At 37.0% G+C, this 52771-nt stretch overlaps 4 protein-coding genes across 5 annotated transcripts; 3 read left to right on the top strand and 1 right to left on the bottom strand.

The window, feature by feature from the left end:
• Positions 1-10572: 10572 nt before the first annotated feature.
• LOC116297646 (uncharacterized protein C8orf34 homolog) lies at positions 10573-22322 on the bottom strand. 2 transcript variants are annotated; one of them, XM_031705907.2, is made up of 18 exons: positions 22170-22322; positions 20796-20894; positions 20136-20241; positions 19152-19337; positions 18620-18760; positions 18454-18482; positions 17243-17418; positions 16832-16986; positions 16625-16692; positions 15441-15505; positions 14610-14647; positions 14188-14211; positions 13587-13630; positions 13440-13488; positions 12648-12726; positions 11927-12065; positions 11162-11273; positions 10573-10959 (listed from the first exon to the last, which is right to left on the bottom strand). In XM_031705907.2, exons 1-18 carry the CDS (start codon positions 22227-22229, stop codon positions 10883-10885), a joined length of 1647 nt encoding a protein of 548 aa, XP_031561767.1. In that variant the 5' UTR covers positions 22230-22322; the 3' UTR covers positions 10573-10882. The 2 variants fall into 2 exon arrangements, with proteins under 2 accessions (XP_031561767.1, XP_031561768.1); XM_031705908.2 differs by having other exon boundaries at positions 11969-12065.
• A 458-nt stretch (positions 22323-22780) lies between these two features.
• LOC116297632 (dihydrolipoyllysine-residue acetyltransferase component of pyruvate dehydrogenase complex, mitochondrial) lies at positions 22781-35925 on the top strand. Its single transcript, XM_031705893.2, has 12 exons — positions 22781-22990; positions 23136-23203; positions 24078-24394; positions 25936-26115; positions 26740-26848; positions 29254-29294; positions 29583-29668; positions 30872-31009; positions 31660-31741; positions 32460-32540; positions 33930-34069; positions 34525-35925. The coding sequence occupies exons 1-12, from the start codon at positions 22866-22868 to the stop codon at positions 34652-34654; spliced, it is 1497 nt and encodes a 498-aa protein (XP_031561753.1). The 5' UTR covers positions 22781-22865; the 3' UTR covers positions 34655-35925.
• Positions 35926-36262: 337 nt separating this feature from the next.
• On the top strand, positions 36263-41116 carry LOC116297633 (epidermal retinol dehydrogenase 2). Its single transcript, XM_031705894.2, has 4 exons — positions 36263-36814; positions 38750-38994; positions 39135-39260; positions 40069-41116. Exons 1-4 carry the CDS (start codon positions 36362-36364, stop codon positions 40160-40162), a joined length of 918 nt encoding a protein of 305 aa, XP_031561754.1. The 5' UTR covers positions 36263-36361; the 3' UTR covers positions 40163-41116.
• An 8795-nt stretch (positions 41117-49911) lies between these two features.
• LOC116297647 (growth/differentiation factor 6-A) lies at positions 49912-52509 on the top strand. The gene is made up of 2 exons (XM_031705909.2): positions 49912-50260; positions 50508-52509. The coding sequence occupies exons 1-2, from the start codon at positions 49912-49914 to the stop codon at positions 51488-51490; spliced, it is 1332 nt and encodes a 443-aa protein (XP_031561769.1). The 3' UTR covers positions 51491-52509.
• The last annotated feature ends 262 nt before the right edge of the window (positions 52510-52771 follow it).

Here is a 52771-nt window from a genome sequence, read left to right as displayed (position 1 = left end):
AATAACGAGTTCCAATCCAAATTTCAAATTGTGATTTGTTGGGAAAAACCATGGAAAAGAAACGAAAGATAAAAGATATACTCCTTGTGACTTAATCTAAAGAATCGTCCAGCTATTAGTCTGCATATATTCATAAATATATGTTATGGGTCGAAGTATCCAGTTCTTTTATATTTATTGTTATCCATTCAGGAAATCTTGGATGCGTTCTATATATTACTTTTACAAAAACATATTGCTCGTTACGAAAGATAAGTTTGGACCAAAAATTACACCTCCCCACCCCCCAAGAAATGATGAATACTATAATTTGTGTTCTGCTTTTTATAGAAGGTATATGAAGACAATTGTTCAAGACTTAGTATTCAGGCTGTACGAAATTTCTCTCTTTTTTAGCCCGAGAAACAAAATGAAAGCAAGCTAACTAGACGAGACATCAACCCCTTGGAACACTGAAGAAAAACCTAATTAGGCAAATAGCGTTAAATAACGGAAGAAAAGCTGATTGCTATTGACCCTTCAATGGAATATGGTCATCCTGTTTGGACCAAAACCTAAGTAGCTTCGATTACCATCACTTGTTTTAAGTTGAATAAAGTTTTCTTGTCCAACTGAACAATCTCATGTAAGGATTCATTTTAATTATTCCATTGGAGCATAGTTAATATGATTGGAGCCAACATGTTAAGAAAAACTCTTCGTAGAGAGTCGAAACCAAGTTAATATCAAACTGTTTTCCCTTTGAAACCTGGAAATATTATAACTGAACACTTAGAAATTGTAAAAACAATATTAGGTATAGACAGTCGTATACTATCTCGTCAGATAGCACATCAGTTAGGATTATGAAAGTCGAATATTAAAGACATTTGTGGCCATTGGAAGGATGGTAGAAGCTGCCACAACACATTGACTATTCCCAAGGAAATATTTCGTTTTTAAATATTAAGCAGTATGGCGCCGTATGTAGCATGAAAGTGCCAGGATTACATGGCCGATCTGTTAACTAATCCCCCATACCATTTGGGATTCATAATTATTGGGAACAAAAGCAATCAATGGAAAACTCGACACCACACGTTTTGACATATGTTTTACGGCTGAGGGTTTGCTTGCAAAATTTAATTTAGCTGGAAAGATATTTTAATTTTAATTTTAAATTGAAAAGAAATTGAGATAGCTAGCTAATTGTGGAGTTCTCACTGATTTTGGACAGATTTTCCCCTCTGCGTCGTATCAGCTGAGATAAGTTTAGGATTTACCTATGGTATAGTTCAACTCGTGCTCAATCTTAAACTACAGTACTCATTGTACACTCCATTTATCTATAATCCAACAGTGATATCGATAAACTACTCACAAGACAAATTCAAAGGACTCAACTTTTAATAGAGTATAACTGTATCGTTTTTCTTTCTTTTTGTTTTTTGTTTTCTTTTTCCTTCCAAAGTGTAACATTCAAGATCAAAGTAAAACAATGAATGAATAAACTCAGCCGAAAAGGTTTGATTTCGGATGGACAAGAATTAATATGGGGGTTTAAATGAGAATTTCCATTATTCACTGGAATTTTCTAGTGAATGGTTCAAACGGAAGAAAGCCTTTCTTTTTCACTGTCGGCAAATGGAAATTGTTTATGAGAGAAAGGAAAAGTTTATCTGGCGCAAGCATTATTTGAATTTTTTTTCTTCTGTATTGTTGATACGCTAAAAATACCTGTGACTGAAAGTCCGAACTTTCTAATGCTATTTCTACTAATCGATCGATGGCATGGAAATTTGTCATGTATTTAAAAATAACCACCGTGGTAAGATTGTTTGTCAAATTGGTTCGTTATCGGTAAAGTTACATCTTATAGAGAAGATGTGGACTTTAATTAGAATAGCAATACACTTTGGAAGATCAAACGAAGCCAGCGAAGGGCCATTACAGTAGAGATGAAGCGGCATGCGTGGAAAAATTCCTGTCCCATCTATCAAGTAAAAGTAATGTTTACGTTTATAAGGGAAGTAAATAGAGAGGGCCGATGGACCAGTAGCTTTATTACTTGAATATGTTGGTGTAGTAACCTGCTGGGGGCAATCTAATGACATCTTACAAGGCATAACCAGGATCTAGGGCGCTGTGTTTGTAGCCAAATCGCAAGCTTTGAGCAATCGGATGTTTAAGTTTGATGAGCTTCGCATGACGCTCACTTTTCGAGTACAGCTGGAAAAAACTTACTTTCATCGTGGCTGACATTCACCTGCAACTCGGCCGCAGACACTGCCATATTCTCCAGAAAGTGCTCATAGCAGGCTAGTGTAATGGAATTGTTATGAATGTCACTTTTGACGATGTATTTCAGTTCTAATACTGATGCAAACAAATCATATTCGTATATGTCAAGGCAATTTTTGACCGACATCATTCAAGTAATTTTTATCACTATAATACTTCACTTTTGAATGGCTACAACAAGTATTTACTTTTACCATTAGTCGGTGCCTTTCGTTGGCAGCGGTGATACAGTAAGGTTGGATAGATGTGTCTGATCTTTCTTATTTTTCCATAATTTTCTATTTCTTCAATAACAATTTTTATGCCATATTTAGTGATTTGAATTGGTCAATAGTTTTGTAAGGCTTCGAATTCTTAACACGATTCTCTTTCTTGATTCACGAGCTAAGTTGAGTTAATACTTCAATTTCTCTAATTTTCAGTCATCTCTCGCATTTAATCATGCAATACGTTAGATCGAGTAAGCATGTAGCGGCCTGCATTGAATCTGAATGTAAAATAACTCGCACCATATCTGTAGTTCAGTTATCTTTACGGCGACTGACATCGTTGAATAAAGTTCCTAAAGAAAACAGTTTCAAACCCTTGTTTCTCGCTAATCACCATAGACTAGAGTCAGAAGAACTTGAGCTCGAGTCCTTGTCTGATTCTGTGACCCTTTCTTCCGTTCAAGACAAATAACTCTCGCTTTTGTGTTTTTGCCGATAAGTGCCTTAACTGGTCAATTTTTGTATGACCAGTCGAGAAATAGCAAAGTTTGACTGTAGCCAAGATATTATCGGCATATCTTTTATAGTCGCACACTCAAATAGATAGTTTGCGAATACCAGTGTTTCTGTTGTCTGCATGGAAAATACGGGCGATATTTAGATTCCGTTATAAAGCTGATGCTTTTGGGGACTAGTTTGATTTACTCTATGAGGCCAGGAATTGAATTTGTTACCCTACTCAGTCGTGTTGCACACGGTGGACTTTAGGGAAAGAACACACTCCTTGTGAATATTGACATTTTAGTCTTTTTTGCTAGATCTCAAGTTCCTAGGCCCTCGTTGGGGCAAACCGAATCAAAGATGAGGAAGAGGCTGGCATCATCCACAGTCAAATATTGAATTGGAACTAAATAATTCCGAGTATAATATCTAGAATTTTGCACGAAATGCCAAATGAAATATTATTCTGCCATAATTTCTTTTAGTAAATAGTTCTAGTAGACTTTTTGCAACACTAAAAATCACTGAAAATGCGAAGCCAAAGAAGCAGGGCATCCACTGTCAAATATTAAATTTGAGCTAGCTAATTTAGTCTAGTATAAATCTAGCATTTTGTATACGAAACACCGTAACAAAAATGAAATATAATTTTATCATCCATTTTTGTAAATAGTTCTAGACTTTGCAACACAAAAGTCACCGAAAGCCGAACGTATTATATTAGATAAAACACTTCAATTCGCAACAGTTTGTTTGCTTAAATCCCTGCTGCTTTGCCCTCAGTTCAAAGAAACACCCGGGATAATAAAACGATCATGTGCAATAAAATTTTTATCACTGAGGCAATTTTTTCGCAGAAGTGTTTTTAAATAGGGCGAGACACACCTACAAGTCTGTCCCGAATTATTGGTTTAAAAAATTCTCCTTTGAATGCTCTGATTGCCAACCGAGGTATGAACATTTTATAGGAATTTGAATGATACTATTAGAGAATGATTTCTCGACTTGGAACGGGGATAAATCTTTTCTTTCTGAAAGGAATAATCTGTATGGGTCGATATTCGAAGTCTCGGTAGAGTCTAATGAAATTACAATAATATTTTAAATTTTTCAACCTGATTTGAACGACTTAAAAATGATTAAATATTATGAAGTTCTAAGAAAGGTAATAAAGATCAGAATAGGATGGGTGAAAACCAAATTTGGTAAATTTCTTTTTAAAAAGATTTAAACTTTTGAAATTCAACTGATTTGATTATTTACCCGCTTAAGTAAATTTACCAAATTGAATTGGATAAAAATAGTGAATAAACTGTTGAAAACTATTGAGAGAGATTATATAGATATATAGTTAATTTAAAGTAGAATATAAGGAAGATCAATGACCTTTGCTTGTGTTTTCTTCGAAGTGTGATGACTCCCGATGCCAAAGCCGTCACGGTCAGAACGCCAGCTGGAAATCTCCTGCTCCATCTAGTAAATTGATTAAACTTTCATTGATGCGATGTTAAGAATGATTTATAAATGAAACGGTCAAAAATATGCATCATTAGAAGCGCTACTTGAAATTAAACCATACGTCAGATATCCAATAAATATTTCAGCATTGTCTACGCTGACTTGAAATAGCCGTGCCTTTCGGATCAACGCGGCTGGCGCTATAGGCCCGGTTTTACAAAGAGTTTCATGACTGATTTGAGTCAATTGAGATAGTGCGCTTGTGTCGCATAGATATAGTGCAGGATATGACTATTTCTGAAACTAATTCACACACGTTATTTCAATTCTAGAGTGCTCTAGCCTAGTTCTAGTCTAGAAAAGTACTGATTTACCCAGGAAGGATTTTCCATGGGGGTATTTAGAGCCGGTATCCGTAGTTCAAATGTTTGAGTATCACAAAGAGTTGAACCAATTTTGAGGGAACTTAACCGATCAGTTTTCAACAACTTAACTTGGGAACCGGCAAAAAAGGGAAAAAGAAAAAAAGAAAAAAAAAAAGGCGCGTGTTCAACTATTCAGCTGTTTTGCAAAAAGCAAGAATTGGAAAGAGTGCATGTGTTATAAAGAAGATTGCTTTTTATAGGAAATAAGTTTTACTCGCTTTTATTAAAACTAGATGTTTATTCTTAGGGGAAAAAAAGGCTTTTTGGAGATGCATCTTATGAGAAGAGAGTATAACTTAATAAAGCCTGATTTTTTGATAAGATTATCGGTGAAAACTGGAATTTCAGTCCTGCCAACTAAACACCCACAAAAACCGAACCAAAAAAAGTTACGTACACACATATAGATGGAATCACTGATACGAAAACCACATTTCAAGGTAAAAGATAACACAGTCATTAACTTACTAGCACATTAAATTGTCAACGAGTCTTAGAAATTATTCGGCGCATTTGAAATGTTAAAAAGTGAATTTGACGTAGATTTTAGGGTTTACTTCTAGAAAAGACCGGTGAAAAACATGTGGATACACCTAATTGCAAGAACATTGTCATATAAAGATAAAAAATAACAAGAATAACAAATACGAATTAAACTAGAATATTTGCTTCTAGAGCCCACTAGATCGATGAGAATAACTGTATATACAAACATGATAATAAAAACGTATGTACGATATCTTCAAAACAGGGCTAAAGAACTGCACCAGATTTGCTAAAAACAGACTTTATTTTGTTATTTTATTATTTTACTATCCTTATATATGACAACGCTCTTGCAGGTTAGGTGTCTGCGAACTTTAATTCCAAAAGAATTCGAAAACCGACCTCATGAAGATGGGGGAATATTTTTCGGACATTTCATCGTGCCGTGTTTTCAAAAATAGATTTTGTATTTCATGACATGTTCTCTCTCGGCTTTTTCGTTTGTATCGATACTGACTGACTGCATGATGCACGTAGAGTAAGGACAATGCATCATGAATGATGTCTTGTGACGCATACACGTCAGCCATGAAGAGGATACTGCATGACAAACCTTTTTCTCCAGCCCAGCGTATTCACGTGTATCTTATTTTTATTTTTTTACGCGGTGTAGATAAATCAATATCGATTAACATCAAACTCAAGTCATGTTCTAAAGATTGATATTGATAAGCGAACAGTAATCTCAAAATACGAAAAGAAATGCTTTATATAACCAATAGTTTTCTAGCCCCGGCTCAGCATTATCGTTAACTATATATATATTTGCAACATTGAGAAGAGTACAAGTTTGATATTGTTCGTATTCAAAGAAAGTGAACCACGATTGATCTTGAACCACGCCGATTTGTTAAAAACTCTTCCCGGTGTTTGTGCTCCCATCACTGAGCTCCGCGTGTTTAGAAAAGACCCCTTTGCAAATTGTACTACTGTAAGCAGAAAAGTACTAAGCCTCTCTTGTGTGCTTGAAAAGAAAAGATATATTTAATAAACAACTGTTTCATTGCGTCATTACGAAGCTTAATACTACATGCAAAGGTGTTATAGATGTTTCACAAGCTCCTTTCTTCTGTTTTCTTTATATGGATGTTCTTTTCCTGTAAAGCTCAAGTCCTTTGTATTACGAATGTTGGTAAAAACCAAGGTTTTTAATCCATCGACTTCCGGTTTTTAAATAACTAAATAAGTGTGCTCCCATACTCGTGCAATATTTGCTTGTCTCAAGAGTCACATAGACTTTTTTCATATTATTTTTCAAGACAGCTGACTGCACTTAAGCTTAGGCACGTTCGTAAGAGTACGCGTGAGTATGCAGCCAGAGAAATGAATATGGTAATAAATCGTGTACAAATTCATGATTTCAAATTTTGGAAATACAAAAGGAACTCTGTCTTACTATTATAGCCACAACTGAAGAATTTAGACATAGTGATTCTCTATTTTAAGTCTTACTTGAGTATTAAGCCCTGAATAAAGGAGAAGACATGTTTTTAGGAACATGTTTATACCGCTCTGCGCATGTCTCTTCGATGCTTCCCAGTTCAGTCACGTGCGAAACATTGCTACACGTGACAATTTTTGTTCCCGAGAAGCAATAGTATGTTTCTGTAGCATAGCGTCGCATGGAAACAGTGTTTCCCGATGTTTTAATACACTCGACAAAAATACTCGATTCTGATTGAACAAGAAGAGTACAATGCCACAATTTTGTTGAGTGAAACAAAAAATCGCACAATCTTCTCGTACAATTCGTAATTTATAGATACTCGTGATGTTTTGAAAGTTCTCAAATTGGAATTAATTGCTTAAAGGCTCGTCCAATTTTGAAAACTTTCAAAACATCACTCGTACCTGTAAATTCTGAATTGTACTCGAGATTGTGCGATTTCCTATACAAAACGTTTATGGAAACATATTTCTTATGCCGGAAAATCGATCATCGTATTATTAATTGATAAATCGATTTTAATCGATAATAATCGATTAATATCTGTAATGGATGGTTAATCCGCGATAATCACGCGGGGAAGTTTCTTAATCATAAGAATATCATCGAATACTATTGCCTGCGAGATAAATTCAGTAGCGACTGAACGCAGGCTACGATTACAATTGATAATCATCGAATATCATTGACTTTCATTGTTTATTATCGACTATCATTATCTATAATAACTACCATCATCGATTACTAATCAATAAAGTCATGTACTACTACTATTAATCGATTACCAGTATTATTGATTAATTATCCGATTATCATCGATTAGTTAAGGTGGTGTTACACGGGACAACTTGCAACACCGATTTTTCGTGCAACGCTATTGCGCCATTTGTGTGTCGATTTTTTGCGACATGTTAGGCGGGAACAACTTTTCGCGCAACATTCACGACGTTAGTATTCAGTCCACGCACTGCCAACACACTCACGGCTATCTTTTTTCTTCGTTTCTTGCTTTTATCATTTTTTATCAACTACAAAAGTTTCATCTTATCCGTTTCGTTAGGTTTGGACAATCGCTGCAGTTGCTGTACTCTTTAACTTACTTCTTCTACAGTCAGCGCCATTTTGTTGCGCGTCAAATCGGCGATGGACATGTTACACACATCGATTTGCTGAAAATTCGTCATCTCGTGTTGCAAGTTTTTGAAGCCAGATCAAAAACTTGCAACGTGTTGCAGAGTGAAATATTGCGCGAAAAATCGTCCTCGGCGCTATGTTACACGGCAACGATTTTTCGTGCAACAATCGGCGTTACAAGTTGGCCCGTGTAACACCACCTTTACTCTAGGTTATAGAGTAGATCACAGCCACTGTCACGCCACTGTCACGCTACGCTTGATTATATCCTTCTTCACTTCTTCATACCAATCACAACCAAAGATTATTACATTACCGAACCAAAGTGGTCAGACATGGTCACGGCATGGCAAGTTCCTAGCGTGATTTTTGCCTATCTTTCAAATTTGACCGAACCCTAAAAGATCTAAATCAGGGCACGGCTAATATAACTCACAGATCGAACCCTGAAACAACCTCTGGGCTGATCTAAGTCAGGGCACGGCTAACTCACAGATCCGGCGAAAAGAATTTTGCTTGTGAAGGTAGGAAAACCAGAGAACTTTGTAAAATATTCTCATATCAAGTGTTGGAGCCTTACACCACCTTTTCACCTTTGTAGTAAAAGGAGTTGAATTTTTCTAGTGATTCCTGACCGTAAAACATCTTATCATGAGCCCCCCCCACGACGCTAGCAAAAACCGTTTGCGCATGCGTGTATTTGGGTTTGAAAGTCCATATTTTTACGATAGCAGGAGTTTTGACTAAATAGCACTTGTGATGGCTAACAGTGCAATTTGCCTGACTATGGCCTGGCCACAATACTGATAAATAGTGGGCTATTTTTTCAATTCGCGTCCCACATGGAAAGGAGTAAACATGGATATTAACCATCAGCGACACAACCGGTATTTTGGGTTTGCTGGTCATAGCAATGTAACTTCTCTCTTAAGCTTTTGCAGAGCTTCCTGATCGTCGTTGGGGCCGAAATCTGCAGCCTAGCCGTTAATGCCATACGACGATTCAGCACTCGATGTCTGGAAGTATAGTCCTGGTTAAGTTTCAAAAATAAATGAAAATAAAATTTAGCAATTTTTTAAAAGTCTATCATTTTTTAAAGTTTATCAGTAGCGAGTATGAAAATTCAGTCTACGATAGCGCACTGTGCGAACACGATTTTGAGCCTTTGAACACACTGGAGCCCTTGAACGTGAAGAGTTCTTCTACAGGGCTGAGATCCCTCTATACAATATTCCACTTGTCATTAGGATTCCACTTGATAACATCAATTAAAATCACATCAGATATCTTCAATTGCTATTTGTACGGCGCTTTTATGAATTCTGTCCTCAACCCCAACAGACAATAACAAACTCATTAAATGAATCTCTGCGCCAACAAACCTGCAAGTGAGCCCACTTACTAAACTTGCATAAGGCTTCGTAAAATTTAATAGCTCACTGACCCCCGCATAAAGTGCATAACCGCCGTGAAAAGGCTAAGAAAATTGTACAGATTGGTCTAACGATTTTCATAGGTCTACGGTCTATTGACAGACGTCTACTGAACTTACCGTTCATGCAATTTCTTACAAAAATTTTCAAGGACATACGGTAGGCATCTCCTTGGCTCTTTTTGCTCATTGGGCTTCCTGTGGTGAGGACAAAAATGTCGAAGGGGAGGGAGAAATAAGAAGCTTCGCTTTTTCTCTCCCTCTTTCATCCCCACTCCTCTCTCGTTTGTAGTTCTTCTCTGCCATGATTTAAAACAGGGATCCCAACGGAGAATATATGAGGTACCCTGCGTAGGAGTCTAATATCCATTTAAGTTATAAAGCAGTTGTAACTAGTTTGTGTTCAAATCGTATTGCCTCAAGAAATATGAAAGTACAGACTTTTCCCTCATGTCTTGAAAAAACTGCAGGAGTTCAAAATCAATTTGTACGAGTGTTTTTCTGATTTCGATTCCAAAACCAATATCTTAATGACAACCCTTAACAATAAAAGTTGGCTAACTGATGGTAAAAAGGACGGTAAATGATCGCTAAGGCCTAGGGCAAACGTTGAACTTTCCATGCATCGATATCATTAAAAACAATGGATATCAGGTGATGATGAGGCGGCATTCTTTGATGTAATTAAGTTTGGTGCATTGAAAGTTCGTTTGCCCTAGGTCTAAGAACGTTTTGAGGATACGCAATATCAAAGTGAATTAAAAAAGAGACAACAACAATATCTGGAATATATTATATTTTTATTTCATAAGTTATTTTAAAATGTTCCCCAAAAAAGTTGGCAAATATATTTGGGTGTGTGCAATTTCTTATTGTCGTTTGGAGCAGAGCATTTATATTAATACACTGATAGTCTTCACTCTTCAATATAGGGAGAAAATCCCAGTCAGTAGTGAAAGTCAATTGTACTTGCAAAGAGTCTCGATGCTTCTTATAAGAAAGACATAGAAAAACTTAATTAGCAAATGGTAGATGTATTCAGAAACTGTCTTGTAATCGTTTGTTTTTCTTATGTTTTTTTTCTCGTGTGATTGCCCTAGGATTTAAAAGGGTCGGGGGGGGGGGGGGGGGGGGGGGGATGGCTGACTAGTAATTCCTATCCCTTAAAAGAATTACGTAAGATGACTGCTAGGTTCCTTTTATGAAGAATATTCTTATGCTAAGTAGAATTTATCCTGTTATCAAAATACTAAACAGATTCCAACATAAAGAGGAGAATATCTTCCTAATCATTCTGGTCCATGAGCCTTTTTAACGCTTCAACCATGTTGCCTTAATTAATATACTTTTTCCCTGTGTACGCTTCACGATGACTTTCCACTGCGCATATCATGCAAAGGTTATCATTCTAGTGAGAATAAACATGACTGCGGGCGTGATAACTGAATTTTCATTGGTCTGAATCGTCAGTCATATCAGAGCGTCTGAAGCCTCTAGACTCAAAACCACCTCGCTTCTTGTTGCGGTCTGGGAAGGAAAAAAGCAAAAAGTATCCTTCAGTTTGTCCGTACATGCATTTTAATTCTTGGTTTGCAGTGAATCCCAAAAGAATAGGACGTTTGCACGTTAGGATCAAGTACTACAACTACCAGAATCCTTTGCACATTTTAAAATGTGCTTAAAAAGTTCAGACTAAGAAAAGATATGAGAGCGCGCGATTCTTCTTAACCTTGTATCCAGTCAACACTGCCAGCTTCACTTGCACTGTCCGGTGGTGGCCTGGTCCAGGGTCGACCTGCAGACAAGTCAGGACTGCCCGCACGTTGGAAGTTGGTTTCAGTCTATAAGATAAGAAAGACAAATATAGCACAACCTGCAGTGAAGTATTGTGAATGATGCTTTATTCAAGAAAAAAAGCATTACTACATGAATTAAATAAGGTCTACTTGGTTAGTTTACAAAGATTTTCGTAACTACCCGAGCAAAACAACTTTAAACCACTGAGTTTTTTCCCTTTCGTATAATTTAACTCAGACCGTATTCCTGAGCGGATACTCCAACCGGGACTACTTTACTAGACTATTATCATTAACCAATCATATTGCGACATTTAGTTCAGTTTTTTCAACCAGCCAATCAGATAGCACATCGATATAGTAAGAGCGTGAGAACGTGATAATTTGATTGGCTAACACTGTTTATCAGTTCAATCTCTCTAAATAGTTTACCGTTATCTGATTGGTCAGTTTTATTCAAGAGGTCCCGGTTAGTGTGTCCGCACAGTTAATTTGATTCCAGTAATTACGAAAATTTGTATAAGTATTACTAGGGTTAGGAACAGGGTTAGGATAGGGTGTGCTTCACAAGAAACTGTACCCAAAAACGAAAACCAAAAAAAAAAAAAAAAAAAAAACACACCGAGAAACAAAGTAGCTTATGGATGGATATCGGTGACCATGTCTGGAAGAGATCCCACATGGGTATACGAACTTGCCTCGTTATCAGAAGAGTATCCCCCGTATTGCCATCTACTCACAGGTTTTGAAAACAACCCATCATCACTGACGTCATCTGTAGAGGCTGATGGTGGTCGTCTGGGGCTTGGTGCTAGATCTGTTAGGAAAGTTGAATTCCTTGGCGAGAAAATAAACAAGAAAAATAAACATTTCAAAGGAAATTTATCTTCCGTTTTAGCTTGGGTATAGAGGTTTTACACCATCACGTGATGGCAGCCATGACAGGAGCCACAATATATAGTGTTTTTCTCTTTGGAAACTGAATTCTTTCTCACGTAGAATTAGATTAGACAATATTCAATACTTCCATTTCGAGTTCGCCTATGCTCAGGCCCCGTCCACACGTATCCGGAAATTTTTGGATCCGCAATTTTTTTTTTTGCGGATACGGGTTGCATCCACACGTGTCCGGAACATTTTGTATTCGTATCCGGAAATGTTCAAAAACGGTCTACAGAGTGGAAATTTTCGAATACGCTCCGAATACGGATACGTGTGGACGGTCGTATCCGCAAATTTTCGAATACGCTGACGTAAACACGATTTTGAGCATGCTCAATAAGAAAAACTTTCCGTCAAAGGGACTAGGCACTAGCGTGCATCAAGGCGGATCAAGAAATTGTGGAAAGTCGAAAACGATTCGAATATGCTGCGTGTGGACGCGAACATTTCCGTATCCGGGGAAAAAAAAAAACATACTTGTACATATGTTTGCCCTTGTCTGGCTGAGGGCTGGAGGTCTGCCACATTGGTATCCCTTTCTTTGTCGTTGCTTCGCCTACCGTAAAAAAGAAACGATATTTTTTGACAACGTGTAAAACCCTATTGCTAGCTTTCACTCAGCTGACAAAAGTCTTTGAATCTCATTATCTGCTCCAAAATGGTGGTCAACACTGACCACCATGTGCTGTCAGTCAGAAAGAATTCAATTGAAAACTTGTGATTCAGCTGGTGAACATTCCGCACTAGACAGGAAATGATGTCTAGTGAAACCCAGCATACAAATAAATGTTCTGAGGCAGGGAAGCTGCAACAGCCAAGGTCAATTACTGCGGACCCTTTTTCAAAGAATAAAGTCAATGTCTTGAGATTACATTTTGGAGCAGCAATTTAAAAGATTATGAGACAACGGACAGAATTACTTTGACATTCCACTTGTCACTTTAACAAATCGAAGTCAGTTTTCTATGGGTCTGTACTGTACGAACATGAAATGACGTCAAAAATGATCCAAACTCAAGTGGAACCACGAGCGCGGTGACGGATGTCGTAAGCACAAGCAGGTCTTTGTCTAGCCTCTAACCGACTATGGTTCTAAGCCAATCAGCGCGCGAGAAATTTCCAAGTTATGGTAAAAAACCAGTTGCTTTACACTCAAGAGAAAGCATCGAAAAATACTTCCCTCTAATATGGAAAAGGAAAAGCTCAACAATGAAATCCCGTCTTTGATTCCCAGGATGATTACGCAATACTTTTTACTTTCTTACTTACTTTCAGAATCAAAACCTGAAGGCCACGTGATGCGGCGGGGTCCATCAGTCTACAGACACAACAAACACTTTAATGATTAATTGATAAATAAATAATCAATTTAAAAATCAATAAAAATATCTCACTATTTTTTTCAAAAGGCATTACCACGCTTTCTGCTTGAGAAACACTTTCGAAGTCTTCATCACCAGCTGCATGAAGAATAGAAGAAGTTTACTATATATGGCAATATTTACTAGTAGGTCATGTGATCCTCTCCCAAATCACAAGGCAACAACATTACATCGCATTGGGATCTGACTGGTTATCACTGATTAGGTTTTTTACATGGAGGGACAACAGACAACCTGGAGATGAACCCCTCGAATAAACACAAAGAAGAGACCTAACAAATTCTGCTCACATGTGATGCCGGGTGCAAGAATCAAACCCTGGAGATGACAGGTGAGTGAACTACTGTTACGCTACTCTCGATTCCCTGCTTTAGATCGGCGGACTTATTGAAATTAGAGGTATCAACAGATTGGTAGGGAGGGCGTGCTTTATGAGAGCACACAGCACGCTGGCATCGTTTAAATTTTAAAAAAGAAATAAAAAACTTGCTAGTGTCGAGAAGCACTCTGCCAATCCCCGCGTGCTTTATAACTGCACACAGCCCGCGCGAGCATTTTCATTTCTTCATTCCACCCCCCCCCCCCCCCCCCACACATTTTTATTTCTATTTTAAAAAAAGAAAAAAAAAACTCACCACTATTAAAGGAAGTGCTTCCAGCTTTCCATGTTGAAAAACAAAGAGGAGAAAATAGATAAATGAGAGCGAAAACTGGTTCTTACAAGAGACTACCACTAAGCATTGTAAGATATAAAATATACAACAAGGAGAGGAGAAAAAAGATCAATAAGAACGAAAACTGGTTCTTACAGGAGACTACCACTAAGCATTGTAAGATATAAAATATACAACAAAGAGAGGAGAAAAAAGATAAATAAGAACGAAAACTAGTTCTTACAGGAGACTACCACTAAGCATTGTAAGATATAAAATATACAACAAAGAGAGGAGAAAAAAGATCAAGAACGAAAACTGGTTCTTACAAGAGACTACCACTAAGCATTGTAAGATATAAAATATACAACAAGTCGAATGTATGATTGATTATTAATCATTACCATCTGATCTTTGGTCACTTTGAAGCCCAGATATTATCCTAAAGATAACAAAAATAACAACCAACATAAGTGGATTAATGTAGAGCTAGAAGAACACAAAACCCAGAGGAGATAGGCAAATGAACTACTAACAAACTCAGGGGCGGATAAAGGATTGTAAAAAGGGGGCCGGGGGGGGGGGGGATGGGGGGTACTCTTGCCCATTTAGGATAGGGATGTGCCGCTGAGCCCTCTGAACCCCGAACCTGTTCCAGAGTAAAATCACTGAAAATCATACCCTGTTCCGGTATTGCGAAAATAGATACCCTGTTCCAGAGAGGAGAGAGCGTGATTTCATATACCCTGTTCCAGAGTAGAATCGCTGAAAACCATACCTTGTACCCATATAGTGAATATAGGGGAGTACCCCCCTCCCCCCGGGAAAGGGAGGTGGATAATTTTTAAAACCTTCTTTTGAGCCTTCTTTTTGTAATACGAAAGAAAAAAATGATTAAATCATAACATGTACATGTAGTGTACTGCATACTTGTGAATGCACTGGAGACATGAACTGTAGGCTCTTAAGACAGCCAAATTTTCAAAACTAATCGAATGAATCAGATGGTTCAGTGTTGTTGATTCTTGACATATTTTGTAATTAAATGCAATCATATTCCTTCTTCTATTTTCCTAAAAATATTCACTTTTACTCTAAATAGGGGGGTGGAAATCCACCCAATCCATCACTCCCCTGTATCCACCCCTGCAACTACCCTTGATTATTCTATACAGGGAAAATAACCATTATTTATAGAGAACTTCTGAACATTCTGATCTAAAAGAATACACTACCTTGCACATCTTGCACAGATGCTGACTTTCACTGCTTCTTGGCTCAAACTTCCCATTCTTGAAGACTGTTGCAAAAGAGTATAAAATATATTATATACTTTCCTAAAGTAGAAAATTAGGAGACTAAGAACTGTTGATATTAGTCCAAGGCTTTCAGTTTTATATGCATAGGAAACTAAAGCCCTCCTCGGGCACTGTGAGCTAGCAATAAATATTTCTGGTCACTACAGACATTTAAAAATTGCTGAATACTGCATACCGCATGCTAAATATTGGATACTGCATACGCAGAGAATATGAAGTAAGAAAAGGAATCCCTGCACCCCATCATGAGCACTCTTTGATGCTATTTTTAGAAACTTTGATGCTATTTTTAGAATCATTTATTTGATCGTTTTTTTTTCTTCTGCTCATGCATACTATGCTTGCTCTACCCTGTTTGCTTATGCTTTCTTGTGTTTCTCAAAAAAAAAACATGAGCAAAAAGTGTAGAGTGCACACATTATATGAGTGTAGAAAAATAAATAATGGAAAATGTGATTCTAAAGATAGCATCATAAGGTGCTTATGATGGTTGCGAGTGTGAATAACAGAGATTCCTCCTCTTACTTCATTTTCTCTTGTGCATACTGAATACTGAATAATGTATTCCAAGACCAAAGGGCATTGTTGGTCTCGTTAATTTGAAATAAAAAGTAAAAAATACAGTGATCTGCTCTCTATATGTAGCGCTAGTATATTGTTTTGGATGGAATGCACTAAAAACGAAATATATTCATTTTACTTTTGGCAAATATATCATTTAAGACCAAAAATGCATTTGGGTCTTGGAATATACTATTTAGTATATAGTTAGTAGTATTCAGCATGCAGTATTCATATTTCAGCATGGATATCAAATGCAATCCTCATGGACATCCTCATCATCAACATCAGCAGCATCATCATCATCAATTCATCATCAATTACTATTTAATTAAAGATATTTAAACCAACTTCCAAACATTTTTAGCTTTCTAGTTATTTTTGGAAATTGGTACCCCTTAATCTGTTTAAACATAAAATAATGTAAATTTGAACAAACATTGTAATAACAGGTGAAAATAAAGTTCTTCTTCATCAACATCATCACAAATATCTTCATAAGCAGTTGTCTGCCAAAGGTTCATGATTTTAGGTTTTACCTTCAAAAGCCTGGCTCCTGTTTTACTGGGGTTTGCAACGCCTTCAGATTCCAGCTCGTTGAAGCTCTCTGAAATAAAATAATAACAAAAATAATAAAATCTAATGCAATTGAATTCAAACAATAGGTTTTGCTCATTGGCAATCAATTTGGCACATGTGATATTCAACAAATGAGATGGGCCTGTTAAGATTATCGTCTTTAGTACCTAGGATTTCTGTTGCATCATCCATATCATCATCGGTGAGCTTGCTGTGGTGATCTGACTGGCAGTTTCCTGTGGTGTTTTGTAGTAGGGACTGTAAATGTTTGCGATGTTCTTCTGCAGCACTTTTAGCTTTGTTCCTGTTTGACCTTAAAGAACTTCAAAACAAAACAGAAGTTATTCATTTAAGGTGGAATGGCAAAATGTCAAAACCACACCTAGTACTAGAAAAAAAAGGGGCTTGCAAATAAGGGATATAACTAGACAAAGTCATGTTGTTATACAGTTGTCTGACCAGAAAAGGATAAAATACTCTAGGGATAACACAGTCTAAAAATAATGGTAAAAAATAATTCTGAAATTGGCTTAATACTAGCTGGGAGTACTTTAAACGTAGTCAGTGCATTTTCTTACCTGTAACTAGACATTACTGAGTTTCCTTCACTACTGTCTCCTGCTGTTTTCACATCTCTTGGTAATCTAAACTCTTCACCTTCTAGTCCATCATCTGTCATCACATCTGAAGGCTCAAGGGTCTTTCTCTTGACATCAAGTGGATATCCCAAACCCCTTTTGTCCAAGCTAGAATCCTGGAGAAACAATATATCAAGCATAAATATATAGTTCTAAATGTTCGTTTGGACACCCCGTTGAGCTCACAGCAGCACTGCTGTACTTGCAATTCTGATTAGCAATAACAAGTTTGAAGCCATATGCATTTCAATATGTTACTTGTTATTGGTTAACTAAGAATTGACTACTTATAGTATGATAGCATAATAATTGTATACACCAATTTCAAAAAGGACAATAGGCAAGACAGGGCAGAAAAATGTAGCACATGCTCACTTCAATATAAATCCATGAGACAATCCTTCATAGGTTTTTTCGTGCCAATTTTGCAGTTGACAGGCAATAGGTGATAAGCGATAGCCAAAGGGTGATAGGAGATAGGTCATCTCAAGAACCAAGAATAGCTGGAATAATTTGTGTTTCTTCTTCTTCTTCTCGTCAAGAGTATGGACCTTAGTGCTGAGACTGATTCAATGTTCTTTGTATTCAACAAAACCATTTCCATGTCGCAATAAGCTTTTTTTTTTAAATAGGTGTATAACTGATAAAGAGTCACTTGTCCTATCTTATTTTTTCCTTTTATGACAGTTTTGTTTTGTTTTGGTGCTCTTTTGTTTATCAGATTTAAATGTTCCTTCCTCAGGACTGTCATGCCTGCCATCACGTGGTGCAAAGCCTCTATAATATCATATAGCAGGGCCATAGCCACAGAATGGTTGGTCTGGCTTGAACAAGACCACTTTTTTGTCAGAACCATTTTTTTTCCCCCTAGAAAGGGGAGATTAAAGAAAGTGTTTTCCTTTCTTAACACTTGACCATTTTTATCATACAGTGCAAATTGAAAACCGTTGGCACCTAGAAATTTTCCAGGAATTTTCAATTGCTCTTTGACCAATCAGAATTGACTTTCTAACCACAAGATAACGGAAAGATAACACTAACTCTTCTGATTGGTTAAATAACATTCTTGAATATTTCTAGGTGCCCATGGTTTTTCGATTTGCACTGTAAAATTGGACATGATTGGCTGAATGGTGGCTACATTTACTTACAAAATCTTGGCTGTCTTCCCAAGACTGTGCTGCAAGACAAAACAACACAGAAACATTTGTAAATGACAAATCTTTTCCATTTAGATTTTGCGATGAATTGAATAAAAAGAAAGACTTGATAAAAGAAACTGAGTAATGCAGTGGATAAATGACAGGCTTTTGTTACCTCCATGGTATTCCTTTGCTTTAGTCTCTTGGCTTTTTGCCATTTTGTTTTGAAGTTCAAACATCTCATCAAAACCATGAGAAGACAGTTTAGTTTTGGAATTCCAAGGTACTTTCTCATTGGTCTTTTGTGTCTTGAAACCTTTGAAAGTGGTAACAAGGCTAGATTAGAAATTACTTCTCACATGTTTTTAAAGCTTTTATTGGCCTTTTAATGCAAGAAAATGATATTACTTGTTGGCAGTTGTCAATTATTGCCCTTTTAATAACAGATTTGGTTTTGGGTTCCCTGTGTTAAGAGATTCAGTTTTGTGTCCCTGTTCTAGTGCCCTCTAGATACTGTTCTGTAACACAGGGAACCCAAAAGCAAATGTTACTCTTCTGTGCATTTTAAAGGAAAACCGAAGGTTGCCTGTAGAGGAAGCTAAGATTGATCCTGACCTGAGGGACTTGATCACGGCAGTGACCAATGCCATACTGTACATTATCTACCCCCTGTCAGCATGATGGTATTGCTAAAATAGTATAGTTACCTTGTCTTGTGTTTTCTTTATTAGAGTGAGCATGATCCTCTCCAGGCTTGACTTTCTTACTACCTGTGAGCCATGGCCGATTGTATTCTCTGGTGGCCTTGCTTGCACTTACAGGATGTCCATGATGTGTATCAGAGAATGAGTCTGGAGCTGCCCATGACTTTGCCAATGCACTTCTTCTTGAACCTTTTATGATAATGAAGAACATATAATTATACAAGAACAATTGAGTCAGGAAAGTGCAATGAGGTCCTTCTCAAAAATCACTTTATGAAAAAGTTAGCTCAAAAAAAGATTAATTTTATTATTTGATTAACTTTAACTTCCATAGGCTAAGTTTTTACATTTAAGACCACGTTTCATTCCCTAGATTAAAATTTCTAGAGCTCAAAAATTTTTTGGGGTCCATGACACATCTGATGTGAACACAAATCACATCTCTTATAAATTTTTTTGTTTTCTAAAACACATGAATATGGATACAACTCAAACAAAGAATCATATTCTCGAGAAAATGACATGTGGTGTGAAATGGGAAAACATTTAGGCAAGGTAAATAGGTCTGTTGTACCTATGACCTTCCACATAAGATATAGTTGTGCTATAACCACTAAAATTATAGAGAGGCTTGGCATGAACGAACAGTCATTTAGTAAAACAAAGGACAGCAGATTTGAGATTCTGGTAGCATGGATATCGACCATTTGAATTCAATGTGCCATGCCCACCATCCCTAGCCGAACACAGCCCCAGCTCAATCCTTAAGGGAACCAGACTGACGGCATATGAGAAGACTTTCAAGTCTACACTATCACCTGATGACGACTAGCAGTAGCAGTCGAAATGTCATCCCAACTGCCACAATTGTGAGACAAATGAATAAGACAGTATATTATTAATCTTTGATTTATGTCCACAATGAATAATCTTTTCCATTTTATAGAAATTTAATATTTGATGTTTTATATTAAAATTTCCACTTACTTGAATCATCAAAAGAATGTCTTGTCATAGTTTTTCCTGTCAAACCAATACTACTGGACACTGGTGACTTTAGCTTACTGCCTGATGGTGGACGACTGCGAGGAATCTGTTTGTAAGAAAGGAAAGAGAAAGCTAAATTAGATAGAACAAAAAATACATAACTCAGTGGTAAATGTCTTTTGGAATGCACATCTTATGCCGTTAGAATTACGTACCAAGTGATAATTCTTTTGTGTACCAGTGAGAATGAAAACAGTTTTACAGTGATTGGTTTGTTTCTTTAGTGAGTGGCCATAACACTTGTTGCAGTCCGTAGAAGGAAAGATCATTCTCATCAAAAAACTCCAATTTGAATGGATCAACTAAGTGTATGCAATCCTGGCAATAGTCCAAGTAAAGTTATGAATTTAATAGGGAGCACTTTATTGTTTCTGCTCATCTGGTCCGCTTCCAAGTCTATTCATTCTCTATCAAACACTACTGCAAATGCTTGCTACTCACACATGATCACACGGTACATGAAAATCTCATCAGGTGATACATACTGTAAGTCTACTGCCGTGAGACGTATATTAGGTGGAATTGTTTTACCATTCTAGTGGTCAGCTATAGTACTTAAAATCAAAACCATTTAAGTTAACGACAAATAAGGTGTCTTACACTGTGTGTAATATCCTCTGGGTGAAGTTTCTTTAAGGTTTTTATCAAGAATGGAATGGGTTGATCTGGCTTATCTTTGATCAGCTTGGCCATTAGATCCTGGATTAAGCACAAGGAATACCACATTAACCATTTGAAAGCTAACATTAAGGAAACAATATTAATTTATTTCTTTGGGGTGGTTAAAAAACACCTTAGGCTGCATTCACAATGTATTTGTGGGGGGGGGGGGGGGGGCAATTGTGCATTCCCCACCATTTTTCTGATAAAAATTTGCCCATCCCCCCTTTTTCCTAACGAATTTTTCCAGATCCCCCCTCGATTTCACCTGCCCCACCCCCCTCTGCTATACATTATGAATGCAGCCTTATTGGTAGCCACCTTTCACATTAACCAACCAACAAAACACCATTTTTTCATCAAAACCCTGAATTAACCTCAGTATACATGTAACTCAGGGCACATGCAGCTCATTGAAATCACCTGTGGGCCATTTGCACTAATTCTTTGGGTGAGACCTCATGTTTCCCTTAAGATATCAATAACAATAAAACAGCTGCCATGTTGGTTTATCTAACTACAGTAGATGAGGAATGCTTTGCTAGTAGCAATCAACATGGTGACTATGATGTACTGTAACATCAGGGCTTATAAAATAATGTCAGAATATGGGACAATGTCCGGCCAGAACTGGGACTTCTCAGGTCAAATCTTAACCTTACTGAGCTAAAACTCATTTGGTCTGTGATCATGACCAGCAACAGATAGGCTGTTATTTGAAGCCCTTCAAACATGCACCCCAAGAATTATAGGTAATATGACCAAATCAGCATTAAATGAGTCAGCATTATGTGTCAAAATGAACTCGAGACAATGGAAAGAGCATCTTGTTATTAGTAAAAAAGCAATGCTTCAGGTCATGAGGAGTGGAAAATGGCAATAAATAAGCTTATACAAATATTCAATGTTGTATTTAATGCCATTCCTCCTGTCTCATTATCATGAGTTGAAACTTTACCATCTTGTCAATATCAAGGTACTCTTTCAATTTCTGAAGTTCGTTTTGTCAAAAACTGCTTCGATTGAGGAGAGTGATTTGGGTCACGTGAGCTATTTGCTGCAAATTGCTTTATTCTCGGATAAATTTGAATATAATTAACATAACGTAAGCTTTAACTTTAAACTTTTTTTATCTCTCAATGCAGAATATCGAAAGAGATCTTTCTTCATTCTCACTAAAAACGATTAAAATAACAGCCAAATTGGCCAAGATCATAGGACCATAGGAAACCTGTTCCCTAGTTCCGTCGTGTGAGAACGAACACCATAACAACAGGAACCAAACAATTGAGAATTCCAAATCGCGTACTGTACCTCAAACAGAGGACCGATCCGATGATGATCAAGGTAGCCTTGTACCTTCTTCGCCGCCATACTGTATTGTAGCGAGATAAGCGTCAAATAGTGCTTTAGATTAAATAAAATGAAGAAAATAAGTTTCCTTAATAAATAACAACATTCGCATTCGCCGCCATTTTGATTGGAAGAATTTATCCAGAGTGCACTGCGGGCCTTGACTTCGTACCCAGACTCCACGTACTATCACAGGGAGCCCAATTGACATAAAAGTGAGGTAAAAATAAAAACGGAAAAAAAGACTTTAATTAAATGTCTTGGCATTTAAAATCAAGATGGTGTCCTTCATAAGACAAACGAGAGCAAAAAATGATCCAAAGTGAAGTTCAATCTTTGACTTTTGTTCAAATTGGGCTTCCTGTGGTACTATCAAAGATATCAATTACTTTTTTAATGTTTACGATATATATATATATTAAATTATTATTATATTATTATAATATAATGTTATCATGAACCTGCAACTGCCATTATGTCTATTTATTTTTGTTTTTGAATGTATTTTAAATTTTTGTCTTTCTAGGGACCTACTCCCATAAATACATTTGGGCCCCTGTTAATAAGGGACCGTAATGGTGGACGAGGAGCAAGTCTGCTTGTGATTCACGTCTTCTTGTTCAAACTATCGTATTTTAAACTTGAAATACGACAAAAATGCTTTCTTTACGGAGAGCAGCAAGCATCTTTACAAGAAGAGGTCGCATGGTAGCTCTTAGAGCAGGTTTCTGTCAGGCACGTAATTTTGTTCAAAGGAAACCATCCCTGACATGGAGTCCAAGGTAACGTTGCACAATTGAACCACTTCAATATCTTATTCCATTATAATAATACCATAATGTATTCTAAAACCCACAGCAGTATTCTATATAAGTATATATTGTGTCGAAGTATATTATGGTAACTGTGCCTTGGTCTAATTTGCAGTAAAAGTCTCAACGTTACGAGATGTATATTACCAACAATTTCCAGTTCTCGACTGTTCAGCTCTAATGGTAAGAGAAACCTTGTCACTCTTAAATACGGACATTATGAGGATTTTCCCATAACTAGTCTCATAGTGCATGGAATATTTCACCTTCAAAGGGATATTGGAGTCTCACCATTATGTACAGACTTGTGTCTGGGGTACTCCCTTTGTCCAAGTGGTAAGGGTGATTGGCAGTCTGTTTTGAAAATGACTCCTAAAAAGTATGCATAAATTAATAGCAGTGAAATTAATAAAGCCATATTAATATCAGCCTCTTCAAGGTATGACGTTATTAATGATTAACCTGGAAACAGATCTTTCTTTAGTTCTTTTCTGTTTGTTCAATAAAGAAAATTAATAACACAGGGTTCGTGCTACTCCTTGAAAACTCCTTGAATTTAATTCACGTTTTCAAGGGCACTTGAAAAGCTCTTGAATTTTACGATTTTAGCGAAACTCCTCGAAAATAGATCTAGTAAGAAAGATTGGAAAATCTGAAAGTCGGCCATGTGCAACCACCATGTAAAACCTTGGCATATTTTAATAGCTGAACGTACATGCACTCCTTGAAAATTCATTTTTGGGTTCTTGAATACTCCTTGAATAGTCCTTGAATTTTAAGTGTTGACCCTATAAGGTACGGATTTATGTTATGTAATTGACTAAAATGTTCACACAGGAAACATTTTCAATCCTAAGCCGCCCATCACCCCTACCTCTTGGACAAAAGATTACCCCCTGGGGTTTGATGGTAAAGTAGAGCGACTATTATATGCAATTGATTATGAGGTGAAGGGGATAATGTCAACAAATTCACTGCATGCCTACCTCCATCCCAAAGGCTGTACTCACAATATGTAATGATGCTATAACATTACTTGTATGTATGAATAACACAGGTCTACCACCACATACCAAGGTACCCCTCCCTGCCCTATCCCCAACCATGGAATCAGGTTCTATTGTAAGCTGGGAGAAGGCTGAAGGCGATGAGCTAGCAGAAGGGGACCTTATGGCACAAATTGAAACAGACAAAGCAACAATGGAGTTTGAAACGCCCGAAGAAGGTTACTTGGCCAAGATATTGGTCCCGGCTGGCTCTAAGGAAGTCCCCATTGGAAAGCTGCTTTGTATTATTGTGGCAAATCAAGAAGATGTAACAAAGTTTGCTGACTATGTGCCTGAAGAAGACAAAACAGCATCACCCAAACCTGGAGTGAGTATCTGGTCATGCTACAACTGTAGTTGTTAAATGGGCACATGTGGCAACTATCAAATAGTTGCATACATTCCATGAAATAGCACAAAAACTAAATAGCACTAAACACATCTATTTCTTTTATTTTCACTTGTTTTATTGGTGCTATTTTGTACTAATGAGGCTGTGTTCATAATGTTTGGCAGAGGAGGGTAGGGGACAGGTGAAATTGGAAATTGAGGGGGGATCAAGAACATTTTGGTAGGAAAAAGGGGGATAGGCAAATTTTTATCAGACAAATGAGGGGGGGATGCACAATTTCTGGAATTTTTTTGGGGATCGTATTTTTTGGCATGACTTTAAGGGGGGTGTTAAGAATTATTCTGGGCATTTCAAATTTTCACCTGCCCCCATGCCATACATTATGAACGCAGCCTTAGTACTATTTCAAGGATATACGTTCACTCTATTAGAAATAAATAATTGATAGAAAGAAACATTTGCTTTACAAGTATACTGTAATATCTCATTGAGTTTCCTTCTGTCATTAAATATAAGAAATAGACCACTAGTAGCAATAGCCAATCAGAATGCACTATTTGCAATAATTAACTATAGTTTGGTTTTACTCAGGCATCCCAGACCTCCTATATATCTTATATTTCCTATAATTTTTATAGGATCCTATAAAGAGCCTATATTTAAAGAAAACCTCCTATTCCTATAAATAGGATGACTGCTGAGTGATACATTTACATTTTACACTGTTTAGCATATTGGGCATTTTTTTTTTTTGGTTCTGTCTTTTTTATGGCTTATTTGGTTCTGCAAATAAATCATTGCCTGTGCACCCTCCCTGCAAGATCCCTGGTTACGCCACTGAAAAGCTATTTTAGCTCCTATAATGTGCATATATTTTTGGGAAAAAATCCTATATTTTCCTATATTTAGAACTTGCACAGCCTATATTTCCTATCAAATTTGTCTAAAAAGTGGCTGGGATGCCTGTAATTTACTACAATAGTTCATATACACAGACGTTTTAGAAAATATTTGATGTTACATCATTTGCATCTAGGCGTAAAAGCCAGACTGTCATCAAAACATGTTCTAACTGGCTTCTGATACTTGTATGTTTGTTGGTTAAAAGTCAAGGTTTGTCAATTTCAAAGAAGAAACTTAGCCGGCAAACATAACATAAGTTTCAGGAGCCAGCTAGTTAACACATGTTTTGATGTCTGGTGTTCTTGCCAAAATGCAACAACGGTATCTATAATGCAGGTTGTCATAGATACCATCATGTTTCTTGGACTTGGTATCATCACACATGATTAGAGTTTGACGTTTCTTTGCCAAGGTTCATATTGTTCATAAGTTAGGTGTACCCTGACTTAGATAAGCCCAGAGGTCATTTCAGGGTTCCATAGGATCTTTTAATTCATTTTTTAAATAATAACATTCAAAGGAATTTATTTTATAGTACCATTCAATTGTAGACAATAATTGCTATACTATTAGTGTATAGAGCCTCTGTATGATAGATGAAATGTTTATTTTAGGAGGCACCAGTAGCAGAAGCCCCTTCTTCATCCCCTACTCCATCAGCCACACCCACACCCTCTCAACCAACACCTACCCCTGCACAGCCAGCTTCACCTGTTACAAGAGGTGCAGGAGATAGAGTTTTGGCCAGCCCCCTAGCTAAAAGATTAGCTCAAGAACAAGGAATTGATCTCTCTGTAAGTATTAAGACCATGAAATCCAATAATAGATTAGACCATATACTTTGTTTATATCTCTGGAAAATGAGAGAATGGTGCTAATAAATGTATCTAAACAAGGTAATTGTCTTTACCCATGAAAAGCACTCTTGGGCACTGACAAATGACCCAATTAATGGGTCAATTAATTCGTATGTCAACAATGTTGGGACCATTTGTTTGTCAACAATGTTGGGATGTGATTTCTGATTTTGGATGAAGGTTTACAGTAGTTTGTTCTTTATGCTGGTTTTTCACCCCACAACAACATGCCAATATTTTATTAACAAATTGTGGCTAAAAGTTGTGCTAAATGTTGGGCTGTTTTTTCAGAGCCCTTAAGTCATTGAAGTACATTCATCTAGTCTAACATTGATCATACTGCAGTCCTCGATATTCTGTGAACTTGGACATTTCAACGGCTTGTTTTGAAATTGGTTTTTGCTACCCTTAATCGAGAAATTATCAGTCGGTTCTATTTATGTTATTTTATTTTGACTGGCCGCAGTGAAAAACCAAATTCCAAAGGGCAACTCGAGAGTGCCGAATTTGCAGGATGTTAAGAAATGCAATACCTAATATATATGGTAATTGTTTTGACAGGGTATACAAGGATCAGGTCCTGACGGTAGAGTAAGAGCAGGTGATGTCAAGAATGCAGCATCAGCAACTCCTACGGCAGCTGCTCCACCAGCACCTCCAGCAATGCCAGGTTTGTGTTTTTGAAGTTTTATGCAACTACTGTAACCGGGGCCACTTAGACAGTTAGACAAGAGAACCATTAAAATGTAGAATGAAAACAATGCATTCCAGCTTTGGGTATTGGAGCCAATCAGAAACCTAGACTGCACAAGAATGGTAATTTGACCCAGATGCAACGTGTAAACAACTAGACAGTTGTTGTCATTTTCGCTTGGAAATGAAAAAGATATCTTTGGTGGCTATTGTTTTCTAGCTTTCTGATTGGCTCCACTACCCAAAGTTGGAATGTATTGTTTTTTATTCTACAATTTGATTGGTTCTTGCTGTCTAAGTGGCACCTTTAAGGACACTTGATGTGAATCAAAGTTTCTATGAAATATGAGGTCCGGGTTCAACACCCAGCTGAGACTGGATCAAAATAAAATAATATGTGAGTTGAGTTTGTTTGATGTGTTGTTCTCTCCCTCGCCATGAGGGTTTATTTCTCCTGGTTCTCTGCTTTCCTCCCTCCGTAAAAATCAATATGTGAGTTGAGTATAGTACAGTACCGCCTGAAATCATTGCAGCATGCGAACGCGTTTGTTTCGCGTCTTTACCGCGTGCGGTGAACGCAAACTGTACGCGGAATGGACGCGAATGGACGCAGTCAATACGCTCTTTCGTTCTTACTGCGGTTTATAGAACGTAGCATTTACAGTACATGTGCCGAGTACATTTGCAGTGAAAGTGCCCCAAAAACTAGACATCACTTTTTAATCAAATGAGCAGCATTTTCTGAAAAACGTAGCATAATCATCGACCGAATGTACGTACATTTAGTCAGATAGTCTATTAATATGGAAGTTTGAAACTTTCGAATATTTTCGAAATTGAAATGTCGGAAATACTTGGAAGTTCGTCCATAAACTTCTATAACTACATGTACTGTAGTTATAAATAAACTGACCTCAAATTATTATCGCTGTGAGGAGGCCTAACCACATCAATTTAAACCTTCAAAGTTCAATATGCTACACAATATATGTATTTTGCTAGAGGAAAGTTCAGTCTCCAAATAATTTATCAGAGTTTGAAGCAAATTATTAAGATCAAACCTATTCTTAATTCTTGTTTTTATTTCAAAATACAAAGTCGAAGCTTTTAGAACGCATCTTTTTCCAGCAAATGAATCCATGGCCGGCGAACATGCAATTTACACTCGGACTCGGTTGTTGCAAGCTGCATCGAGCCCTGCAAGCTGGAATTCTTTTTTTTTGTCTTTCTATTTAGTAGCTGCCAGTTCCTTTTTTTGACTGGCGGCAGTGAAAAACCAAATTCAAATCGGTTACTCGCAACTAACGAGTCCTCATAATATTTAAAATGCAAAGCGGCGGACCCTAATAATTCTCCGATTTTATACACAGAATACGAAGCCCCAGACCGTTCGTGACCTGAAGAGTCTAAAAATAATACTACATTCACCACGATTGTGAATTTTATGCTTTCGAGTAGCCCAAGAGTGAATCGAAGTAACGAATTCTGTTGTGAATGTAGAAGTATAAATAAAAGTTGCCTTAGGAAATTGCAGGACGAAGAATGTTTGAGAGATCTAAAACGTACAAACGCCCGTGCATAAGAGTATGCGACAAGATAAACGTCATACATGTAGCGTTACACTGTAATCAATTATCTATGTCGGGCTCTAAAATATCTAATGTAATTTCGTTTTTTCGTCCAATGTTACTCTATTACCTTGAAATAAAGCACGAAAGCATAAAATACTATTATTTTATAAAATAGTTGGAACTTTTGGATAGATTAACCATTCCAACTGGATCAAAATCGAGGTAGAAACACTCCCTACAAGATACAGTATAAAAGGGCAAGAGAATCGCATATGACCACATTTAAACACAGTTAGCTCATTTTCGATTGATGAAACAATTAATTCCAAAGAAATTCTACACACAAAAAAAATCGACTCCTGTACTGGTTGGTACAAACTCGAACTCGATTCCTAAATGGAACTTTTAAAAAACTCGAACTCGGGCCATAAAAAATATTTCGTTGAATGCCAAACCAGTAGGAATACTGTATAACCAAACAGCGCTTTGTACAGTATGATACTGTATGGGACGCGTTTTTTCGGCAACCGCGGTTAAATCGCGGTCAATTCTAGGTCAGGATGCGGCTTATTTGCGTTTTTACCACGTGCACTGAACACGCGACGGACGCGTCTTATGCCTTAATGATTTCAGGCAGTACTGTATGTCGTAAATATAGAATGTAGGGGTAGTGCGTGTGGAGGGAACCTCACGGAAGAGCCCTGTACAGGGAGTGGTGGTTTTTAAAATACAAGTTTTATGTAATCAAAGTGTCTATAAAATAATATGATGTTTCTATATCCAATTTTTTGCTTCCACTATCAATATTTAGGTGCAGCTTATGAAGACATCCCTCTTACCAACATGAGACAGGTGTGTACTGTATACCAAGCCCACTGTTATTATTACAGTGAAAATAGTTGCATCACGACCTGACGTTTCAAACTGGCCGTGTTGGTAGACTTCATTTGCATAAACCCAAGATGATTGACAGCTCAGAAAAGACCAAAATCCAATCAGGGTTTTGAAACGGTAGGTCGCGATGCAACGATTTTTGCTGTAACTCAATGAAATGGTAAGTCCAATCCAATCCAGAGTCACTTGAAGTAACTTAAGATTTCGTTGATTTTTATTGTGTTATTTTTTAAAATCTTATTTTAGGTCATTGCAAAGAGGCTTGTATTGTCAAAACAGACTATCCCTCATTACTACTTGTCTTTGGATATTGCAATGGATGAGTTAATGGCGTATGTATTAACAACCAAAAGCTTTACATTTCACCCTACTTTACATTAGTTCAATCGTCATCAAAGTCAAAACAGATAACAATAGTAGCAGTAGCAGTTTCACATTTATCCACTGGAATTTATAAACTCCAGTGGGTGAATTCATTGGATAACAGCATTGACTTGTCAAATGGACAAGGATTTATCCATTAGATAGCCTACCCACCCTTTGTACAACTGTGCCCTGTTTTTTTATGCAGTGTGTATAAAACTGGAAGAACCTGACAAAAAAATCACTCAATGCAATGCACTGTAGAGAACCAACTACTGTATGGTACTCGCATATAGTGATAAGTCCAGGAAACAAACCTGGGTCACAATGTAGGGCTTAAAGATAATAATGACAGGTCATTAGACAAGTTCAGGCCAGAATTGAAACTTGTCTGGTTCATATCTTTGCCTTGCCAGTCATTGACCAGCACCATTGTCAAACCAGAAATGAACTGTATATTTGCCTTGCCTGTCATTTTGACCAATAACGTTGAACCAGAAATTTGGCCAGTTATCATGACTGGCAACTACAGTACCTGGCTTTTATCATTTCAAGCCCTGCAGTGGAAGGCCAGTCACCGGGAGTGATATCGTCAAGTCCAAATAACCCCCATCTCCATCACCCTTTTTATATTCCCTCTCTTTTCAATGTAATTTCCCCAGGGGGGTACTCCCATATATGGACTATACTATGATCCGCTGAACAGGGTATGGTTTTTTAAGCTTCTTGTCATAAACAGGGTATGCAATTTCACTCAAGTTCCAAGTTCTTCCTGAGCTTCCTGTCATATTCAGGGTTTCTACTTTCGTATTGACCGAAACTGGTTATTATGGTCGTCAAAAAAATATGCGAGCTGACATGATAATTGAAACAGGAACTCAGTGCAATAAATTATATCTTTTGTCATAAACAGGGTCTACAAATTTGAGTTTTTTGTCATAAACAGGGTACCCCTTTCAGAATTTCCCAGCGGAACACCCCTACCCAAATTCTGGCGGAGTACCCCCCCGAGGTAATTTCAACCATAAAGCTGCAAATATAAAGTAAATAATATAGATGTTCCTGAGAGACAGGTGAAAGGTGAATCCTTTCATTACTAATGATGTAACCCTCTATTTCATTATTGTAAGTTATTAAATTAACAATGTGTTCTGTTCTTGACATTATTGCAGCATAAGAAAACAGTTAAATGAACAATACAAAGGAGAGTTTAAGTTGTCAGTCAATGACTTTATCATCAAAGCTTGTGCTCTTGCATGTAAAAAAGTTCCTGAAGCCAACTCCTCCTGGATGGGAGAGTTTATTAGGAAGTAAGTCACAGTACATACCCAATGATAAACTAATATAGCAGTTTATGGGTAGGGATGAAGGGAGCTGCTATGTAGGTTAGGGTCCTGTTACACTGTGCAATTTTCTCAGCAACTTGTCTTGCAATGCTTGAAAATGTACATGTATCATTACAAGTTGCTGAGGTGAGGTGTTACACTGCAACGCAATCTCAGCAACTTGCAACATGTTTTGAAAATGAAAATTAATGTGGGCATGCGCTTTTGAAAAATATTGTAAAAATTGTAAAAAAAATTATAAAATTGTTGGAGGGGTGATACACTGTGCAGTGGCATTGCAAGTTGCTGCAATTTGCAAAAAGTAGAACTGAGTTCTACTCTTTGCAATGTTACGTGAAACAAAAAAAATTGCGAGACAACTGCAGTTACGCTGTTACACTTTTCGCTGTTACCTTATTGTGATGTAAAAAATCTACATGTTGTGTCCGTAATCTTACATTTGCATTTAATATCTTGTCTTGAACTCGAAAGCCTCAAAGATAATATCGCTGTTGATTGAAAAAAATGAATATGACTCATGGAATGTGATTTCCAGTGTTTTGAGGGGCATTTGCAATATTTACACTGTACAAATAAATAGTTTTAATATTGAATAAATATTATTTTGTGTCCAGGTATGAGAATGTTGATGTGTCTGTTGCCGTCAGTACAGATAATGGTCTTATAACACCTATTGTTTTTGATGCCGATAAAAAGGTTTGTATAAAGTTTGCTTAAAGGACATTATTATCAAGCCATTCATTCCTTTTTTGGGTAATTGTGCAAAACATCCATTCAAGCCCCAAAGAAATTGGGTAATTGGAGGGTAGTTGATTTAACGGTAATCCCCATCCAAACTTGTATGAAAAATTTTTTAAAGTGCCTATACCACCAAACTTTATATTTTCAGTATTGATTCTACATTATAAACTGAATATTTGAATGGTAAAAAAATTCATAAGATTTGGGTGATGCATCTTGAAGATATCAAGGTTAATACTTCTAATATGTTAATGAGTGTCATGTCATTATAGGAATTTGAGTTTGCTTCTCATCGTTTTTAAATTGCAACACTGATTACTATGAGAAAACAAATTTGCTATTAATGTTCTATAAAACCCTGAGTAAGACAATGATGTTATATGCAGGATACTTTACTGCCCTAAAAAAGTTTTGTATATTTAATCATGCCTATTAAATGACATCACACTCAGTAGCATATTGGAATTATAAACCTTGATATCTTCAAGATGCATCACTCGAACCATATGAAATTCTTTTACCATTCAAATATTCACTTTATGTAGAATCAATGCTGAAAATATTAAGTTAAGTGGTATAGGCACTTTAAATTATTAAAAGATGTAAGAACTTCGTTATTTAAAAAGCAAAAAACTGAGGTTTTAAATATCGTTGCTTGCTTTTTTTCTGTCAGGGTTTATCATCAATCAATGCAGATGTTCTTTCATTAGCTGACAAAGCAAGAACCAATAAACTTCAACCACATGAATTCCAGGTAACAATTTATTTACATAGACTCTAAAATATGCCAGTAAAATTTTAACAAAGTTATCCTCCATGAATTTCAAATTCCTATAGCTCTCCAATAACCATGACAACAATATAATTGCCTAGACGAGTCCAGGCTTCAAAATCCACACCTTTAATCATAGAGTAGACTTAACTACAGTGGTATTGAACATGTGCAATACTCCATTTTACAGTTCCGTTCGAGTGACCAGGAATAATAGTTGCAAGCCGATGCTGCAGTTTCCTCGCATAGCAAAACTATATTTTTTATCATGCACGGAAACTCCAGCCTCGGCTTGAAACGAAACTGTAAAATGGAGTATTGTATGAAAGCTATAGATAGTATGTAGTCATAACTGAGCTTGGACCACACTGATTACATACATGTAATCTCTCCACACGTCATCTTATATAAAACTTATATTAACTTATAACTTAACTTGTTAACATACATTAACTTAAATACCCAGGCCTCTCGCTTACATAGGAATATATTTTTCTCTCCATTCCAACTCGCAAGCTCCTTGGTCATTACAAGAGATTAATCTAATTTTATTACTATCCACCCATTCTGCAATTTGTAATTTGCACTTGGTTTTAAGACATCATAATTATGATTCGGATTGATATTTATGATTGAGGGAAGACTATTGCCAGTGTAGAATTCTATGTCGTATGAAATCTGTGCTAATTTTTTTTTTTTTTTTTTTGGAGAGTTACATGATACAACCTTTTGAATCCCTATATCAGAAGCTAAATATAAGTTGTCAAATGCTGCTCGTGTTTCTTGATTACAGACTCAGTTACTCAGTGTTAGCCTAGTATCAGTGTCAAAATATTCACAAATACAAGCTACAGAAAGTAAAGAACGCACAACTTCAACGATACAAACAATTTGAAAATCCACAGAACTTCACTGGAACACATGAATATTCTACACAAAATCAAAGCTAATTCTGAGCAACAGAGAATTAGAAACTTTAATAATTGAAAAAAATAGGGTTGACAGCTCTTTTATTTTTTGACAACCAGCAACCTTACTTGTGAAATTTAAAGCATCTTTAGGAACCAGACATTATTTAAGTCGGGGAAGGGGGGGGGGGGGGGGGGGGAGGTGGAGGAGAAAATGTTTTTGATCCAAAAAATTTTCCAGCCCCCAACCTAATAGAATTCATGTTTTTTGGGTACCCCCTTTCAATCGTTTAAAAAATCCTCCCAATCCTCCTCTTGACCTTTCAAGGCCCCCAATGTTCCACTAAAGGAACCCCCATTTTTTCCTCCATCCCCACCCACCCCCCCCCCCCCCCCGACTTAAATAATGACTAGTCCATTAAAGGCTGTTCAATTGATTTTTACTTTCCAATTTTTCCCTCAGGGTGGTACTATAACCATATCTAATCTAGGTATGTATGGTATAAAGAACTTCTCCGCTGTAATCAATCCACCTCAGGCTTGTATATTAGCAGTGGGAGGTACTGAAAAACGAGTTGTTGCCGATTCAAGCAACGAAAAGGGGTAAGTGTTGTTACTTTGTGATCCTCATTTCCTCCATCACCCCTTTTTATCCTTCTTCCTCTTCTTTTATTCTTTCATTTACCTGATGAAATGCTTGGCAATCATTTATTGATCTGTATGCAGCTTAGCCTTTTATTGTTTTTTGCCACTTAAAGTATCAGGAGGGAATTTTGACCCCTGTACGCAATACCTCAAGTGTCCCCTATAACCAGTCTATGTAAGTTTTTGACACTTGAAAGCCAATATTTCTGGTTCAAATCCTGTTCAAATTTGCCAGACTCACTAAACTTGAGATGCTTTCTCAAATGACAAATGTCTTTTCTAATGAGATTAAAATTCAAAACTCGCCCCAGTCTCTTGCTCATATCTAAAGTGGCTAATTAGATTTGTGAGTTAGACGTGCCTAACAGAACTTCTGTGTAAATTGTCTTTATATATTTTCCCTTACATTCCAGATACAAATTATCAGACACAATGTCTGTTACTCTGAGCTGTGATCACAGAGTAGTGGATGGTGCTGTTGGTGCACAGTGGCTGGTCACTTTTAAGAAGTACCTGGAAAACCCTCTGACTATGCTGCTATAATTCCAAACAGATATGAGTTTTCCACTATTTCCATTGCTATGCACTGATCGAGACAGTTGCACCGTAAAGGTACCAAACAATTTATTTGATTGACAGCAGTGTATTGCCAAATTTGCCTGTTGCGGCGGTTGTCTCGATTAATGCGTAGCAATGAAGAACACTGGTAACAACTTTAAGATTACACCTGTTAGAGATCACATTTTACTTTTGGCAAGAATTCGATAAAAACGTACTTCCATACTTAAAATTAAGTGTTCTTGGAGGGTATTAATTTTATTGCTTCTTAATAAATGAGAAGTAATGATAAAAGGGTAAATTATACACCGTGAAAAGATGAAAAAACGTTTTGGACGCTAGTCCTTCGTCCTTTTACTCTGACGAAGGACTAGTGTCCGAAACGTCAGTTTTTTCATCTTTTCATGACGTAAAATTTACCCTTTTATCATTACTGTGTCATTAGAAACACCAACGCAGCTCACACTAGTTTTTAGCAGGTTATCTCCTCTTAATAAATGAGAAATTCATAACCTCTCCCTCCCCTCCCCCTCCCAAAAAAGCAGATTACATAATGAATGCAAAGTACGAAATATGACAGTATCTATGAAATGGAAAAATGCAAATTTTTTTTTTGTTTTTTGATTCTTGTTCCTTTTGTGGCTGGCCAATCGTTACTACCATCTTTAACTGCCATAAAAGAAGAGTGCTTCTTAAAATAAACTCAGGAAAAATTAGACATAATCTGAACTTAATTTAAAAAAATACATATTTAAAAGAAATCTTTTTTCCCATCTTGGGTAAAAAACATTTCTCAGCAAATGTAGTCATCGTATTCAAATGTTTTGACAATAATAAAATCAAAAGTTGCAATATTTTACACATTTCTAGTTTTGTGCTTATTTGATAGTGGGATGTGGTGTTCTGGAAGGGAGATTCACGGAAAATACTAGTTTTACTAATGATTGCATAATAATGTCTATGTATTAGAATATTTGTTACTTGTTGGCTCAGTTCTCTGTAGAGTGAAGTCATGAAACCTGTGAAATAGATATCAGACTAATAAACATTAGTAGACCTTAATTCCATTGTTTTCTTTTGTGTCTATTTGACTATTACAGATTCACTAGTATTTTTTATTTCACGGGTTAAATGCCTTCCCTCTAAGCTCTGGATCAACTAGTGCAAATAATAAGTTAAATATGGAGGCAATATTTGTATTTTTATTTACGTAATAAAAATTGCGATGTTGAAATATCGTTATTACTAGTCATGAAGGTTTTTGTGTGTGTGTATTTTTATAGCTCTACATTTCACACATATTTCAGCCTTATTAATAATTGCATCAATAATTTGGGTCTACACAGGGATGGCGGAACAGTTTTTAAAGTGGGGAGGGGGGGGGATACAGTTCTCTTCCACTCTTGCTTTTGAGGTGAGCTTTTTTTCTTTTTTCTTTTTTCTTTTCTTTTATTTCTACCAGTTATTTCCTATACAAAATAAAAATGTAACTCTCGTCACTAAGGGGGGAGGGGCTTTCCGCTAAGAATCTTCAATTTTCTACTTAGCGTGGGCTACCTGTGCTAAACGTTCAACGAATCAAAACTTTTGTTCTTTGTACTTTAGATTTCACGAGTATCAAGTAAAAACGTGATTTATCCTGTGTTCGTCGTTCCTCGATCTTCATTTCCACCAAGAATTACTCCAATTAATATGACCAACTTACTCGTAGAGACACTTCAGGTCATTGGCCTTGTATTTTTCCAGATCTTTACCAGTATTTTCAGGTTTTTTATTCCAAATCCCAAGAAAGATGTAACTGGAGAAATCGTCTTTATAACTGGTGCAGGAAGCGGTCTTGGTCGCCTCATGTCCCTTCGATTTGCCAAGCTTGGAGCAATCGTAGTATGTACAGACATCAATAAACAGGCCAATGATGCTGTAGTAGAAGAGATCAACTCTATGGGAGGTAAGGCTCATGGATATAAAAGCGATTGTAGCAATAAAGATGATATCTATCGCGTGGCTGATCTGGTGAAACAAGAAGTTGGAGATGTGAAGATTCTTGTCAACAATGCTGGTATCGTTAGCGGCAAAAAGTTATTGGAAACAGAAGATCGGATGATTCAAAAGACCATGGAAGTGAATACTATGGCTCACTTTTGGGTAAGAGGTTTATTGTGTCTTTAATATGTTCGTGTCTCAGCTGATAAGGTGAGACCGAAGGTCACATTCGTGATGCTGTTCTCTTGCTAGCTAAATTGTACAAATAAATGTACTAAAAATTCCTTTGTATTTGTGCAAAAGCTCAGAATGCAATGCAGTACAATAGTTAATTATTTTCTTGATTAACTTGAGCATTCCTTGTTGGAGGTGAACGCCTACAGATAAATGAAAAAAATAATTTGTTTTTGCGATAAGGTCATGTTTGTAGAAAAGACCAACTTGTAGACTTTGAACCTTTGAGTTACCACAGGTAGCCCAAAACAACGAAGAATTTTATTTTCAAAAATAATATTTCGTTTTGATAAGAGATAATAGAACATACTTGGAAATTTTTGAGGTGGCAAACGATGACACTCATTCTCAGTCACATGTGCAGCCTTTGAGAAAAAGGATCTCACTCAAAACATGAACTTTTTTGGACGTCAATCAAATGCATTTCCATAAAGTTTGTTTCTCTGCCAAATTAACAACTGTTTTGTTTCATAATTTGCAATAGAGTGCAAATAGAGTACAAACATTAAAAGTATGCAACACTTTGCACTATTTAGTAGTAAATAGTGCTAATTAAACAATAGAAAACAATAGGATTAGTATAATTTAGCAGTATTTAGTGGTATTTATTTTACACACTGTTTGTACTCTAATATACCCGTGAAATAGTTAGGATGAAACAGGAGATAGTTAGCACTTATTAGACAAAACAAAGGAATTCAGTGAGGCATGACAAGGGCACGGCCATTTACTAGAGTGACAACTCAATACACAAATGAATAGATACGAAAATGCGAACATTTCAAATTATTTGAAGGAAAAGCATGTACAACAAAATATTGTTTCAGTTTTTGTAAGTGTGTTTAAAAATATTTTAAAATGCGTGCCCTTGAGCAGCACACGTGCACTAAACTATAGTTCACCCGTCATGGCTCGCCTATTTTAACTAATTAGACTTAGGAAACCAAAGGTTAGTAATTAGTTAGCTAGCTATCTATTTCACAGGTATATTATTTGCACTCTATAACTCAGAATTTTTCTGTTGCAATTTGACATGAAAAGAATGTTCTGCAGACAAAAACTAAATCTTTACAAGACTAATTATTGTTAAAGCCTTATGTTATATTGTTTCTTACAAAGAAATCTATAACTTCAATGGGCTGAAGATGATGTCAAATGCTTACCAGTTAGCAATACTAGAACTGATTGTCTTGGGGTATAGCTTTTAACCTAGTTGGTAATAAATCATTATTGGTGATTTCTTGATTTACTAAAAAAATACCTGTTATCCTAAAAATTCCGAACTTCAAGTGGAATTTATTGGCCATTGTTGACTATTCAAACTTTACAAAATGGATGAAAAGTCATTGCCTGCTATCTAGGTGCTGGTGAACGGCGGGTTACCTTAGAAATGCCTTTGATTGATGCTTGCCAAGTTCATGTCTGGAGCGATACATGTTGTCTCAAATAGTCCCCTTCACAGTTCCCTGCGCCATCTTGAAAGGTAGCCATGCCTTTGAACCTAAGCAAGACGAACGGTGAGCTTGCAATGAGGCTGAGACATGTGAATAATTGTCCAAGGTGTTAAAAAAAGGACTCTATCATTGCAAGCTCACCATTCATCTCGCTTCGATCCAAAGGCACAGCTACCTTTCAAGATGGCGCAGGGAACCCTGAAGGGGACTATTGGCACATGATGGAAAACACAGTTATTAAAGTCCAATTTGATATGTGAGTTAGATCAGCTCAACTATATCTTGTCACGCCCGCAAGTCTTTTCACCTACATTCCATTCACCCGCAAATCAAAGTGTGTTTCGACTGATTTTATTTATGCACTGTGTAATCATGATAGTATTAACAATAATATTTGGTTCTCTTCCAGACTACCAAGGCATTCTTACCTGACATGCTATCAAAGAACCATGGTCATGTGGTAACTATAGCGTCATCAGCTGGCTTGACTGGTGTAAGTGGTATGTGTGACTATTGTACCTCAAAGTTTGGTGCTGTAGGGTTTGATGAGTCACTCAGGATGGAGCTTTACCAGCTGAAAAAGACTGGGGTGCATACAACTGTCGTCTGCCCATACTTCATTAACACTGGAATGTTTGATGGTGTGAAAACAAGGTACGTATTGGCATATGTACTGGCATCAGATTATTTTCACATTTAATTTGTTTCTTAAAGTTTTGAAGTCTGAGTATTCTATTGCTTGATTCCTGACTTCAGGTTCAAAATATATCTTTCTCTTTGATAAACCACTGTAGGTTTCCTTTGATTTTGCCCATCCTTGAACCTAATTTTGTCATTGACAACATCATGGATGCTGTTCTTCGCAACAAACCAATGATTTATCTGCCTAAAATTCTCTACACTTTCTTCATCTTAAAAAGGTAAGTTGCATTTAATTTGAAGTGTTTTAAAAGTGTAATTAATAATTCAAACTATCCTCATGTTACATTCAATTGCAATCATATATTTCTAAAGCGCCATCATCCAACATTGAACGATTAATAAGTCTTGAAAAAGCCCGGGGGGGGGGGGGGGGGGGGAGGGGGGGTACTCCCCTATATTTGCTATACGGGTATGTGCCGCCCTATAGGGCATGGTTTTTCAGCTTTTGGGTCTGGGTCAGGGTATCATTTTTTGACATTTTGTCTGGGACAGGGTGTCATTTTTGTCTGTCGTATAGGCTACGCTTTCTGCCGGCACAAAAACAATAAATACGTTAGTAAATATTGATTGCAATCACTTGTAAGACCATATTTTCCGTCTTTTAGTCTGGGATAGGGTGTACAATTCGTAGTTTTAGTCTGGGGTAGGGTGTGTAAAATCAAAATTTTAGGTCTGGGATAGGGTCAGGGTTTTGAGGTCCTGGCGGCACACCCCTACCCAAGTTGGGGTGGTAGTACCCCCCCCGGGTGAAAAAGACATATTTCAAGGGTAGTTTGAGGACTGTGTTACTAATAAGCTATTAGATTCAGCTTGAGCTTGATATATTTAACAAATAAAACAGCTTTTTCCGTGCTCCATTCAGTAATAAAGCACGCAGGAAGTGGTGTAAGCACTAAAGAGGTGTAAGGAGAAACACAAGCATTTATAGGCGAGTGTTTCTCACACTTCTTGAGTGCTTACAAAGCTTCCTAATATAGTCTATATTGAACATTTTTTTTTAAAGTTGTCTTTTCTTTGTTGTTGTAGCATTCTGCCTTGTTCTTGTTACTATGTTTTGAGTGACTTCTTTGGAATTGGTGCAGCCATGGACAGCTTCAAGGGAAGAACCAAGAAAGACTGAAGATAAAACAGCCTATAAAATAACCACAACACTGTTCAAGTTGAAAATGGAATTTTGAAATGTGATAAACAAATAACAGATGGAAAATGCATCTGAAAATGTGTGAACAAGAAAAAAATTGCAGAAATGAGTGCAAAACAGACTAGAGCAAAAACTATAAACTAATGTGTCAATCATTAGCTTCGTCGAGTTCTTTCTTTCTGTTTCTTCTTCTTTTTTTTTTTTTTCTTTTTGGAAAAAAAAGATAAGATCATAAATCGATGACAAACCAATCTAGCAAACAAACAAAATTTAAGTAATGTTTAATAAAAAGAAAGTAGCAAAGAATCAAAACGGTTTGAGCTTTAAGTAAAAAACCCTCGTAAGAAGATGATTGACAGCCAGATCGATAACGTATCCCAACTTTACAAATCAAGAAGAAAGTTAATGACAGCAGAGTAGAGTGAAGTAAAATAAAAATAAACGTGTCAACGTGTAATATTCAAATAGACACAAAAGAAAACAATGGAATTACGGTCTACTAAAGTGTATTAGTCTAATAGAGTGATTTTCATATGATCGTGAAAGAATAGGCAAACTAATAGTTAGTAGTAGACTCTAAACCAATGATTTTCTTTTGTTCTTTATCAACTATTACAAACTAAATGGTCTATTTTCTTTCACGGTCATATGAAAATCATTCTAACTATTTTACGGGTTTAATGACTTCACTCTAATAGAGATATCATGAACTCTGATAACAGGAGCATGTTAATTGATTAAGTCCTTTGAGTACGTATTTTTTATTTTTTCCATCATGAATAAATACTACAATCAATATCAGTAGAGACTAGACATCGATAATCATTAAACACTAAAATTTTCTTTTATTGCAATTTTGTAGATATTTGCCAAAAACGAGGTACGCATCGTAGCCAATATAGTATTAACAATCATTAAATGGATATAAATGGCTTTGTGCATAAAGGTACATGATTTTTTTTTTTTTTTTTTTTTTTGCGTAGTTTTGGCCGCAGTCCGGTAATCCGAGATTTACCAACACCCTTCCATTGACCTCGAGTAAATGACAAGATAAATGTATTATATATCAGTGCAGAAAAACCTACAGATAATACTTTTATCATGTCAAGCTCACATGATATCAGGGATTTGTTGAGGGCTTTCGGCCAATGAGAGGCGAGTTAGTGGGTAAAATATAAGATAACAGTACAGAGACGTGCGCTTTTTATCAATAACGTTGCACTTAAATATCATTACCTAGATTCTATGTTATATATATATATATTTAAATAAAACATTGAGACGGTTCACGCCGCGTCAAGTAATAGAAAGAAATCGAAAAGTTTTGGCGCGAAACCAACCGGCGCGCGTACACTGCAGCGAAAAAGGGCGGGAAGTGAAATGGCTTTTTAGCGTATGTTTCCCGCCAAAACAAAGGAAAAATCCTTTGAGCTTTCTGCATACTCTAGATCTTTGCATATAAATTTTTGATTTAAAATGTTTATTTTCCTTTTTATTAACGCAGAAAATGATTTTCGTGTTTTAAGAATGAAAATTGCAATTACTCTATGGTCAAGGACACTACATCGTCAGATGATTAAAGTCCATGAAGAACTATGATCTATTAACTCATTAAGCAAATGGTTAATACCATTAGGTAACAGAACTCAGTAATTGGCTTAAGCAAACGATCTAATTCATACCAAAACATATGCTTTAGTTGCTTTCCTAAGGGCAAAGTTTGTCATTGAGATTTTCCATGTGGAATTGGATCGTTTCGGGACAGATTTCCTGCATCTTTGGGATAATTATACTTGGATATGAAGACAGCAAAGCAGGGTTAATGATACACCATGGTCAAAAGTTTAGCGAAGCTGATTGATATATGTCATTTTTCAATCGGAAATGTAAAGTTCTGTCAGAGATAACTAGATACCGCTGCATGAGTAAGTTTCAACTCAACTCAACTCAACTCAACTCAACTCAACTCAACTCAACTCAACTCAACTCAACTCAACTCAACTCAACTCAACTCAACTCAACTCAACTCAACTCAACTCAACTGTTTTCCACATATTGATTTTACGATTAATATACTATTACAAAATTGATTATATTATTTACAGTAAGGTAACATATTACTAACCATTGATTATACTATTATATTCCTTTCAAATTATAATTGTTTTATAACGCATGATCTAATGCACGCATATCTTGAAAGCATTTTCAATCAGCTTGCTGAAAATATAACCACATTACGTTCGGTACCTTGACTCTGCGATTGGCTTCCACCACTGGTCCGATCAAAAAGCGCAAAAAACAACATGAGTTAGGCCAATTAAAAATTGCGCTTTTAAATATTATCATTTGGACGAAATCTTCACTATGTTCGTAGTAATCGTGGCTGAAGGCAGAGCTGTTTTTGCTGTATTCGAGGCCACTCCTGTCAAAATATTCACTTCAATGACTTTGACGTCTTTTCCTTAATGCTTGCATGCCACGCGAGTAAGCGCTTTGAGCTGTTTTCGACAATGTCATCGTCTAATCACGGAACACATTGACCCGGTCCTGTGGTAATACCTCAGATTTCAAGCGCCTTTCTTCACTCGCGAAGAACAATAGCCTGTCTCCCAATGATCCAAGTGACCCGCTCTTAGGGATCGACTCAACGCACTTAATGATCTGCCAAGTGAAAGGAAAAACTTTGCACGCGACCCCTTTCATCGCGCACTTGAATATCTCTCGAAATACCCCATAGCCCGACATTTTTTTCCCCATTACAAACCAAAAGCTTAACCAAACGAGAAGCAGAACTCGAGTTATAATTAGCAACGCGACCTTTGCCTTCGATTGCCTTCGCGAAGCTGTTGAACAAATTTAGCGAATCGATGTCAAGTGTACCTTGGTTAGTGTATTTTGAACACTTTGGAAAAAAGGATGATGGTTTAGATATTTTTAGAAATTACTATAGCTCCAGAATGGACATTGACTTAAACAGGTGTTTGATCAGTCGTAAATAGACTAGTCCGTATCAGTGGTGCACGTTACATATCAAAACAACTAAATAACGAAAGGGAGGTGCCTTAAGAAGTGTAGAACGTGCTCTCATTAATCTTTGTCCATCACCAACTATCCCTAGCTAAACTTTCGCATTAAGCTTCGTTTAATAAATTCACATCTCGTTTTCAACTAAAGCTGACAAGGAATACCAAGAACTCGTTTTTAAGCGAAAACTTCCTTATTTGTAGTAAAGCGTGATGACCGTTCGACGGGCTAAGCGGAATTAATGTTAGCAGCACTCGTCTACGCTACATTGGTAGGAACGTTCCAAGCTTTAAGCAGGGCGGGGTATCGAATCAAAGGTCCAATCAACACCAATTTTAAGCATCTACCAACAAATCATGTTTGGCATTGCATCTATTTTGGATTATTTACAATCTATTTTGTAGGCTATTTTGGTCTAGAAATCTTAGAGATTTAGAAAAATATTTGTCCTTTTACGGCCATTATTAGGCCGATCAACATGTACACATCACACAGACTGTGAATATTGTCAACACAGAAAGATTCTCTACCAAGCTCCCGGTTAGTCTTCTGCTTTCTGAAATCTCATAAATTGCCTAAAATTAACCTTTGATTTAAAACAACGGATTAAATGTCATTTTCAGTTTTAACTAAAGTATTTAGGCCTGAAATTAGGAAAAAATTGAAAAAATGTTGATGATTCAATCATATAAATGCGTGGGAAGTGATTGTAATAAATGAATAAAGAGTAAAATTGAAAGAGTAAATGTAATGTAAACCCTAGCTTTTCAAAACCTCTTCACGACCCGAAAATACTATACGGAAAGTAACAAAAATTACAATGATCTCACAATAGAAAAAAATATTAAAAACGTGCAGCGAGTGAGTGAACTAATAAATAGCATACATAAGCGATAAATGCAGGTAAATGAAGTATTTTAATGTATATATATTTATGTATTAAAAACTATAGAATTCAGAAAGACTCTCTACTACAAGCAACAGAGATTTAATGCTTTACTTATAGATATTGTTTTTGAAACATTTAATTTGGTGACGCACTTTGTTTCAATCTCTAAAAACCTGTTTGTGGATGATGAAATGCAGTGATTCTCAAATGCCTTCCTCCCTGAACCAATCAAAATGTACGAAACTGCACATCATCCAATCACATGCATTGCTCAAATTCGGAAGCCATTTGATACCTCTGAGTCAACGGCACAGTTGTTTGAGTTTCTGAAAAAGGCATTTAAAAGCTTTGATTTCACGTTATAAAAAATAATAATGAAATGAAATGGCCCTTTTTTAAATGAATTATAGTGCAAAAAGAGTAGTTCAAGCTGTTCGGACCAAGACAATAAATATCTTCTTACAACTACTACAGAAGCAATTAGTAATCTTCAAATGTTTCCATTCAGTAGCACTTAATGTCTTTCATCTATCAATTTGATTCGCCTCTGCTCTTAGACGCGTATTTTTCAGCCTTTTTTGTGTTCTCAAGCGTTAATTAAGTACTCGTCAAATGACGTGCTTCTCAAAACTGACGGCCTTGGTCAATGAGTCGAGTATGACGACTTGCACGAACAGCGTATCTCGTTATCTCGACTAGGGCAATTTGCTAGTGAACTAACGATAGTGAGGATTAGGAAAACCCTTTAATTAGGTTCAGTGCCCTTCGTTTTCACTAAGTTGAGAGAAATATTCCAGGTTACACCATGAAACATGGCCAAACCGACCACGTCTATTGATATGTCCGTTAACGTCGTTGACTTCATAATTTAATCTGACGAACTAAACGATTTCAATTAGTATATTTTAGCAAAATAATAATGATAGCCGACGGATTATGAAGTGCCCTGCTTGTTTTGAAGTTTTTTGGTTAAGTAAGAAAAGGAAAAACGTTAAAGACGAACAACGAAATAACTTCTTTTGTCAAATTTTAAGTGAATGTTACTTGCATATATTACTATACACTCACTTTTTTCGTTTCAAAGATGGTATAGAGGGTAACTTCGCGCAGCTTGGTAATCAACGAATCAACAGTTGCTTTGCTACTTGCAACGCCTGAGAAATGTTGTCCGACCAAAAAACGGTTACAAGCAATGATAAAGCAAAATGATCTCATACAGCTGAAGTTGAGGAAGGAATCTTCATTTAAATCGCTTGGAATGTCATAAAGAAGTTCTTTATTCAGTCACTGGAGAAGACTCTTGAAAAGACTTGGAATTAAATGGAAACCGTACCGAGTTTAGTCTTGCATGGGACGTACTGAGAAGCTGTTAATAACTGCCGCTCATAATTTAATTTTCAAGCCGCTCAAACAACTAGCTTTACAAATTTATAAGCATCTTTTTGACTAGACAAAATTTCATTTCGTTCAACTTCCCGGCGGGTCAGTGCAAATACTTTTAATGGTACTTATCTTATGCACATGCTTGCAGATTATTTTTATCTTTATTCTTGATAGTTAAAAGCAGCTGTCAATTCAAATGTTACCCGTATCCACAAAAAAATTTAAAGAAACAAACTCTGCAGTCAGCATTGAAAATCCATTTGCTTCTGGCTTTTGTGTCTAATCTTGCGCAAAGAACTATGGGTAACATTTAGGCCGCCATTTTTAGTGCCGATCGCCTCAATATAAAAAATCTAGTTGTTTATGCAGGCTTAGTTGTAAACTGCAATATTTAAAGTTGTATTTGTTCAGATGGGAACTAATAAGGTAAAGCTAGTATTTCCTTTGCAAAGCGTTGGTCTGACAGATCAAGTGTTTTCAATTGCAAATCCTGTTTCTGATGTCATTGCATTGAGTTGCTTCTTCTCCGCAAGAGATCTGCCACACAGTTTTGTACTGTCTTTACTCATCACCTTCCACGATCAAAACAGCATTTGCACATCATCAACTATACTCGCTGTCACTCTCCTCTTCACTTTAGATCTGTGTAAATAGTTTACCAGAAAGCGATGTTTTATCACTCTTGACATTTCAAGTGTCCCTTGCTGCATGCCTTTCTTGATCGTCACATACCATTCCAGCACTGTTAAATACAGGTCTAGCTTAGTGATTCTTGTTTTTCTTCGTTTTGGCCAATGTTCTTAAAATGTTTCCAAGAAAATTCCATTTCGTTCAACGCCCCCTTCGTCTTCCTAGTTCAAGAACTTTTTTTAGTAACTCTTTCCAAGTTCTTCTCTGGTGCCAAGATTTAATTGAGCTCTGCAGCATGCTCAAAATACTCAAGCTGACAGAGTGTCTTTGAACGTCAGTTCTGAAGTGTCATCCTACATCTGACACAGCTTTGATAACCCCCCAGTTATGGCTTTTGAATTGCCTAATGTCTTCAGCTATTCTTGAACTCCAAAACCAAGTTGACTCGTAAGGAATCTTTGCATCATGCAAAGCAGAACGGAAATTGTTCCAAAATATCTAACCAAGAATTCTATTTTCTGCAGCTTGCATTCTTGTCGGTAAAAATAAAACATAAAACTATATCAATCAAAATATTTTAGATTTTAGAGTATTTTTATTACGCTTTCTTGGAGTTTCAACGGGAATTACACCCTTAACAATTCAAGTGTTTTGTCACAAAATCTGACAGTAGAGCTCTGTGCCAAACAATAAGGAAGTTTAGTTTAGACTCTGTAATTACGTGAAGACTTCACACAGAAAGTGTTTAAACGCTACGATTTTTTAAGAGTAAAAATTCTGCTTCGTTTATTAAGATAGATATTGTAGTCGTAAATGATCACCTCCTGATTTGGGTGTTGATTAAATCAACCATGTTAAGACTCGTGAAAAAACAAATCTTTTACTTCAAGGTCTCAACGGTGTTTATTCTTACTTAAACTTCGCCATTTTTAGTTTTCCAGGGGGGTCGCATTTTGATTATTATCTCTCTGCTTGGGACAGAAAAAATACCTGGAAAGAAAGTTTTCAAGTCCATTATCTTCAACGCAGGGTGCTTTTCCGGCCGTGAGAAAATCCCAGTACATTCTTGGTATTGCATCTCAATTTGAACTCTTGTCAGGTTGGAATATTTTCACCAACTTGACTAGTGATTTATGATTGTTCGTCATCTCAGGTCTTCCGGGGATATGGAAGTTAACGAACTTTACACTTCATTGTCTGTGTGCACGAAGCATGAAATGACCGGGAAACAATTTGTATGCAGACTGAAGTTCTTTTGAAAATTATTGAACTACATCAAATGTATTTTCTAATTACTGTAACGTGTTTCCTGTGTAACGAATAGAATTGTTTGAAGAGAATGAAACATTATCTAATATTCAAGTGAATGCAAATAGATTTTGACATTCCGGCAGCGTGCTTATGTCAAAACGTGGTCATTTAGGTCGTACCTATAAAAGCTCTGACTGATCAGTCCCTGGTCACAGCTGCAAAGCAAAGTTGTAGTTATTAAAGAAATACGTACGAAAACTATGTTAAAATAATGAAGCAAATGGGGAATTGATTTTCTAGGTAAAGGTTTAAAGCGTTGAAAATTCCGTTACTTCCTTTTCTCAACGTAAAAAACCTCACAAGGAACTGGAAGAAACCATGGCCCAACTTCTCCAAGACCTTGTGGGTTTTCGTCGAAATTTCAGAGAAATAACCTTCATTCCCTAAACTAAATTTAGCTACGGTTTTGAACATGTGTTTCACTTCGTAGCACACCAGGAAGCCCTCGTTGCGGATTAACAGATTGATGCTTATTGAAATATGATGTGCTAATTGGGTTAAAGCGCCGAGGTCGATCGATAGCCATTACTCACACCCATATTCCACAGTCAATTTATTTTCATTTGTCATTCGCTCTATTGATGTCAGTAAACTGATTCTGTTTATGCAGCCAAATTTTATCTTAATGAACCAGCTCTTTGTTTGGTATTCCAGACAATGCTCAAAAATCCGTGGTAAATATTTCTTTACGAGATTCACGAAAGACACTGAGGAGAACCTTGCATCTGGCACTTCACCCGAGCATAAGCACCCCGGAAAACCCCTATGTAATTAACTAATTCGTCAATTTTCCCTCACTTTTCCCCTTCCCTGTCCTTTGGCCAGGATTCTCCGATGCCACTGACCCAGTTCACTTATCCGGTTAAAGATCAAGAGCCACGAGAGATCTAGAGCTACAACGGACTTTAGTTCCCACGCCTACGAAACCCAATGCAAACATTTTAGAAAACCGACATGTCAGTTTTATGAATGATGAAGTAACTGCGAACAAACTAAGCTTTTGGGTTTCACACAGCTAGTCACATTGATAAATGATCTGTGAGTTTTATTAGCTTACATTCAAGTACTTCTGGAGCTTTGAATTTCGCAAGCCATACCGAAAAATCCTCAATGTACTTTCGTTCATTTGATTCGTCATCTAGACTTTTGCCTTAAGCTGCTAGGAATGGTTTGTTAGCGTAGTGGGTGGCGATTGTATCATAGATTTCTCGACAATGTGCTGATGGTTTGGGGTAATGATCCACATTTACTTCTACTTTTGACTACTAGTCAACCAGGAAGCAGCTATTTCATAGAGCGAGCGAAGGTCATTAATCCTACATCCACATATACATCCATCTATTGATCGATCCAAGGTTCATGGAGTATCAACTCTTTCAGTGTAGTACACGTTATCAGATCCTCTTGACTAAACCAATGGTTTTATCACAGCTTATGAAAAAAAACACAATAAAAATAGTGGGATTGTTTTGGTTGCTGTTGATTTGGAGATCCAAAGGTTATGATCCCAGATGAACTTGATTCCTCTTGAGATGGTTTATCACTGATTTAGTATTGTATCAAAATAATTAAAAATGGAATGATGGAATCGATGGTTATGTAACTACTAAATATTTTCCTAAAGATTCATAACAATCAACTATCATGTATAGGAAAATAGTCCCTTCCCATCAAAGCTTCAAGTGGAATCCAAAATTGGGCTTTTTCTCCCATTATTTCAACTCCTCTTAAAAGTCTTGAAATAAAGATACAAGAGACACCTTAACAGCAATCTTGTTTTGAAATCACAACGCAAACATGTTTCAATTAGTTCTGGATCGTTTTTATCGCGAACTACGATGCTAGACGAAACATCCTGTTGTTTCTCAAGGTCTATGTAATTAGATGTATCCGGTGGTGAGGGCTTGAATGACACCGTCCGATCCGCCGGGAATATTTCAGCTATGCTGGCAATGACAAGTAATCTCTTTTACCCAAACAGACCGTGTGCTTACATTATTCTAGTGTAAACGGTCACCACTCATGAAAAAAACAAATATTGTCCCGTACTTATGTTAATCTTGCATCACGTTCTGCCGGATGAGTAAACTTAAACAGTGCAAGCAGAACAATCGACTATCAAACACAAAGGCTTCAACTGCTCGAGCCCAAGCTATAAACATCCCTCGGAGCGCTGTCCAATCGGACGCTAGCAAAGGTATGCCGTCTGTGCTATCGAGTTACTGGAGGAACCAATCCTGGGGTTTGAAAACACACGGGTTTTTGATGAAATCACCTCGTCACACACAATCATGCATCAGCCAATTAGTGGCAGTAAAATGACCATTGTAGTAAGGGCGTGACGGTAGAAAAAAGTTAATTGCTACACAATATATAATGTTCGGTCATTTTACAGATTTAAAATGGACTTATCGTAATTCAAGCGAATCAACCTCGATCTCATCAACAAGTACTCACTCTACTGGAAGTTCACGTTCTGCTATCGACCATGCAAATCAGCAGCGCTCTTTGGATTCTCGGCCTTTTGTCGTTAATCAACGCTGTATTAATCCTGCAGTTCTCTGAAGCCTGTTCGGAAATGCCTGATAACAAATTGGACGAGAAGTGGGAAGCTTTAAGAGAGCCTTGGTTGAGAAAGAGAGCGCTGGAAATCACACAGAAACAAATGCTCAATGTTCTAGGACTCACCGAGGTGCCTAGACCGAATCGACGCGTCATCCGTCCACATGCTTTCATGTTGGACTTGTATAAAAGACTGTCGCGCGGAGCAAAGCGCAAGACTACAAAACTAGAAACTCGGCAAAGTATCAACACTGTCCGCGGTGTTGTGGATCAAGGTCAGTCAAGCGGTTATCCCACGCGCGTTTTGCGGCCATATTATCATACAGTCGACGTTAGTGTTGTGATTACAGATTTTTTTCTTGTGGCGGTGTTTTTTGTTTGTTTTTCTGATTTTATGCATAATTTTTTATGTATTACCGTGTGCTGTGAGTATAATTACAAGGGTATTGTATTGTGCGTCTTCAGTAGTAATCTTGCGCTGTTTAAATCTTGTATTAACGTCGCGCTGTTTATATCTTGCAGAAATCTACGACAGGTCAGTTTCACAATCTCATCATCAACTTTACGTGTTTAATCTATCTACAATCCCAAACACTGATAAAATCATCGCAGCTGAGTTGAGGATTTTGAGGAGACCCGAGGCAACTGAGAACAATATCGTAGCAGAGTGCGGGACTGCGTTCAAAGCCGTAATAACTATGAAAAACACCGTAAGAAAACCGTACAGTGACACTGGCCTGGTGACATTGGACTCATTTTCATTTGACATAACCGATAATGAAAAAAGATGGCACGTTTTTACTGTGACCAAAGCTATTCAGAAGTGGAGGGAATCTTCGCGGAGTCTTCATTTTCTGTATCTTGGCGTGGAGTCAGTCTTAAACGGCAAACCCGTCAGCCCTGTTAAGTTGGGTTTCAGCAAAGAAAAACGAATCCACAACAATCGAGCGCTTTTAGTTCTGTTTTCAAACGATGGAAAGACGTCAAAATTCTTGTTGAAAGAAAAAGCTGACAAGGTTGGAAAAACGTTTGAAGGCACTTCAGCAAAAACAAGAAAGGATGATTGGGGAAATCAAGTCGAGGTGGATGGCGAAGCTGAAGAACATGGCTCTTCTAGAGTCAAACGCTCTACAAATGTTGATCAAGTCATGAGGAAACTAAATAGTGGTGGCTCGCGACGACGCAAGAGAAAGAACTACTGTCGTCGTAAGCCATTGTATGTTGACTTTGAGAAACTTGATTGGGGCAGTTGGGTCATCGCGCCGCGCGGTTACAACGCGTACCTCTGTGAGGGACTCTGTCGGTTCCCCCTTGATAAGTACTTACGACCAAGCAACCATGCTACGGTGCAAACTATACTACACACAGTGGATCGGTCAGTACCACCGGTTTGTTGCGTTCCAAACAAACTCAGTTCTATTAGTATGTTATATATTGATCCAGAGAACAACATAGTTTATAAGAAGTATGAGGACATGGTAGTGGATCGTTGTGGATGTAGCTAGTGGAAGGGGGTACGTACGTACATGTGTGCGCTTGGCACTCAGTTGTTCATACGCGACGATACCGACCAAAGATGACCCTAAAACACAAACGAAAAGTGCGGAAAGAGCTGTTCTGTTGTGTGACAAAAAGACAAATGAGCGACTGCTGGGCTTTATTATATCAGGAAACACTCCGTGTCAACAGTCGTATTGAGGATCACCTCGCAAGGCGCGCTCTGTTCTGGAGTGTTGAGAAGAGTATCATTTGCGCACGTGCCAAAAAGATCGTCCAGCGTTTCACCTAGTCAACACTCAGCGATCAAACTTTGAGAAAAACAATGTTGTTGCTCTGGCTTATACCTCGTAATAATAGTCCCGATGCTATCATCACCTAATATCCTAGGGCAATGGAAACAACGTATGATATCTGAAAATGCTTTGAATTGTTTTCGGAAAATATCTCGGAGATTTGACAGCGCGAAACCAAACAAAATCTCAAGTGTTTACTCTTAACTAAAGCCAGAAGCAGGAGACCTAGATAATCGCATGTAAACTGGATTGTTCTGCAGCGACCATCCAACGTCTATAATGAGCTCCCTAGACGGTAGATTAATTCCTAATACTTCAGCGCTTATGCTATGATGAAAGGCCGTAGGGGGGAATATTGATACGAACGTTTGCCCCTCACCGTGATAAATGAACCGCTTTTTTAATCGAGTGATTGACTCAACTTGAATATGGCATTTCTCTAGAGGGATGAATGGTTGTGCGTTGGGGATTAGTGATTGATAAGGTGTTTTCATTTAATACCTCTTAATTATTGGATACATGTTTAGAGGGCTTAGCAAAACGACTGAACAAAAAGAACACAAAAATGCGGCCTCCAAGCCGCCTTTGAGATACTAAACATAAAATCGTTTCATTAATGGCATTTGAAGGTGATAGTATCAAATAGATTAACAACAAGATTGACAGTGTATAATATATACAAATTATCATCATTAATTTATCAGAGTTATAAAAAAATTACGAAGTGAAAATTTGCGATGGGAATTGAGGCCGTGATTCAATTTCTTGCATTGGCCGAAGTCGTTTGGTGATTAGCTGTGAATAATGTGCAAAGCTGCCCGAAAATCTCGAAATTTTAATTGATCAGAGCGGATCTTTTTAATACCGCCTCTATTGAAGCCGTCAATGATCATGTAAATAGAATATGGCTTTATTTATTCCTGTAGCTATTCTTACATGTATGTCTATGCAATACACATGGTGTATAAGTATTAAAGCCTATTCTTACACAGG

Source organism: Actinia tenebrosa, unplaced genomic scaffold (genome assembly GCF_029948245.1).
Source record: "Actinia tenebrosa isolate PJP-AT-01 unplaced genomic scaffold, QUT_ActTen_1.0 PGA_scaffold13__45_contigs__length_12533684, whole genome shotgun sequence".
Classification (NCBI taxonomy): Eukaryota; Metazoa; Cnidaria; class Anthozoa; order Actiniaria; family Actiniidae; genus Actinia; species Actinia tenebrosa.
The sequence above is the reverse complement of the archived record's forward strand: the minus strand, read 5'-3'. Positions and strand labels throughout refer to the sequence as shown.

Excerpts from the sequence above, each read along its gene's own strand:
- LOC116297647 (XM_031705909.2), top strand. The coding sequence starts at position 49,912 with ATGCAAATCAGCAGCGCTCTTTGGATTCTCGGCCTTTTGTCGTTAATC. Across the intron at positions 50,261-50,507 it reads CCGCGGTGTTGTGGATCAAG|AAATCTACGACAGGTCAGTT; the intron begins GTCAGTCAAGCG and ends TATATCTTGCAG.
- LOC116297633 (XM_031705894.2), top strand. The coding sequence starts at position 36,362 with ATGACCAACTTACTCGTAGAGACACTTCAGGTCATTGGCCTTGTATTT. Across the intron at positions 38,995-39,134 it reads TTTGATGGTGTGAAAACAAG|GTTTCCTTTGATTTTGCCCA; the intron begins GTACGTATTGGC and ends AAACCACTGTAG. Across the intron at positions 39,261-40,068 it reads ACTTTCTTCATCTTAAAAAG|CATTCTGCCTTGTTCTTGTT; the intron begins GTAAGTTGCATT and ends TTGTTGTTGTAG.
- LOC116297646 (XM_031705907.2), bottom strand. The coding sequence starts at position 22,229 with ATGGCGGCGAAGAAGGTACAAGGCTACCTTGATCATCATCGGATCGGT. Across the intron at positions 17,419-18,453 it reads GGGAAGACAGCCAAGATTTT|GATTCTAGCTTGGACAAAAG; the intron begins GTAAGTAAATGT and ends TTGTTTCTCCAG. Across the intron at positions 12,727-13,439 it reads TTCAGGTTTTGATTCTGAAA|GCGAAGCAACGACAAAGAAA; the intron begins GTAAGTAAGAAA and ends TTTTTACGGTAG.
- LOC116297632 (XM_031705893.2), top strand. The coding sequence starts at position 22,866 with ATGCTTTCTTTACGGAGAGCAGCAAGCATCTTTACAAGAAGAGGTCGC. Across the intron at positions 29,295-29,582 it reads CTCTTACCAACATGAGACAG|GTCATTGCAAAGAGGCTTGT; the intron begins GTGTGTACTGTA and ends ATCTTATTTTAG. Across the intron at positions 31,010-31,659 it reads ATGGGAGAGTTTATTAGGAA|GTATGAGAATGTTGATGTGT; the intron begins GTAAGTCACAGT and ends TTTTGTGTCCAG.